Consider the following 72089-nt stretch of genomic DNA (forward strand, 5'->3'; position numbering starts at 1 on the left):
ACTTTGAGTTTTCATTGGTGTAGTTTTCTAAGAAAACTTCGGATTTCTATGGCACCTATTCGAAACTTTGGGTTTGAATTTTATGAACTACAAGTTCATAGGTTCCTGCAAGTAAATGTAATGTATACGGAACAAATACACACACTCAAATAACGTAGGTCTTCAGGGATTAGTATATCACAAAATCGTAAGAAAGAAAAAAAAAATTAATTTTGCTGCTGGGCTACAGGCCAACAGAAGAGTACACGGGCAGAAAAGTCCAAAACCCATAAAAATTGGCAATGTAATTTTTCGGTGTGGTCTCCTGGACTAGGCTAAGACAGAAGCCCATATGGCTCTGGTTGACAGGCCGAGTGACAAGGAGCCCCAACAGGGGTCTCGGGTTTGTTCCAGAACAAGCCCAGCAGAGCTGGGTGGGGTTTAAGCCGGAAAATCCAGCGGCTCTATGTCATTGCCATGGTTTGGGTTCGGTTGTGGTGACTAATGGGTTTCAATTGGAACTCTAAAACTCGACGGGAATAACAATTTCTTGACGTTAGGGCTCAAAACCGTGGGTTTTTCAAAAGGAAAACTAATGAAAAATGCTTGAAAACTTTGAGTTTTAACGATAAGGACAAAATAAAGGGTAAAGTGAATAGTACCACGATTGACTTTTTAATTTAAAAATATGGTTTTTCATTAAAGTGAACAGTAACGAGAGCTTTTTATTAAAGTTCCATTTTTCAAATTGGAATTCAATAAAAAAAAAAACTAGATTTCGACGGGAAATCTCTGCAACTGTGTCGGGGATGACTTCAGGTCATTGAGGGCGGTGAGGTTTCATCGATAAATGGTGAACCATGGTGATGGGCTCGACTTCAGGCCAGACCCCTGGTGGTCCGTTTTCAATGATAGGGACAATGCCAAAACAACGTCGTTTAGGGTTTTGGGTGGAGTAGTTTGGCTCCAAGGCTCGACAGCGCAGCTCACAGCTAGCAGCTCCGCGACTCAAAGCCGTGGCTCGTGTAGGTTTAAAGGTAAAACCCTAATTTTGCCTTCTTTTTTTCTTTCTTCTTTCACAATATAAATTAATATATTCAAAAAAAGAAATGAAAACACAATTTAAGCAGAATCTATAATTCGAAACATGTAAAAGTTGGGTTGATGCATGAAAGTGAATGTTTATGCAATCAAGGTTAAAAAGTATCAACAATTAAGACCGTGTTTAGAAGAACCTAAATTGCTTGATGACAATTGGGAACGGGGTTGTAGTAGAAAATACCCTTCACATTCCTTAGCACGTTATTCTTAGTGCAACATCAAGAGCGTGCTATGGCCAATTTATTAAAGGAGGGTGCAGCAAGAGAAAAAGAGGAGAATAAGGTGCAGGGAAATTGTAGGATGTAATTCCCTTATGCTAGTGTCGTATTTATAGTAAATCATGAGGAAAGAAACTTGCTCGCTAAGTAGTATAAAGTCTAATAGAAAAGAATCACTAGAATAAAAAGTATTCCTAAACCTAATTTACCTAGAATTTTCACAATCATACATGTACTAAATATTAATTACAAAAAAAAAACTGTACATGTTGATTGTTGTTTGTCATTTTCCAAAACAGTTTTTATTGTAAAATGTACCATAATCTTTCAAATAAATGCCAATCTAAAATTGTTATGGCTGTAAGTGCATTAGAAATAAGTGTAATAAAAACACAGATTATAAATAAATTATAGTTGGTAAAAAATTTCATAGCCTCTTTGGGTTCAGAATGAGTGAATAACCGTAGCTTACCACCAGTTAGAGAAAATTTTCGGGGTTGCAGGAACTCCAATTAGTTGGTGTTCCAGCCAATTATTATTTGACATCTAGGCTTTATTTTTTTTTTTTTTTTATCTCACTGAACAAACTCTTAAATGCTGGAATGTTTGTCCCAAGACAAAAAAGCTAAACGAAGTTAAACTTTTCAGATCTTCTTCTTCCTCGTCCGATGACCCATACCCATAATTAAAGTGTTCTTTGTTTGCCTTGGATTTGTGATTAAAATCGGCAAAGCAACTCTATATCATTTTGTTTTTGGTGTAAAACCAAGAAAATAAAAGCTAACAAATCAAGAGACAAAGCCTTCCAATTCCAAAAGAAACCTACAATATAGACAAGATGGAGGAGGAGAAACAACCAGAGTTTGGCAGGAAGCATCATCGGAGATAATCATAAATTTCCTGCAGATCTTTTTAGAAAATAAGAAGGACTGATACTCAAGTATATCCACAAAACGAAGGAGAGACCACTGAATGTCCAAACAACTATACAATAGTAATATGAAACAGATCGGCCTCTTCCCCTTCTTTTTTTCAACGGCAAAGAAGATGCTCATCAGAAAACATAGTAGATGGCTGACTGAGAACAGAATGGAACGCAAAGGTTATTGACGGACATGTTAACTCTGTTTATTTTTATGTTTTTGGAGTGACGTTTCAGCATTTAAGAGAATGAATTAAATAAGAAAGAAAAAAAAAAGAAATTCAGTTGGCAAATAAACATTGGCTCGAAACACCAACTGACAGTGGTGAGTTGGAGTTCCTGTCATCTCGAATAATTTCTCCACCAGCTGTCCCTCTTTTTTTTTTTAAAAAAAAAAAAGAAGAAGAAGAAGGAAAAAAAAAATAATCCTAGAGATACTATATTTTTGTACTACATATCGTGTTAAGTGATGTGTACATGTAAAATTAATTAATGATTTTATCATTAGATGTTTATTTCTTAAGTTTTAGAAATAAATCATGTGCAGGAAGCTTGTCACTCAAGTGGTATGTTTACATTCGAGGTCTTTGTTTCAATTTCTCTTCCCGGTTGTTGTTTGTATTTAAGTAAGAAATTAATAAATCATGTGACAACTTATTTCCTCATCCCTAACCAGACTACTAGGGCAACAGAAATTTATGGAATGGGTGTCCAAAGAACACTTTGTGGGTCCAAAACTGCAAATAATTTTTCTCTTGCTCATATCCATTGTCAGTTTATGGCTGGTGGGCTTACCAATATGGGCTATGATTGAACTTGGGCCTTAGCCGTTGGGATTGTTTCCCCTTAAGTTACCCACCTTCTTTCGGGAGATTCTAGGTTTTACATTTTTACCTTCTTATTTTCCTAGGCCCTTATCCCCATCTTACTGAAATGCCTTCAGAACATAAGTTCACACAATATTGTTGTTAGAAGACAACTCATATATTTCGTATGAAAAAAAAAAAGTCAATTTATTTATCCGAAAGTGTAGTAAACCAGTTGATTAAGGCAGTTTGTCCGCATTTTTTACATCGAAATTTGTCTGTCATCTTATACTGAAATTTGTTTGTCATTTGACTCCTTATTTATTCACGACATGTTAGCCATTATTACACCGAAATTTGTCCTTCATCTTGCACCAAAGTTTGACTGCCATTTGGCCCCTTAATTACTCAGCACATGTTACTTTTAAATTATGAAAAATCAAGATGGTATCAGTTCAATTTGGTCCTCCTCCTAGGGTCATTACAAGTTCAATGTGGTTTAATTGCAATGGAATCAAAGTTGTTGGAAATCTATGTTTCTCCTCCTAGGGTGTATACAAGTTTACGCCATTAAATATCTTCAAACATTTACCAAAGCAAACTCGTGTAATTAGGCAAAAAATGACTAGGGTTTACAAGTGTATAGGTCTTCTCCCTCCAATCAGGTGGTGCAAATTAATAGGTTTAAGGTTCACTAGGGTTTTACAAGTGAAGTTGATAGGCATTGAGAACCCAAAACCATATTCAAGTCGAAAAACCCTAACGTACGGACAAAAGGATGTTTTGGGTCGAGTAATTCCAACTTTTGATTTGAATAGTGGCTAGCACATGAGAGATTAATGTTAACTTTTGACTAATTAGCTTCAAACTACAATACTCCAGACAATAACATTAGCATTATTAATTAATTAAGTTTAAGGGATTGATTAAAATAAGAACCTGAAGAACGATTATCTTAATGGTTTTCGAAATCTTGGGACTTTTTTAATTGTTCAAAAGCACAATGAGATGAGATGACGAAAGCATAGCCGCTCAACCAAGCATATTCGACCTTCTTGCTCTCGTAGCAAGAGCTTTTTTGAAACAGATCGTATAAAGAATTGTGTTTGTCAGTGTTTGAATCAGAAGATACAGTATGAATATGCTTACTGATTCATTAGGAGGGAGGATGAATAGTTTAATTAATCTCTAATTGCATTTCTCAACGTCTCTTTTTTGTGTTCAAACTTTGTGGCTCTTGTCATTTAGGGTTCATTGTTTAGTAGAGAATTTATTTTTACAAAACTGTGAGTATAGTTAATTGTTGTTTTAAAATCTGGTGTCATCTCCGTTGCATTTGGGAGATAAGTTACTAAGCCATACAGTAGTTTGTACCAATCTCGGGTCGTCTTGGATACATTGAAATTTTTTAACTCAAATGTTATATTTTTGATATAAAATTTAAGATAAATAAATAAGGAAAAATTAGTATCCAGTCCTTATATACTAATGTTCATTGACGGAGACCTTATTAGTTTTCAAATTTTAATTGAAGTCCCTAGCATTAATGTGATAATGAATTTACATGTTTATTACATATTTTTTTAAATAAAAATTAGTAATTGATTTAGGGTTTTAATACTCACACCTCTATTAAACTCCTAATTAATTTTGAATTCAAACATTTCTATAATTAGAATAAGTTTGTACCCATTAGTTTTTTATAAAAAGATTCTCAATTTTTTAATCTTAAATGTACCCATTCATATAATTTTCAATTTTTTTTTAATCTTATATGTACCAATTCTTAAATATACCAATTTGTTATACATTTTTTTAATATAAAATGTACCCAATTTTTTAATATAAAATCCGTTAATTTTTTTTAATCTATTTTTAAACTTATATGGGTACATTCTTTTTTGGCCTAATCGGATAAATGGTCCCGTGGTCATAAGCTATTCGGATGATAGCCCCTGTGGTAAAAAAATTCGGATTTAAACCCCTGTGGTCTAAGTCTGTTAGGATTTATGTCCTTCTATTAAATAATGCTGACGTGGCTGCCAAATCTCTGCCACATGGCAAAAATAATAATTTTTAAATTTTTTTTAAACCTGAATTTAAAAAAAAAAAAAAAAAAAAAAAGACCAACCCAGATCTGCAGAACTCCCCCCCGCCCTCCGCCCGTTCCCCCCCCCCCCCCCGGACTTCTTCTCCTTCTTCTTCTTCTTCTTCTTCCCACCGGAGACCAGCTCCCCCCCCCCCCGCCAGAGCCCTCTCCCCGCGCAACCCTCCTCCCTCTCCTTCTTCCTTCTTCTCCTTCTTCCCGCCCCCCTCGCCGGTCTCCCCGCGCGACCCTCCTCCCTCTCCCTCTTCCTTCTTCTTCTTCTTCTTGCTGATCTGGGTTTTTTTTTTTTTTTTTTTTTTTTGTAAAAATTCAAGTTTTTTTAAAAAAAATTAAAAATTATTATTTTGCCACGTGGCAGACATTTGACAGCCACGTGGCATATATGTGGCAGCCACGTCAGCATTATTTAACTGAAGGGCATAAATCCTAACAGACTTAGACCACAGGGGTTTAAATCCTAACAGACTGTGACCACAGGGGTTTAAATCCGAATTTTTTTACCACAGGGGCTATCATCCGAATAGCTTATGACCACGGGGACCATTTATCCGATTAGGCCTTCTTTTTTCATTGATTTGAGAATGTATCTATGTCAAGTTTAATTGAAGAAATTTACTAACTTTATTAAACCTAATATCTTCTTTTTCTGTGTTTTGAAGAATGTATCCATGTTTTGGTACAATAATTGTTTTTTTTGTTAATTTTGATGAATGTACACACACACACACAATATAATAGAGAGTATTAATTTATATTTTATTATTTTTAATCCCACAAATTATGAGTTATATTTAAAATCTCATTAATATAAACAAATACAAATTTCAATTTTTAATTTTTAATTTAAAAAATATAGTAACTTACAATATTGCATTAATTCAGGGACTTCGATAAAAAACTAAAAACAGACAAGGTTTCAGTCAAAGAATATTGATAACTAGAGACTGCATCCAAAGTGTCCCAATGAATAAACTAAAATTCAAAGAATTAGTATTCAAGTAGAAGCATTCTATTGAATTCAATATGATAATACGAAAATGGAGTTTATGTTTTGGTACAATAATCTTTTTTGGTTAATTTTAATGAATGTACCCCCCCCCCACACACACACAATATAATAGAGTATTAATTTATATTTTATTATTTTTAATCCCACAAATTATGAGTTATATTTAAAATCTCATTAATATAAACAAATACAAATTTCAATTTTTAATTTTTAATTTAAAAATTATAATAACTTACACTATTACATTAATTCAGGGACTTCGATTAAAAACTAAAAACAAACAAGGTTTCAGTAAAAAAATATTGATAACTAGGGACCGCATCCAAAGTGTCCCAATGAATAAACTGAAATTCAAAGAAGTAGTATTCAAGTAGAAGCATTCTATTGAATTCAATATGATAATATGAAAATGCAGTTTATGTTTTTGTACAATAATTTTTTTTTGTTAATTTTGATGAATGTACCCACACACACACAATATAATTGAGAGTATTAATTTATATTATATTTTTTTTAATCCCACAAGTTATGAGTTATATTTAAAATCTCATTAATATAAACAAATAAAAATTTCAAATTTCAATTTTTAATTTAAAAAATATAGTAACTTACACTATTACATTAATTCAGGGACTTCGATAAAAAAAAAAGTAAAAACAGACAAGGTTTCATTCAAAGAATATTGATAACTAGGGACCGCATCCAAAGTGTCCCAATGAATAAACTGAAATTCAAAGAATTAGTATTCAAGTAGAAGCATTCTATTGAATTCAATATGATAATATGAAAATGTAGTTTAAATTGGAGCAACGAGATCGAAGAAAACACTAATCCTCCTATGTTCACTTGACTAGTTCATGTAATAATGTTTTAGATGGAGAATTTAAAGTGATATAGCGGTAATTAATAAGCTGGTGAGCGTCACCACTATTTTTCAGTGATGAGCAAAAATGCACTCCATTAGAATAGATGCTGAGACCAAAAAATATAATAATTGGTGCGTTTTTCGGTTGGGTGAATAGGTGCATGCATGAACAAAGATATTTCTTCTTTTCATATATCAAAAAATGTAAGAAAGGTATTTGAATTGTCAACTTTACTTTTTACGTGTGCTAGGTTTCATGCAAAAGAAGCCTTGTCGTACGTGTATAATACTAAAGATTTGCGGTAACTTTGTGAGATTAGGAATCTCTTTTCCTTTTATCAAAAGTCGAACAAAAGATCCATATTCTCTCATACAAGGAGGAACACTTAGAAAGATCGGATGCCAAAAATTGATGCCCCTTGATACACCTTTCTTTTCGTTTTGCTTTCTTTTTGTGTTGTTGTGCTTCTGTAACATAACCAAATGTTGTAGTAGGTGCACTTCACGTTATATATAATTTGACCAAAATGATTATTTATAACATTTTTAAATTGTCATTCTACACTTCAACTTTAAAAAAAAAACTTAACGAAAAATTTATCATAGAGGAGACCATTATGGCATTTTTAGAGTGTAAATATCAGTGTTTTAATTTAAATGTATAAAATGAAATAGTTCAATTAACTTTTACATCAGTTAGAATTAAGTAATAGTCCAAAAAACCCTCTTGTGCACTTACAACTATTATATTGACTAATTTTTTTCTTTGAGCGATATATATCCTAATCTACTCCAAAATACACTTTATTAAAAAAATAAATTAATTTAAACCAAAACAAAGTAGCATATTACTTTAACCAATTTAGATAAATCAAGTTTGCCAACTATATTTTCAAAATAAAATATTTCATCTCTAGAAAGTAGAAAATTAAAACTTACAACTATTCTATCTTCAAATATCTACATATTCAATATTCTCTCTCTTGGAATAAGCGTAATATTACTAAACGAAAATAATTACAATGCTCAAGAAGAACATTTAATAAAAACAAATTGAACTTAAACTCAAATACGATAGATATCAATCTAAGGAATTTATTATTATGTGGCTCTTGTCATTTAGGGTTGATTGTTTAGTACAGAATTTATTTTTACAAAACTGTGAGTATGGTTAATTCTTGTTTTAAACTCTGGTGTCATCTCCGTAGCATATGGGAGATAAGTTCCTAAGCCATACAGTAGTTTGTATCAATCTCGGGCCGTCTTGGATACTTTACAAATATGAACTCAAACGTTATATTTTTTTTTTTATATAAATTCAAAATAAATAAATAAACTGAAATTTAAAGAATTAGTAAGCATTCTATTGAACTCAATATGATCGATAACATTATGAATGCAAATATGAAAATGCAGTTTAAATTGGAGCAACGAGAGAAGAGAACACTAATTCTCCCATGTTCACTTGATTAGTTCATGTAATAATGCTTCAGATGGAGGGTTTAATCTAAAACTACTCTTAAAGTGATAGTGATATTCAACATCCTATTGATTACTGTTGGATGAGTTTGATTTAATCTATGCTATACAAATCTCAAAATTTAAAATAATTCAACGATAATTAATAAGCTGATGAGTATCACCACCACTTTAGAATGGTGAGAAAAAGTACACTCAATCTGAGACAAAAAAAAAATTAGGGGACATTTTGGATGCGGTCCTTAACTACCAATGCTCTTTGATTGAAACCTTGGTGGTTTTTAACTTTTGATTGAAGTCCCTGACATTAATGTAATAATGTATTTTTATGTAGGTTATTATATTTTTAAATTAAAAATAAAATTTGTAGTTATTTATATTAATGAGATTTTAAATGAAACCCATATTTTATGGGATTAAAAATATTAAAGATTAATTATACTCTCCAATATATTGTGTATGTGTGTATATATATGTGTGTGTGTGTGTGTGTGTGTGTGTGTGTGTACATGGGTACGTTCATCAAAACTAACCAAAAAATTATTGTACCAAAGCATGGGTACATTTTTCAAAAGCACCAAGAAAAAAAAAAGCCTTAATAACATTATTAAATTTCTTCTATTAAACTTGACATGGATACATTCTCAAATCAACGAAAATAGAATGTATCCATATAAGTTTAAAAATGGATTAGAGAAAAGATTGAATGAAATTTTATATAAAAAAAAAATGGGTACATTTTAAATTAAGAAAGGGTACATTTTTAACAAATTGGTATATTTAAGAATGGATACATATAAGCTTAAAAAATTGAAATTTTTTTATAAACATTTAATGGGTACAAACTTATTTTAATTTTTTTTTATTTGGGAAATGTTTGAATTGAAAATTAATTAGGAGTTTAATAAGGGTGTGAGTATTAAAACTCTAAATCAATTACTAATTTTTTTTTTATAAAAATTATGTAACTTACATGTAATTCATTAATATATTAATGATAGGGACTTTGATCAAAATCTAAAAACTAATAAGGTCTTAGTTAATGGACATTAGAAACTAGGGACCGAAAACTAATTTTTCCAAAAATTAGAATAGGTGCTTTATTTGGTTGGGTGAATAGGTGCATGCATAGACGATGATATTCCTTCTTTTCACAGAACAAAAAACATAAGAAAGGTTTTTGAATCGTGAAATTTACTTTTTACGTAAGCTAGGTTTCATGCAAAAGAAGCTTTGTCGTACGTGTATAATACTAAAGATTTGCAGTAACTTTTGTGAGATTAGGAATCTCTTTCCCTTTTATCAAAAGCCCAACAAAAGATCCGTATTCTCTCAAACGTGGAGGAACATGTTAACTATATTGCAATGTTTGGGAATCGAAGGGAAAATCAAGAAGAAAAGATGGATGAACACAGAGATATTAGAGAGAGAGTTTAGAGAGAGAAATAGGATTTGTATTAACTAACTAAAATATTACACAATCTATTTTTATAAGAGAAATCATAACTACTTTAACCAAATACTAACAAACTTACTAACTGTATTACTTAATACTCCCCCTAAATCTCAACTGGGAAAACCCAGTTTGAGATTGAAAGAACATCTGCAATCACTACTATGAAACCATAAAATAGAATACAGAGTTGAATCATCTGCAATCACTACTATGAAAATTACGACGAGCACTTAGAGTAGTCTCACCCGTAACCCTTTGGTTTTCCAATCTCTCTATCAATAACTAGTCTGAAAGATACAAGGCCAACCTCCTGGCAAATTTCTACAAGTTGTTCCTTATTCTCATCCTTAGTTTCTTCACACGACCATACAACAGAGAGTAAGTGCATATACTCAAACCATATCACCAAAGCTTCTAACTTTCCCAAAGCCCTGAATCAAACAAGTATACCCCATGACCTATTTGTAGCTGTTGACCAAAAAGCTTTTGTCTATCAGTCCAAATTTCTTCCACTGCCTTACAAATAAAGACACCTTGTATTCCTTTGCCTCTATTAGGAGTTTTACACAAGAACAACCTTCTTAAAGTAGTTGTAGCACATCCTCAAGACAATATAACAACTTCTTACGGGATTACCCTTCGTGGGATTTACCGTCATCAATTTCATTTAACATTGGCATCGGCCTTTAAAACTAAAAATTAACAAACTATAGTGTGGCCATTGACCTTAACTATAGTACCACGGGATCGCCCTTTGTGGATTTTACCAAAAAACAACTACTCTTAACAGTGGCATCGGCCTTCACAATCTCAACAACAGAAAATCAACATCTATGTAGGATTACCTTTCGTGGGATTTACCTACTCACATCACAGAATTACCCTTCGTGGGATTTACCGTTAACAACTTTTTCTACCCTTTATGGGATTTTCCTATTTACATCACGGAATTACCCTTCGTGGGATTTACCGTTTACAACTTCTTCAAACATCATCGTATAACCGGACTTAATGTAGATTCATGCTACCAACTAAGTTGGTTAGACTCGACATTATAGGTTGAGATAAGAGAAAATTACTGCACAAACTCCTCAACAAAATTGCAGAAAATCAGTGAAGCAGAGAGATAAGAATTGGATACTACAAAACTTCCTGAGTAATTAGATAATGAACACAAGAATCCAAGAATCCATGCCCATTTCAGCAAGCATATCAAGATTTGTAGAAAATTCAAACCCAATAAAGAGATTGAGCAGAATTTCAGTAACAATCTAGAGCAACAATCTTGAACAAATATACTTCCAATAGATAACACAAGCCACAAGCAAGTAGTAGAACCGTAATTCTTAACCAACAATAAGAACTTGAAAAACCCAGAAAGGATCCATTCTAATTGTTTAAGAATTCAGAGAGAAAGGGACTGAAAACATAATCTTCAAATGAAACATTTGAGCTGGGACTTTCTTCAAACACCTGGACTGCAGCGAACAAGAAGCATAAGATTTTGGAAAACAACACCACATTCTAACAAAACACCAAATCTAGATGAGATGAAGATATTCTACTGGATCGAAGAAGTTGCTTGAAACTCCCATACAACCATTCTGAGAGAAAATCAAAGAAACTTCAGCAGTCATCGCAAGTGTCAATCAATTCGAAAAATCTCTATCTCTGATTCACAAAGCTTGATTCCACTATCACCATTCTTTCTTTGCTTCCATAAACACCAAACCTTTATTTTCTTCTCTAAACCCACAAAGGCCAGTTGTTTTCGCCGAATCTTCTCTCTTTTCCAGTCATATTTTGATGGATTTTATCGGTAAGAACTCCGGAGTGGTGACTCCTGTGAAAGACCAATTTTTCTCATGAGAAATCAAGATGCTCCGAGAATATGAATTTGTCGCATGGCCCGAAACACACTGCTTCCCCTACGACGAAATCGACGGGGAAGTCCCAGAAATCGGCGTCCAAGAACCTAAACCCGGTTGTTCGTTCCCCCAGAGGAAGTTCATCATTGCAAAGAAGAAATCAAATAAGGAGAACCCGAACGTTTCCTGCAAGTGGAAAGATAAGGGCAATTCGAAGATGTGCCTCTGCGTTGCATATGAGAATATGAGGGTGTCGCAAGAAGAGTTATTCAAGAAGCGAACCGATGACGTTGAATCAGAGAAATCTTCAAACTAGAATAATCAACCTCAACAATCGTAACAATCACGATCCCAACAACCGCAGAAAAATCAACCCAAGCTCCTGGAAGCACAAAAAAATTAATGGAAATTTGAAGAGAAACTAAACTAGGAGAAAAAAATATATATATTACTACGAAGAGAAACCACTAGAATCCATGGCATAGGCCTGGTGGCTCTGATACCATGTTAACTACATTGCAATGTTTGGGAATTGAAGGGAAAATCAAGAAGAAAAGATGGATGAACACAGAGATATTAGAGAGAGAGTTTAGAGAGAGAAATAGGATTTGTATTAACTAACTAAAATATTACACAATCTTTTTTTATAAGAGAAATCCTAACTACTTTAACCAAATACTAACAAACTTATTAACTGTATTACTTAATAGAACACATGTAAAGATCAGAAGCCAAAATTTGATGCTTTAAGACACCTTTATTTTCGTTTGTTTTCTTTTTGTGTTGTTTTGTTTCTGTAACATAACCAAATGTTGTAGTAGGTGCACTTCAGAATGGTATTCACGTTATATATAATTCGACCACAATGATTATTAACACTTTAAATTTGTCATTTTGCACTTTAACTTTATAAAAACTTAAAAGAAAAATTTGTCATAGAGGATACTGTTATGATATTTTTAGAGTGTAAATATCAGCGTTTTAATTTAAATGTATTAAATGAAATAGTTCAATAAACTTTTATATCACTTAGAATTAAGTAATAGTCCAAAACCCTCTTGTGCACTCACAACTATTATAAGAGAATTGTTGACTATAATTTTTTCTTGGAAAATTGTCAAAAATGACCAATTTTCTTAATCTTATGACTGAAATAGGACAAATCGGTCATGCACACCATACACAAAAGCGAAATGATGAAAATACCCACATATAAAATGTACAAACTCACAGGTGATGACGTTATTTTTCTGATTTCAAAGAGAGAGTTGTGAGCGCTCAGATCTATGAACAGATCATGTGCATGTCCTATGCATGTTGTGTGCATGTCATTGGAAAAAGATGATTTTAATGGGATTTTCAGAATCTAGGTTCAAGTAAAAGATTTGTAAATTATAGATCTTTAAGGGATTTCTAGAATCTAGGCCCCCACATATCCCCCAACGCCGTTTATTGTACTATACATTTCCACAACAAAACCGTTACACGTTCCAAATATTGCATTAAGAAACTTAATTTCTCATAGTAAAAACAAAAATCCCAAATTAAAAAGGTGAAAACTCAAATATTTGCCACGACACTCGAATTCCAGAAAATAACCCATTGCATCAACAGGACAAGCGCTAAGAAAAATAATAAGGGAGAAGGAGGGAGATGAGACTGTGGAGGTCGCCCATTAAAAACCCAACTACCATCCTACTATCACCTTCATGGAGGACGCCCATGTGCTTGGCTTCCAACGTCAACATAGAGGAACTCTGTGCCCAGCTCGGACTGAATGTTTCTCTCTCTACAAAATGAGAAATGAGGCCATCTCTAACTGAAAGAGCTAAACATAGCCCTATCCAGAATTATAGTCTGCAAAAAATTGTTTTAATTGAACAGTGTCAGACCATAGTCATATGTCATCTTACCAAATGGGCTAAACATAGCCCCCTTGATAATTTATATGAAATCCCATTCCTGGATTTCACTATTGTAAACTACGTATTTGTATTCAGGAAAGTTTATATTATTTTCGGAAATTTATATTAATTTTGTTAAATTTAGATTTTGATTAAACTAATTACGAAGTTTCCATTTTGGTCAGTAATCGTTAAAAATCCATAGACCTTCACACTAAGAATAATTGGACAAAACTCGATCCTACAAGCGCTTAGGAGAAAACCATTCGCGAATTGAAGTTGAAAAGAAGAAATTAGAGACGTTTTAATTGTAATAATAATAAATAAATAAATAAATAAAAACTAGAAGTTGCTAGATGGAGAGAGGAAGAAAAGGAGAGACACGGGAGAGAAAAGGTGGGGGAGGGTGACCAATAAGAGGGAGGAAATGAGAGAAAAGAGAGGGAAACCAGCTGACCTGCGTGATCCGTTTCCCCCATTATGACCCGATTTTGACCCAATAAGATATCCAACGGTTTTTCGTCATTTTTTTTGGTGAATTTCACCGAGCCACCACCTGGAAACTTCATACCGGAATTCCCTCTCCATTTTCCACCCAATATCAATGGGGTTTTGCCCTTGTAACCCGGAGAACAACGAATGGGGTTCGAGAACACCACGAACGGTGATCTTCCAATCCTGCAGCCTTCACCGGCGACCACCATCATCAATCCACTCCCCTTGAACCTAGGAACAAGGTCCAAGCAGTGGTTGGAGTGTCAGAGTTCGTTTGGAAGTCGAATCGAGTGGCACCATTTTTAGGGTTTCCAGTTGTTCGAAGGATTTTCAGGCCACTTCCCGGGCGAATTAGACCTCAACCCAAGTATAAAACTTACTCCTCTCTTCAAGATATTTATTTTGGTATAATTTGAGAAATTTTGGAGTTAGGTCAATTTTCCGACGAATCACTTGATCCTTCTAGGCTACATTAATACCCAGGTTCCATATTTGACACCTGTGTAGTGAAATTTTGTCGTTTGAACCTAGTTTCATTAAGGTACACCACTTGATCATTATATGAATTGACGATCCGACCGTTGGATCACCAAACTTTTGTACGTATGGATCAGGAATCCGACGTATGGATCTTTATGAATTGAATTTTTTAAGTTTGTAAAACTAATTGTTGATCATTGGTGGAGATCCGACCATTGGATCGTTCCAAATTTTAGGATATTGTTCTAGAAGATTAATGAGACTCTTGAGAAGTTACAGATCGGAAATCTGTGGGCAGATGTTCCAGATCGAGTTATGTAGGATTGTGGACCGTTGACAGAGAGTTGACTTTTGGTCAACATGTCTCGAATTGTTTTAAATGTTAAAACTAGTACCACTAGAAACCAAGTAGAGTCTAGTGGGCCTATATTGGTTAGTGGGTTATCCCAGTTAATATATACCTCGATTTACGTGTATGGGACGCATTATTGTGATATATATGTATATATAACCTTTTGTTAAAATAAATGAGATGTATGAGTGCTACTTTGAAAATATGAGCTAGAACCTTGTTAGAAATATTTTGTAGAATTCATAAGTCTATGTGACTACATATTTAGTTGTCATAGGAAATTACTAATGTATGTGCTCACGTTGTAAATCATAGGTGTTGATGTAGGAAGTAGGATGGACGATGATGTGACTGCACCATGTAGCAGTGGTACATGGATGATTCTGCTTGGTATATTCGCGATAGGGGACCATACATATTTCAGGGGTGATCATGCTTGGTATATTCGCAATGGGTGATCACTACCTACACGATTAGACTATGCATATGGTTCTGCTTGGTATATATGCAATGAGGGACCATACACATTCTATGAGTGATCATGCTTGGTATATCCGCGATAAGTGATCAATACCTAGAGCTATAGGATACAGTCTTGCTTGGTATATCCGCAATGGGGGACTGTACATATGTTAGGGGTAATCATGCTTGGTATATCCGTGATGGGTAATCACTGCCTACGTTATTAGACTATGCACATGGTTCTGCTTGGTTTATCCGTAATGGGGGACCATACGCATTCTAAGAGTGATCATGCTTGGTATATCCGCGATGGGTGATCACTACCTAGAGTTAGGATATGGCCATGCTTGGTATATCCGCGATGGGGGACCATACATATTTCCAAGGTGATCATGTTTGTTATATCTGTATAGGTGATCACTGCCTGCCTAGGGTTAAGAGGATTAGTTGTACTTGGTACATTTTGATAGGCGACCATACTTTAGTTAGATTTCGTTGAGTGGTCCAGAATTGTATTCTATTTGAGATTCCATTGAATTAGTTTGGAGCTAGATTTCTAGAAATCTTTAAGGTTCCTCTATGTCACTCTAGCATTAATTCTCTATATGTTTATTAATGAAATATTTGAGAACTTTTGTGTCTTAAATTAGAAAGGCCGATGAATGTCTAGGTGACTCAGTCAGGATTTCTAGCTAAATTATTTAAAAGTTTATCAATTATGGTTTATGATTTATTTATACTTTGTTGAATAATATGGTTAAAGGTCAATATCATGCATTGTTGGTTTATTGAAATGTTGTATGTTATCGTTGTGGAATTGTGCTAGGAAATGTTATGATATATGCGAATGAAAAACCTTGGTTGATAAATGGGTTTGTTATATAGTCTGGAATCGAGTGAGCATGCATGTTGAATTCCTTTAAGTAATTCTAGAGCTAAATGATTTTTTGCTAGATAGTACTATTAGAAATCTCATAGTTTAATGAATGGTGAACTACGAATGGCTTGATCTTGTCTGAGCGAACGTAGGCAATCTAACGAAAAGGTTAGATGCAGCCATAAAATACACGAAAATTTACTACGCAATTGGACCTTGAGTGGTGTTTTGTCCAAGTCTTGGAGGTGGGGCATGATTGATGTACAGGTACATGGTGACGTCGCATGTTGATTCTAGACGTATGTCGGGTACAGGACGTGACAATTTATTAGTTTTAAGTTTATACTAAAAATTTATTAGATAAATTAATTAAACTATTGTTGGATGCTTTCAAATCTCACCGTTGAATTTGAATCAATTATTGAAATTGAGGAGTTGGGACACAAAAAATGGCTAAGAGAGGGGGCTACATTTGGCCAACCTGATGCCTAATGGTCTTGTGGGCTCTATAGAATTATAGCCCAACCATTGGTCGGAGATGACTTTTTGAGAAAATCAAACCATTTTTTAGCTTTTGGACCTTTAGCCCTTTCCATTGGAGTGGAAATGGCTAAGAGGCCATAGACCATTCTTTAGCCCGATTTGAAAAGAAAAAAAAAACAACTTCAATGGAAGGCTGGTCCAAAAACAAGTGGAACCCATTAGGCCAAATAATAGTCTTTTGGCTATCAGGCTAGCTGTTTCTAGCCCTCGCCCCCCCCCTTCCGCGCCCCCAAAAAAAAATCAGCCCATTTTTTGGGGATTTTATGATGTTTGATTTTGCAGGTTGAGTGTACTATTCTAAAAGATGATGGCACTTTGGTTTCCTATGTTGGATTCAAAATCCAGCTTGATAATGCTCATGGTTCGATGATGGGGGCTAAAAAATAGATCTTTCGGTTGGAGATGATATATAAATATGGTCTGACACTGTTCATTAAAAAATAATTTCTTGTAGGGCTCTAATATGGATAGAGGCTAAATATAGCCCTTTTTGTTGGAGATGGTCTAACCTGCCACCTGCAGCTCTCTGACACCAACAGCAACAGCTTGCTGACGTTAGTTAGCTATTGGATTTTCTTTTTTCCTTCTTTTTTCAGACAATTTTAAAAAAAAAAAAATTTCTATTTTTTTCCTATAAATACCTATGGCATTTCTACACCACTTCTCATATTTTTCACCCTTATATACTATCTTACCTCATTTTATTCTAATTGTTTTACATTATATTCACCTCTAACACTCTTTTCATACACACCCCTCTCTTAGAGCTCATTTGGATGTGCTTTTAAAATGATTGAAAGCGCTTTTGGTGAAAATATTTTTGGAAACAATCCTTAATAAAAATGCTAGTAAATCCTTGAAAAGCACTTAAAATGCTTTTGGAACCCAAAAATATTTTATCTAAAAGCGCTTTCAGTCATTTTAAAAGCACATCCAAACGAACCATTAATGTCTAAGTTGTTAACATGCAAGTAATATTAAAATATTTAATAAAATATGTAACAATACCAATGTGAAACTTAAACAATATGTAACAATACCAACATGTACAAGTACCAAAGAACAAACTTAACAATAATAAATTATTGAGGGGCTATGTTTAGTCCTTTTCAATTGGAGATTGTATATAAATATAGTATGACACTGTTCATTTAAAAATAATTTTTGCAGGGTTATTATTCTGGACAAGGCTATATTTAGCCATTTCGATTGGAGGTGGCCTAAGGGTTAGAATTCCTGGGCAACCCATTTATATGGGAGGGCAATTAGGTCATTTCAAGGTGTAGAAAAAAAATACTATTTCTGTCCTATTATTGTGCATGGCATGAGCATGCTTTGTGCATATTCAGTTTTTCCTAATTCAGTCATAGGATTAAGAAAATGGGTCAATTTTGACAATTTTCCTTTTTTCTTTGAGTGATATCCTAAGCTACTCCAAAATACACTTGATTAAAAATATAAATTAATTTAAAGCAAAACAAAGCCGCACATTACTGTAACCAATTTAGATAAATCAAGTCAAACTAAGATTTTAAAGGATTTTAAAAGTGATAGATTTGATAGGATTTAAAAGGATTAAAGACTCCTACAAAATTGATATGGATTTTAAAGAATTTGAATGGATTGTGGTGGATTGTGGGGGGAAGGATTTGAAATCCAAGGGGGTGAGGTTGGATTCTTTTTAGTTTTGGTTATATATATTTTTTGCTTTCAAATCCTACAAAATCCACAACTTATTGAAATCCTTCAAAATCTTAATTTTTTTAATACACTTAGATTTGGATGGATTCTAAAATCCTTTAAATCTTTTAATTGACTACACCTAGATTTGAATGGATTCTAAAATCTTTTAAAATCTTTTAATTGACTACACTAGGATTTTAAAGTCTTTTAAAATTCTCTTAAATCCAAGTTTGACAACACCCCTACAAAAGTTTGACAACTATATTTTCATAATAAAATATTTCATCTTTAGAAAGTAGAAAATTAATAACTACATATTGAATAGGCTAAATAGCCAAAATGGTCCCTGAGATTTGCATAACTCATCACTTTGGTCTAACATTTCAAATCGATAAAAGTGCTCCCTGAGATTGTCCACCATCCATCATTTTGGTCATTCTGTTAAAAACCCCGTTAAGTGTCCCGGAGCTCTTGGCCGAAAGTTTGGACAATTTTCAAAGCTTCGTAACTCAATCGTTTCTTAACCAAATTCGACCCATAATATATCAAAATGAAGATAGGAAAGTGAAGAATAATATTATATCTACTTGGCAGCCCAATGGCTGCCAGAGATGACCGGAAAATAGCCTCAAAGTTGACTGGTCCGAGGGAAAACTGAAAAACTCGCCAGAAATTGGGTAAACTTTAAACGTTCATAACTTCTTCAATACTCAACTAAATCAAGTGATTCAAAAACGAAAATCATACTTCTCGACGAGATGAAGAGAATGGTACCTTTTTCGACAGCTAAATCGTCATGGTTTGCCCGGACAATGGCTCAAAAGAGGCTAACTCGAGACCAAGACAGCCACTTTCGAGTCGTTTTCCGGCCAAACCACGGTGACTTAGCTGTCAAAAAGGTACCATTCTCTTTGTCTCGTCGAGAAGTATGATTTTTGTTTTTGAATCACTTGATTTCGTTGATTATTGAAGAAGTTATGAACGTTTAAATTTTACCCAGTTTCCAGCTAGTTTTCCAGTTTTCTAGTTTTCCTTCGGACCAGTCAACTTTGAGGTTATTTTACGACTATCTCCGGTAGCCATTGGGCTTCCAAATAGGTATAATCTTATTCTACACTTTCTTATCTTCATTTTGATATATTATGGGTCGAATTTGGTTAAGAAACGATTGAGTTACGAAGCTTTGAAAATTGTCCAAACTTCCGGCCAAGAGCTCCGGGACACTTAACAGAGTTTTTAACGGAATGACCAAAATGATGGATGGTGGACAATCTCAGGGACCACTTTTATTGATTTCAAATGTTATGGACCAAAGTGATGAGTTATGCAAATCTTAGGGACCATTTTGGCTATTTAGCCTATTCAATATTCTCTCTTTTGGAATAAGCATAATATTAATAAAGGAAAATGATTACAATGATCAAGAAAAACATTTAATAAAAAAAATTGAACTTAAACTCAAATACAATAGATATCAAACTCAAAAGTCAAAAGTAACCATAGCGCAAAATGCATTCTTCATTGATTTTATTTCATTACGTCATCAAACCAAAACATTATTATTTCCATTTTTTAGGGCAACAACCAAAGGCATTATTATGTCTCTAAAATCATGTTGGATAATCTAGATTTGTCACATAATAACGAAATTAACGACCTAACTATCATATAACACGTCCATGGAAAGAAAGAGAAATGAGGTTAAAAGTGAAACTCTTTATTAACTCATTGCCGGCTCATATTTTTGTCATATTATTTTATAATGTTAACAAAAAATTAATATTAAACTATAAGATGACAATGAATTTGTAAACAATCTCACTTTTAAAAATATATATATATATATTTTTTTACTTTTGGGAGATTCTCATGGAGAGATTTTTTAATGTAACCGTCACACAAGATGATACACCACGTATCCCTATATAAATGGTGGGTTATATGTGTTAAAAGGTTAATAACTTGAAAATTAAAAAAAATTTACTATTTATATAAAAACACGTGGTATACCATCTATTCCCGTCATAACTGAAAATTTCTCTCTTGATCATAGGCGTGGAAGGACACAAACTTAGAGGTCAAACTGTCAAAGACCGGCTCAAGTTCCCAATTACCGTTCGTAATCATGTTTTTATTTTCCGTCAACTTCTCTTTTTACCATTTGAGTTCGCGGGGCCCATCATATCAAATCATATGACAAACCATGATGCAAGCAATCAAATGCAAGCGAAGACCAAAACCAAGTCATGAGTCACTGACCAGTTTCCAACCAAAACCCATCAATCAGATGAAACCCTAATCATTGCTGATAAGATATTTTGAAAATTTCATTTAGATTCTGCACTTCGAACACGGGATCGTATCCTCTTCGGATCCCTTCCCTAAGGATCCCCAAGGATTCACAGGGATCCTTCAATCACCAGTGTTCAATAAAAGAGAAACGGTCAGGATTAATTTGACTTTCTTTTTCTCTTTATGGAACTACCTCTTTCTTTTTCATCGTCTTCATCCTCCTCTTCTCAATCTTCACCTTCTTCTCTTCACCGTTTCACAATCTCCCAAAAATTAGTTTCAATTTTTTGTTCATAATTTTCAATAAACCAACGTTTCTTGTGTGACATCTTTCTCTCTCAGTCCTATTTTTCTTCCTAGTGTCACCTTCCCTTCACCTCCTGCATCTCAGATTTCAAAACAATTATATTTTTCTTAAATTAACTTTTTTTTAAATGTATACTATCGTAAATTAAATTTATGAACATTTTAATCTAAAAATATTTAAATTCTGATAAATATTGAAAAATCACTAAATCTTTCAGTAAACCGACGTTTCTTGTGTGACATCTTTCTCTCTCAGTCCTATTTTTCTTCTTAGTGTCACCTTCCCTTCACCTCCTGCATCTCAGATTTCAAAACAATTATATTTTTCTTAAATTAACTTTTTTTAAATGTATACTATCGTAAATTAATTTTATGAACATTTTAATCTAAAAATATTTAAATTCTGATAAATATTGAAAAATCACTAAATCTTTCCACAAAGCAAGCCTTCAACTTTCACCAATCTTTCAACTTTTACCAAACTTTTAACTTTCACCAAAACTTTCAATTTTCATCAACCGTTCAACTTGCAGTTTTCTTGAAATTTTGCAATGATTTTATCCCACAAAACCTTTTTATTTTGATTTGTGCCAACTGCATCATCTTCACTAATAGAAACTCATGCCAAGTGCAAAGCAACATCTTACTCACAGGTCCAATTATGACCTCTAATATGCTCTCTTGCCATGTTGAACAATTTGGAAATGGAAAGAAATGGTAGAAAGATAAATTGGAAGAATTGTAGGAGAAAGTTGAGTTTTGTATGAATGTTTGAACAAATACATAGGTATTTATAGAGTTTTTTGGTGAATTTTGAGTTAAATAATTTTTTTAATTATTTTGGCCGTTGGATTTAAATTTGGGTTGTTAGATTTTTTTTTACCATTAGATTTAATTATATTCGATCTTAGCCGTTGGATTCAATGTCTTTTAAAATAACATTTAAAAAAATTGAATCTGGACTGTTGGATCAACGAATAGTCCAATAATGCCATCTGTCCGATGAACAAAAGAGCCGTTGGGCTCATAATTGTGGCCGACAGCAGTCCCACCTTGTCGGGCGCTGAAGGCCAACGCTTGCGTGGGGCGAGTGGCGCGAGTGATCGGGCCGAGAGTGGGCTGGGCTTGGGCGCGTCCATGCGTTTCTGGGCTAATTCTTGGGGGGAATTTGGCCTTGCTTTGGCATCTGCCTTTTAACCCAATGATTGGGCTTGGATTGGGTTGGGTTTTGGGGGGGGAGGGGGGAATAAATGGGGTAATTTGGCTTTTAGCCCAGGGTTGGAAAGAGTCTTAGCATTTCTTGAAAAGAAAAAAAAACATAAATACCATATATAGCTTTCCTTAATTTAAATAAATAGCATATATAGCATACGATAAGATAGCATTTCCTCCCCCTTCCACATAGAAAATCATTCAGGTAAAGGAAAACTAACGAAGAGTCCTCAAAATTTTTAGTTTTAATCAAAAGGACAAAATAAAGGTGTAAGTGAATAGTACCAAAAGTGACTTTTTAGGCTAAAAATGTCATTAACGTTAAAAGTGAACAATACCATGAGTGTTTCATTAAGACTCCCAAATTTTCTATTTTGGATGGACCTCTAATCCAAGGGTTTTGTGGAAATAAATAAAACTTCAATGGGTGTTTTTATAATTTCAAAAAAATTAGAGAACTTTGTAAAAACACGAAAAATCCTATAAGTGTCAGTGTAAATAGCTCATTATAAATCTCTTCAATTTATTGATAGTAATACTTATGACAATCCCTTCAAATTCATTTCTTGATAAACTATTGAGAGATTACATGCTACATTTTAACTTTCAAAACATCTGACTGATGTAAGATTCTATTCTTCGATATCCTGCCATCAAGTTTTTAAGACTATTAACATCAAAAGCAAAATCCGACCAAAGATTTGGTGAATGAAAACCAATGATAGTTGAAACAGGTCCACCTATATCTTATACATACTATCGTCTTTATTAAGATGGACCGCGTCTTTTTTATTTGGTAAGGTTTATATATTTAAATTATATAATATAGTTTTTGATAATTGAATTATTACGTAAGTGTTGATTAACTTGCTTAACTCTTATTCACATAATGCAAATGTGATCTAAAAAATTGGGTCTACATAACATTACTTGTTTAGTATAGATGGATTAGACCCAAAATGGTGTTAAGAAAATGGACCAAAAAAAAATATTCCATTATTATTAGTAAGGTTGAGGGGGAGGGGGATTTTATTAACTACATTGTAAAAGATGAAGAATTGGTACAAAGGAAGATGAAGATGATAGAGAGAAAAACTAGAAAGATTGTATTGATTAAAATGGAGAAAATGTATACAAAAGAACTTAAGGAAATGATAGCTATACAATCCCTTATATAGCCATATAACCTAATTACAATAATACCCTTCTAACTATACTAACCAATCTTATTCTTATGACAACCTACCAACACATTTCAACTAACTATATTCTTCATTACTAAGTAACCATGTCATCACTAATGACTATGGTTAATACTCCCCCCTCAAACTGAACTTGGTGTAGCCAAGTGAAGGTTGAATGAGCTAGAACGCTGAAACTGATCTGGAACTGCAAGACCAAGATGTTTGCAATGCTTCAAGAAGATTGCAAAAAACCCCAAACAAATGAATACCAACGGGTGCCAATTACCGCCTTTCCCCTTGAAAATTGCGCCACAAGAAAACTCTTATTCTCTCCACACCCAACTTCTTCTTCTTTGTCAATCACTCCTGCAACGGCTTTTGTATAATGCAAGAAACTATACTTCGATCCACCGATCTTCGAAGTCGAGTGATATAACAACTGTTGGGAATAACAATCTTATCATGGGATCTTGTCATATTGCCCACGATTGCAAGATCGGAAACAACATCATATAATACATTGTTGGCATGCCATGTTGTGGTGGAAGATTATGCTCACACTGCAAGGGCTGTTGTCGTTCATCAATTCTGCCATGTTGGCTATTTCTCATTTATTGGTGGTGGTTCTGTGATGGCACAGGATGTTCCAAAGTACATGATGGTTGCGGGAGAAAGAGCTGTGCTTCGTGGTCTTGGTCTGAACATACCCAACAAATTTTCGACTGTGAACTGAGAATCCATAGTTGACACTGCCAAGAAACTAAATCTACCAAGGAGAATGACACTCACAAGAAACTAAACTACCACGGAGAATGACACTCCAAGAAACTAAATCTACCAAGGAGAATGACACTCCAAGAAACCAAATCAGCCAAGGAGAATGACACTCCAAAGCACAACACAAATCGCACACTTCTACTAAAAATACCAAAATAAGAAGATTGACACTCCATGAACACAAATCATACTGCAACTTAGGAGAATGAAACTCCAAATCATACTGCAACTTAGGAGAATGAAACTCCAAGATTCATAGAAAGAATGACACTTTCTTCTTTAAATCGACAAGCCTTAGAGAATGATACTCGCAGGAAATATACAAAAAACTAATACTTTGCAGAGATCAACACATCAAGACCACAGCTTCACTTCAATTAAATCTCGAAAGTACATCAAAGACCACATCTTCAAGAAATAAGCATCAAACAAAACCAGTAAACAAATTCACCTGATTTACCAAAATCGCACCACCAAATCTCCAAACACCCACACAACGTCGTTTCAGATCACCAAACACCCAAACCAGCGGAAGTCTTCACCAGATCATCAGAAACACAAACACCTTATGTGCAGAATTGAAGAAACAAAGAAATACAACAACCAAAATCTGCAGATCCTTCTCGTGAAAATTCTGAGCTGGGCAATTTGTCAAACACCTTGAATGCAGCTAACAATGATCATAAGAAATCCATTTATCAACGTCAAAATCAAGACCAAGAAATGGGAAGCAACAAGAAATCAGGAATGCCAGATCCAGATGCGGAGGTGATTGCTCTGTCGCTAAAGACCCGTCTGGCGACAAACCGATTCGTTTGCGAAATTTGCAGTAAATGGTTTCAGAGGGATTAGAATCTTCAGCTTCATCGGCGCGGCCATAATCTGCCATGGAAGCTGCGACAGAGGTCGATTTCTTGCTCAAGAGAGTGATTTCATTGATCGCGCGCGCCTTGAGGGAGAAGGAAAGACGGATGTAGTGGCACCCAGATCAAGGGTCGACATCTGGCAGGCCCACCACCATCCATGGCTTCGCTCAGTCCGGCGACCTTCTTGGCTTCTAGAAGCTGCTTCGGGAAACCTAGACGAAAAATTGAGGTTCTTGGTTCCTGTTCTCCATGGAAATGCTTGGATCTTTTCACAACAGATTTAAGAGAACCCGGAAGAAAAAAACATGTGTATTTTCTGGCAGCTCGATGATTCTTTGTTCAAGACTGACAGTATCAAGGCAGAGATGAAGAACGGCGTGCTGAAGGTGGGTAATCTGAGGGTGAAGGAAGAAGAGAGGAAAATCCAGATACCAAAAGTAAAAAACTATGAATACGGAAGCATAAACGATCAAATACACGAAAATGAAATAAAGTAATGAAGAAATATAGAAGAAGAATCGATCACCAAGGAAGATGAAGATGATAGAGAGAAAAACCAGAAAGATTGTATTGATTAAAATGGAGAAAATGTATACAAAAGAACTTAAGGAAATGATAGCTATACAATCCCTTATATAGCCATATAACCTAATTACAATAATACCCTTCTAACTATACTAACCAATCTTATCCTTATGACAACCTACCAACACATTTCAACTAACTATATTCTTCATTACTAAGTAACCATGTCATCACTAATGACTATGGTTAATAGATTTGAACTACACATGCAGTGGTGCAAGTCATATCATCGTGAACACATACGAATTTGACTTTTGACATTTAACTTTGTGCATCATAGAAAAGTTGAGTCAAATTTAAAATAATTTTTGTATCTAGTGGGTCCCACTTTTAACTGGATAATAATGGAACCGGATCCCTTCCGGACCCAAATATACTGAGCATGCTAAGCAATGGATCCGGGCTATTGAAATTTGATTCAACGGCTACAATTATTATAATTTTTAGAGAGCCCTCCTGTTTGTAACCGTTAGATCAAAATTCAACGGTCCAAATCCCTTGCTTAGCAGGCTCAGGGTCTGGAGGGGATCCGGTTTTGATAATAATAACCAAAATCTAACATGTATGTGAACTAAATCAATTAAATATAAAGTCAAATATAAATTTTTATTCTAAATTTTTGGGTATAGCACCAATACGCATTTTCAAAATGCAAGTGATATTCATGCTTACTGAAAAGATGGGGATGAAGAAAACATCATGCTTACATTTATACGATCAAACTTGATGACTTGTCAAATTTGCATGGGTGAGAATTTGTGTAAGATCCCACATCGTCCAGGGGAGTGGATCATGTAAGCCTTATATGTATATTCTCATCTCTACCTAGCACGAGATCTTTTGGGAGCTCATTGGTTTCGCGTTCCATTGGAACTCCGAAGTTAAGCGAGTTCGTACGAGAGCAATCCCATGATGGGTGACCCATTGGGAAGTTCTCGTGTGAGTTCCCAGAAACAAAACCGTGAGGGCGTAGTTGGAGCCCAAAGAGGATAATATCGTGCTACGGTGGAGTCGAGTCCGGGATGTGGTGGGGGCTCGGGCTGGATGTGACAATTTGGTATCAGAGCCAATCCCTGGCACGATGTGTAGTACCTGCGAGGACGTCGGACCCTTAAATAGGGTGGATTGTAAGATCCTACATCGTTCATGGGAGTGGATCCTGTAAGTCTTATATATATATTCCCAAAAAAAAGTGTAAGGTAAAAGAACCAGATCAATGCCCAACTTATTAAATTAGGCTAAGCTACAAGCATAGGACAGAGGGAATCAAACTTGGGTTTGGATTCTTTGCAAGCTTCACGGAAGCTATGCTTTTGGTGGGAAAATAGGGGCTCAATTCAAATAATATTTCAATTTTTCTTGCATATATAATGTTATATTATATATAACATGGTTTTACTTTCATGCTATATAATATTTAAATATTACTAGCATTGAATAGTCTAAATCATTTAATGCTCCTAGCATGAAATTATTTTTGTGTATAATGTGGCCTGTCCCCCAATAATGTTCTGAAAGCCACCTTATTTTCTTATCCCACTGCTGCTTGCCTAGCCAAGCTGTCATGAATTTAGCAACGTTTGAAAACGAGATGTTTTTGTCCACTTCTCCTATCTGCCTATATAGGCAAATACAAACAAACTAGAGAGCTGTGCTTTAGTCCCTTTTGTAATCATAGTAAATTCCTTTTTGTCCATGACATTTGATGACATGCTGGTTAAAGTTAAACTCTCACATAAGTTTTTGGTAAGCCAAATAGTGAAAGATGTTTCCAATCACAATGTTCTTCGTTTGATTGATACAAGCATACTGGTAGGGAGATTCGAATAAAAAAACATTAGATGTAGCAGTAATTGTTATAAAAGAAAGGGCGCCATTTTGATTAATTTATAAACGTTTGAAAATTAAGAAATGACGTTTAGACAACACCAACACAATTCGCGACTTTTATTTAGACAGAAAATAGATAACTTTCGTTTGACATTTTATTTATTTTTTTAATAAATTATAAGACACTTGTTAAATACTTATATGAACACACATTATGTGCTTGTTTCTCATATTTTCATTATGTTCCAATAATCTATAATCTATATGTTATTCTATTTTGCAATTTATGTAATTCAATGAAGTTATGTATTTTTTAAGTATAATCAGATACTTATTTATACGATATGTAACAAATTTACTTAAATCCACCTAGGTACTATGCTCCAGTGCGTCGCTCAACTAGCGTCTAACGTCTTTTAGAACCTTAGTTATTACAAGTGATATTGAAAATTTGAGACTCAAACAAAAGACCTCAAATGCGAAGATAGATGTGGTAAATAATGCTTGACAACTTTAGTTTTGATAAAAGCGATGTGGTTTAAATTGATACAAGCTATACTTGAAAAGTGAGACTCAGAAACAAAACAATCCCTTTTTAACCACTTTAGCTTTTTAACAATCAGTTTTGCCACTGGAACTTCTGAGATTATTGTTTTGCTAACCAAAAATTTGGATTCTCAGAAAATAACATGTAGAAGCTCCTTTCATTTCATTGATTCATAACTCATAAGGCACAATTGGAAAGAAACTTGAAGAAAATAAAAAACAAAAGAATTTACACAATAACTCTGTGTTCTACCTATTCATTGTTGATGCTAAAGTGGAAAATAAGGCAAAAGAGAAGTTGTTCTCCTCTCTCCAATCTGTTTTTTTTACCATCTGCTATGCAAAGTCCTGCCTGATTTTTAACCAAAAGATAAGAGGACCTTTCTTTTTCTCGTTGCAGATTTCTCAATCATTCGAGACTTCTTCTTGGATTTGATTACACGATCGATGCATTCGAATGCCGCTGATGCTGTTTCTCGCTGCCATCATTTCATTAAGCGAAAGCCTCTTCTTAGGCCCTGGTTCCGGCCTTTGCTTTGGGGCGCTGTGGGATCTCGACTTGGCATTAAATGACTGAGTGCTTGACATGTAGTTTGGGGAGTCTGAGTAAGGCCGAAAGAAGCTGTCTCCACAAACACTTTTGGATGGTGTGCCGGGAGCATTAGAACGAAAAGAGGTGGCAAACCGCGGAGTGTTATGGGCAGTCGGGAACTTGCATTCATTACCATTGAAGTACCATTCAAAATCTTGAGGTTTCTTGCTGTCAGGTATAGAGATACGAGCTGGCATGGGACAGGGCAGCGGTGAGGAGATGGTTTGGTAAGGCAGGTCTTCGCCACAATCAGATAATATGGTGTTGAACCTCCGAGACCTGGATCTCGGCTTGAATGTGTCAATTTCCACAATCTTCGGGCTTTCATCAAAGCTATTAACCGAAGTTTCATAAGTTGCAGAAAGCCTCCTGCTATAAAATTCACCTCTTGCATCTTCAAATCTTTCCTGTAAAATTAATGAATCAACCACATAAGTAAGAAGCAAGAGATGTAAAATGTGATCCAATGGAAGTTGGTGAAATTAAGACTTACAACAGACTTCCGGGCATTAATTTCGGGTAGGAACCTATTCTCTTTATTGAAAGAACGACGCGCACGCTGGTATCGGACAGTAGTCTGTGCTCTAAAAAGAGCTTGCATACTGTAAAGAGTGGCAGCAGCCCGTTTCCGGACAAGAAAGCCTCTAACAAGAGCCTGCAACTTAACCAGTCCTTTAAGAGCACGGTGAGCCTTTCTCGCCTGAAATCAAATTCAATTCAAGGTCGAACAGAACAATGCACATCATTTCCCAGAAAAGGCAAGAAAACCGAAATCATAACAACAAATGGGGTAAATAAGATATAAAACCAATGCCAAGAAATCAATGCCAGAAAAAGCAAGCAAACCGAAATCATCAACACAAATAGGGGCAGACATTAAAATTGTTACCCTGTTTGAAAACAAGATTTCAAATTTCACACACTTCACATTCGGAAATACACATAATGATCAAGGGGGACCGAATATCCGCCGTTCGATTGACAGAGGAAACACATTTTTGTACTGTTCCATAGGATTTGGAAGCAATTTTTGCAATCTTTTAGGAGCAGACATAAAAGTAGGACAACATATGTAACAGTAAATCTAGCAGGTTCCATTGTATGAGGAAGCAGATGTTTGTAACTTTCTGGGAGCAGACACAAAAGTAAAAATTAAGGAAACTCCTTCCACAAAACCAACCAAAACATAAGTTCAAATTTGTTATATTTTTACGTGACCAACATTCTATAAGCAAAAACAAACATACCAACAATCAAATAAATCACCTAATTTAATTTAATGAAGAAAATGAAAACCCAACTTACCAAATAGCCTCTGAAAACAGTTTGAATCTTCATTGCAGCCCATCTCTCTCTTTTCCCAAACATGATCCCGCCACCACCGCCGCGGCCACCGCCTTGACTTGTCAACCTCACAACCGCGACGGCCGCCTGTGCTGCAGCCACTGCAGCATCAGCAGCAGCTGCGGTGGCCGCAGCCACCGCAATTGCGTGCTTGCTCTGCTCCTTCTCTGAGTCGGCAAGGTAGGATCTGAGCCAGGCAGAGTCAGCAGGGACAGGAACATTGGGCGGAAGATTAGTTGTTGTGTCTTTCCCTGACTTGGCGAAGCTCCACCTTTTCTTCTCCTTCCGGTCGCTGGAGACAGTGCTGGTGTTGTCGACGTGCTCTTTCTCTCTCTTCATCCCCAGCAAGCTCTTCAACCATCTTGTAGCTCTCCCCATGTTGTTTTTGCTGTCTCACCTTCTCTCTCTAGAATCTGAAGTTGGAAGCTGGAGAAAGTTAAAAGGAGCCAGGGGTTAAGTAAAGGGCGAGTCAAAAAGATCCAGATGGAGTTTATGAAGAAGCTAATACCCTACAAAGCACCAAATGTAGATAGAGAAAGTGAGGAGAGAGAAACAAGTGAAAGTGAAGAATAAAATGTCCTAGGGTGAAAGAGAGAGGGAATGTTGAGTTTAAAGAGCAGAGTGCCGAGTGTGAGCAAATGGGCTATCTCCATTTTTAGTGTCTAGAATCTGGATGAGAGAGAAAGTTGAGTGAGAAAGTTCTGAAAAAAAAATCCAAAAATAAAGGTGGGTGGGTGTGAGCAAAGAGAGCAGAAAGGGTTTCTGCAAAATCTCCCATAATCTTTACAGGTTGCAAGCAGAGAAGTGTGGAGCAAAAGATAAACAAAAAAATTGAGATAAAGATTAAAGATTGGGTTTTTTTTTTTTCAATTTTCTTTTGTAAAAATTCTGACAGGTCCTCGTGAAGAACGGTATTACAAGACAAAATCTGTCACAGAAAGACGCAGAGGTTCAAAAACCATTTTATAATTCGAAAAAACAAAGTTTTCAAAAACTAATAAACCCAAAAACTTCACAAAACAATAATTTACAGAGATTAAAAATATACAAACTCTCTCACACTCACCTCCTTAAATCTTTGAATTCAAAAAAAGAGCCGGATTCTACAGCCCCCCACACTTTGACCTCTAACTATTATTGGCAATACAACAACAACAAACGGCACTGCCACCGCGTCCTCCACTGCTTCACTCACTCTCTCTCTCCTCCCACCCTCTCTCTCTAAATATCTCAACTTTCTGGAGCAACGTGTGCTCCAAATGAAAGATACCCACTGACAATCCCGTGAACCGCTTCGAGTTTCTTTAAAAAAGCTTCTCCCTTCTTCTCTTCCAAAACCCTTTTGGGTATTATTAAGCTTCTCTCTCTCTAAAATGCAAAATACCCTTTTGCTATCTTCTGCAACTGCAACCCCCCAAACCTACTACATTAAAGCCATAATCTTCTCTGATATTTCTCTCTCCTCTCTCTCTCGAAGTAGACTCAGACTGTGGAAATACTAGAGAAGTGCAGGCATTAAGGACTACTACAGATGAGTGAGAGGGAAAGAAGAACCCAAAAAAGCCTCAGACTACGCTTTCCTTCTTGGGTTGGAAGCGTTTCCATATCCTTTTTGTTTTCACAGTGATTCCCTCTCTCTCTCTCTCCCCCCCCCCCTCTCTCTCTCTCTAGGATTGTTTACCGAGTCTCTGGCATTCTTACTGCATCAAAATCTTTGAAACAGAGCTCTCTGGGATTTCCCAAATCAGCCCTGATCAAGCAGATATGAATCCATTTGGGGGTGCAGACATTGCTTATTAAGAGGACAGAGAGAGGGAGAGGGAGAGAAGGGGAGGGGGCAATCTTGGGATTTGAAAATCCATAAATGCTGGGGTTTTGAATTTTTGTTTTTTTCCTGATATTTGGGATATTACCAAAGTTGGATAAATATTTAGATTTTAGAGTGAATGATAATAATGGCAATCTACCATTGACTATTTGAAATTTGGGTTCTTTTTTTTTGGTTAAAAAAAAAAAATATATATATATATATATATATATATATATATATATATATATCCTCCAAAAAATTCGAATGAATGCCGATCCCTTCTTCTTCATCTCTGCAATCTGGTGTGATGAGTGGTGTCACAGAGTTTTAATTATTTTTTGTTTTTGGTGTTGTACGCTGTCACATGATGGATAAGGAACCTGAAAATAGTATGGATCTTACTTATTCTTGTTCATTGGTTTGGCTAAAATCCAGGGCATAATTAAATGCGTAGCGTTCAACAGCAACATTTTAGCATTAATTCAAATTGAATTTCAACAATTTGGGCGAGATCATAGGTTGAATTTGAAGACACTGGATTGGGTATGGACACATGTAGAATTTGAAAAGAACGGATTGCGCATTCCCTCCACTTCACAAGTGTTGAATTATTCTATTGGATATGATATGATTGAATTATTTAGTTTCGGCTTCAAACTCGTTTAAGTTTTTAGTTTAAATTAGACATTAGGTAACCTTTGTTAGAGATAGAAGTAGAACAGGTGAAATGTATCATGCTATTTATTTTCGTAATTGTACCACACAAATGATGCAGAAGAAGAGAGGAGAGAGATATTGGTATTATTACTTTCACTCTTTATATTTTTGTGTATTTGATTTTACATTGCATGCTCATTATATAGAGCTATTTACGTGCAGATGTTTACTAGGGAAATTAATGCTTGTTGAAAAACATGTGATACAAGTTGAAAACTATGTCATACAACAACAACAAAATTTGACAATACCACTATTTTTAGTCCTTACTTTTTCACTTTTGATTAAACCATGAGGGCATTTTAATTCTCACAGTTTTTATAACACTCTCCCTTGAATGTCCACGTAAAAACCAGCAAAGTTTAACACAATCACGACCAAATTAAGTGACTAACAATATCCATTTACGAAATCATGCCAAAAATACTAGGGGGAGGGGAGTAGGAGTGACTGAATTTGCAACAACAGGAATTGGCAGTTGCATTGTGAAGATTACAATCCTTGTGGGACAGTGGAACTTAGCAAGTTGCTATAAAAGGGGGCCAAGTCTTTCCTTGTACATTTGCAGTTCCTAAATATATAGGCAGGCAGCTATTATTTTTTAGACCATCTCCAATTTTTGGGTTAAAATCTAAATTTTTTAACTCAGAATATATAGGTTTTAACCTAGAAACATGTTTTCTACTAAAACCCTTATGGGTTAAATTTTTAGTCCGAGATCATTAAATAATGAATTTAGGATTCTTAAAGTAATTTTTTTTAAATATGTAGACCATCCAATTTAATTTTATGAACATTTTAACCTAAAAATGTTTAGATTCCGATAAATATTGAAAAATCACTAAACCAACACTATGAAACTCATGGAATACTATGAAGAAAAAAAGAAACACATGAAAGATTTTTTTTAAAATTATTTTAGCTGGTGAATTTAAATTTGAACCATTAAATCATTTTTTTACCGTTAGATTTAATCATATTAGATCTTAGCCGTTAAATTCAATGAATTTATAAATATAAAACTAAAAACAAATACATATTATTGTGGACCAAACCCAAGGGAATTTTGGGTTAAAACTCATATTTTGGCCAAGGGTTAGAGCAAGTTGGGTAGGTTTAGAATCTAAAATTTGAGTTTTACACCAAGGGTTGGAGTTGGTCTTATAGAGTAGAATTTTCTTCTCTCATAATTTCTCTTTCTTTCTTTCTCTTTTATTTAAATGATTATGATTAAGTCACATTAACATCTTGTTTTAAAATTTTATATTAAAATAATCAACAAAGAGGAAAGTGTAAGAAAAAAGGGGACTTGGATTCTCTGCCCTCCCATTTCGGTGCCCTCCCCGTGCCCTCCTGTTTTGTGCGGTCACGGTTAATCCATGCTAATATTTTATATTGTTTTTTATAAAAATAATAAGACAAAAAAAAATAGTAATATAAAATATTGACGTGGCTTAACCGTGACCCCACAAACAGGAGGGCACGGAGAGGGCACCGAATTGGGAGGGCAGAGAATCCAAGTCCCAAAAAAGGAGGGAAAGAGCAGGTAATAAGAGATGAGACAATTTCACTCTATAATTTATACAAAGTTTGTCATCTTAAGGAAAACTAATGAAAATGACTTGAAAACTTTGAATTTTAACGATACGGACAAAATTAAGGGTAAAATAAATAGTACCATGTTTGATTTTTTAGTGTAAAAATATGATTTTTTGTTAAAGTGAAAAGTACTGCGAATTTTTCTGTTAAAACTCCCTTAATCTTATGGACTTTCTTGTAACGTGTAGTTGTGTGTCATCGGTAAGTACTAGTCCCAGAACTTCCTCCATCCGTACACAGTTGGGACCGACCGACCTTAGTAATCATTATCTTTCATTCAACAATCAATCTTAATTACTACTGAAAAAGTCAATCAGTTTTGGACCATGAGTTGGTATGGATTTTTGCAACAAGTCACTGGCCTGGACTTGCATCCTCAACTTCTGTCCCTGGAAGCCCAAGTTGTATAACATGCAAAATTTGACATTTGAGACGTCAATCAAGTACAACTATCCTAGTTGTTTGATGTTCAAATTTGAATTTTATTTGGAGTTGTTATTGTAAATCTAAAAATCATCGTAGACTCTTATTAACTAAAATATATGAGCAAAATTAAGTACGAGGTTGTTTGATTTAATCTACCCAATACACAAATTCCATAAATCAAACTCATAAAAAGAAAAATACATATATGCATGTTTGATAGTGCTTTTACAATTGTTAAAAAACACTTATAAATAATCAAAAATATTTTTGACAATGTTTAGCATATACGTTTAAAGTGTTTATCAGCTTGAAAAACACTTAAAAGTGCTTTAGTCTATAAGCACCTGTTCGATGCTCTCTGAAGAAGTACTTAATTACAAGTAATCACTTTATACTTATTTAAGAATTTCGACATGCTTCTACTAACATTGCTACTAGTAAAATCCTTTATAAACACGCTTTCCATCAATGTCCAAACACCCACAAAAGTTACTAAGAACTTGGTTCCATTTTAGTCAGTGAAAGACACACAGGAAACATACCAATCTCACAAAATTTATAACATCCGACCCGACATGCACACATAAACAATCTCATGCCTTCAGGAAGATATCTCGACGGAAATTTAACATAGAAGTAGGCATTAGTGCCTCGGCCAAGGTGCTGTTATTTCAACCGTTCGATTGTATCCAACGGAAAAATCCCTGTATAAGAAAACTGACCCTAGATTGTAATTCATCTTCATGTTTAAGCTGTTTAGATTCAGCAGCCATTCAAAAACCTAAGAATACAGTAATAAAATGGCTTAACATTCATATTATCATATTACACAATTTGAGTGACATGATCTTTGGAGGGTTGATCAAAATGTGGGACGGGTAATCGCTTAATAATATCACTAGCACACATGATGATTAAACAACAATCAGCAAAAAAAAAAAAAAAATGATCAAACACCTTATCTGTAATCCTTCTTCTTTGCTTTCCCCTCCATTGCTTACCTGCACTCCGAAAAATTATTACACTTTAAACATTTATGTAATTAACGGTTGCTTCATGTCCGATAATGTAACATAGCATGTCACACTGTTTGTGCTGCGATGCATATCTACACAATTTTGCTTATGGAGAATAATGCTATTTTTCGATGTGGCATACTGGATATCCACTACTAGAATTATGCTTATAGGCCATCATTTTTTGCACACCATTTGCAATTGGTGGCCATAGATATAAAGCGGCTACTCTTACTAGAAATTGGTGGCTTTACAATGGGCTGCCACTGATATCGGTGGCCTTCAACATTGAGCCACCAATGATTGGTGTCTTTAACCTTTATAACACCATTCATTGGTGGCTTTAACCTTTATCAAACTCTAAAAGCATATATTATATATACTTGAATAAAACATAAGCGTTGGATTTGGTTGAGATTAAATCTCAACTGTTGGCTAAAAAACCTCACTCTCTCTCTCTCTCTCTCTCTCTCTCTCTCTCACTCACTCAGACACTCTCTCTAACCTCTCGGATCTCTCTGCTACAATAATCTCCTCCTCTGCTATGTCAACAGCCTCGGACTCAACACTCTCTCTAATCCCTCGAATCGTCTTTACACTCGCTGCTCTCCTCCTCCTCCCTTTGTCACAAACTCAACACGTCGGCCGTCGAGTCATCGACCACTGCACCATATTCCAAATCCAAACTTCCACGGTTCCACCTCCAACGACCTCCAAATCGAAGCTTCTCTAAGATGAAGGTGCCAAACTTCATGAAATTATTGTACCTTGATTTGGATTTGGATTCGGAAATTAAGGATTAGGGTTTTGAACTTTCAATTTGGGGATTTAGAATTAAAATTAGGATTTTTGTTTTGAAAATCCCTTAATTTCAGTTACTGCATGCTTGATTTCTTTGTATTTTTCTGCTTTTGAATTTTGATCGACGGCTTCTTCGATCCTTGACTGTCTGATTTTTGATGGGTTGTTTGCAAATTTGGGATTAGGGGACTGAAAATTTGTTATTTGGAGGATTGAAGAAGGTGAAGTTCACAGGGGTGGGAGGGTGGTAGGGTTATGGGGAGTGGGCTCCGGTTGGTTTCAATTTGATCGGGCCCTTGGTTCGATGGGATTGAGGTGATGGGGACGATTAGTGAGGTTGTAGTCATAAGATATAGGGCCTATGCGTGGGGTTTAGGGGTTTCAGGGGGAGGGTTACAGAGGGAGGGGGGTGCACGCGTGAATTGCAGAGGGAGAGGGAGAGAAGGAGAAAGAGGGGGAGTAGGGTTGCTATATTCAAGTTCTCTTTTTTATTTTTAATTGAATTTTATTTGATTTGAATTTGATTTGATTTTTATTTTTTTGTGGCAGGTTGAGAATGTGAAAGCTTTGCTGGAGGTGGAGGTGAGAAGTTTAATTTAATTCATGATTTATTGTTTTTTTTTTCAACTTTATTTTTGTGGGTAAGAAACTAAGAAACCATAAAAAAAAATTCGGTTTTAGGAGCTGAATTTAGTGGTTAGGTGTATGTTTCAAGATTATCTTCCTTTCTCCTAAATACTGAGTTTTATGAGATTACATTTGGCAAGACTGAAAGCGGATTAGATATACTGAGTTTTATGAGATATATTTGTTAAGATTATCTTAACTCCGCCTGTGTAAGTTTATCTTACATTGTCGGTCCCAAGCCCGGATAAAGGAGGAGGGGGAGGGCGTTAGGTAGTCGACAACCGGCACTCCTTGGTTACGTCGAATCCTTATGAAAATGAATGCAGAACGAAATCGCACTAAAGCTAGGGCGTCACCCGTAAGTGGCGCGTTGTGTGGCCCGAGCACAGTGATAAGTGAGCAAGGGTCGCTGTATCTCCATCGGTACCCGGATGCAATGTTAAATGAGCAAGGGGGCCATAGAAACTTCTTTTCGAATGACTCCACTCAAAGTTGTTTGGGAGCATATGCTCCTATCAACTTTACACATGACACACAAAAGAAGTACTTTGATCCTATTAGATGGGAAGGGTGAAGAAGCTAAGACAGAAGGGTAGAGTTCAAGAGAGTAGAATGCGTTTAAGAACGTGGAATATAGGAACCTTAACGGGAAAATCTATGGAAGTAGTGGAAGTTATGGTGAGGAGAAGGATAAATATTATGTGCCTACAAGAAACTAAGTGGGTTGGTCTTAAGGCAAAGGATCTAGAAAACTCAGGGTTTAAACTTTGGTATTCGGGCACAAATAGAACGAGAAACGGTGTTGGCATCATCGTGGACAAGACCTTGACACAAGATGTTGTAGATGTCAAGAGGGTAGGAGATATAATCATGGCAATCAAGATTGTAATAGGACATGAACTCATCAATGTGATTAGTGTGTACGCACCTCAAGTAGGGTTGGATACGAGTTCGAAGGAGAAATTTTGGGAAGACCTTGGAGACTTGGTGCAAGGAATTGCTCAGACGGAGAAGTTATTTATAGGAGGAGATTTAAATGGACACGTGGGCAGGGAGACAGGCAACTATGGAGGTTTTCATGGTGGCCATGGTTTTGGGGAGAGAAACGAGGATGGGGAAGCTATCTTGGATTTTGCAATGACATATGATCTTTTCTTAGCCAACACCTTTTTTAAGAAGAGAGAAGAACATGTGATCACCTACAAGAGTGGGTTGTCAAAAACATAAACATATTTTTTTCTAATGAGGAAAATGGATCATATAACTTGTAAGGATTGCAAAGTTATACCGGGAGAGAGCTTGGCTAATCAACATCGCTTGTTGGTGATAGATGTACATATCAAAAGAGTAAGAAAAAAGAACAAGACTTGGAAGTGCCCAAGGACTAGATGGTGGAATCTAAAAGGAGAAAAACAAGCCATTTTCAAAGAGAAAGTAATCACCCAGTGTGTGTGGGATAGAGAGGGGGAAGCTAGCCAAAGGTGGGATTCCATGGCTAGTTGTATCCGAAAAGTAGCAAAAGAGGTATTAGGAGAGTCCAAGGGCTTTGCTCCACACCAAAAGGAATCTTGGTGGTGGAATGAGGAAGTACAAACAAAGGTGAAGGCTAAGAAGGAATGTTGTAAAGCCTTATACAAGGATAGGACCGATGAAAATGGTGAAAGGTATAGAAAAGCGAAGCAAGAGGCGAAGAAAGCTGTGAGAGAAGCTAAGTTAGCGGCTTATGATGATATGTATAAGCGACTAGATACCAAAGAAGGAGAGTTGGATATCTATAAACTAGCTAGAGCAAGGGAAAAGAAGACAAGGGACCTAAACCAAGTGAGGTGCATTAAGGATAAGGATGGAAAAGTTCTTGCTACAGAGAACGCGATCAAAGACAGATGGAGAGGTTATTTTCATAATCTTTTCAATGAAGGACATGAAATGAGTACTTCTTTAGGGGAGTTGAGTAACTCAAACGAGTGTATATCATCGAATCAGGAAGGAAGAAGTGGTTGTAGCTTTGAAGAAGATGAAGCATAGAAAAGCAGTGGGCCCAGATGATATACTGATCGAAGTGTGGAAAGTCTTGAGAGAGACAGGTATAGCATGGCTCATTGACCTTTTCAATAGGATTTTGAAAACGATGAAGATGCCAAATGAGTGGCGAAAGAGCACTTTGGTGCCTATCTACAAGAATAAGGGCGACGTACAAAATTGCATGAACTACAGGGGTATTAAGCTAATGAGTCATACAATGAAACTCTGGGAGAGAGTTATTGAGCATAGATTGAGGCAAGAGACACGGGTTTCGGACAACCAATTCGGGTTCATGCCAGGGCGCTCAACCATGGAGGCAATCTATCTTTTACGAAGATTGATGGAAAGATATAGAGAAGGGAAAAAGGATTTACACATGGTCTTTATAGATTTGGAAAAAGCGTATGATAGGGTCCCAAGAGACATTCTTTGGAGGATTTTAGAGAAGAAAGGAGTACGAGTAGCATATATCCAAGCTATAAAGGATATGTATGAAGGAGCAAAGACTGCCGTAAGAACTCATGAAGGACAAACCGAAAGCTTCCCCATAACTGTAGGATTACATTAAGGCTCATCCTTAAGTCCTTACCTTTTTGCGTTGGTAATGGATGAGTTAACATGACATATTCAAGATGATATTCCTTGGTGTATGCTTTTCACAAACGATATAGTGTTGATAGATGAAACTCAGGAAGGGGTAAATGCGAAGCTTAACCTTTGGAGAGAAGTGTTGGAATCTAAAGGTCTTCGCCTAAGCCAATCAAAGACAGAATATATGGAGTGCAAGTTCAGTGCAAATGGAGGCTAAAATGAGTTAGGGGTGAGGATCGGAGATCAGGAAATACCAAAGAGCGACTGCTTTCGCTACCTAGGATCTATCTTGCAAAAGAACGGAGAATTAGATGGAGATCTCAACCATAGAATACAAGCTGGATGGATGAAGTGGAAGAGTGCATCCGGCGTGTTGTGTGACCGTCGTATGCCACTAAAGCTCAAGGGAAAATTTTATAGGACGGCAATAAGGCCGGCGATGTTGTATGGCACAGATTGTTGGGCGGTGAAGCATCAACACGTACACAAAATGGGTGCAGTGATGATGAGGATGCTTCGTTGGATGTGTGAGCACACAAGAAAGGATAAGATTAGGAATGAGGATATTCGAGGTGTGAGCACACGAGAAAGGATAAGATTGGGAATGAGGATATTCGAGGTAAAGTAGGAGTAGCTGAAATTGTAGGAAAGTTGAGAGAAAATCGATTACGGTGGTTTGGACATGTGCAAAGAAGGCTTACTGACGTTTCGGTTAGAAGATGCGACTACAGGATAGAGGTTCAGGGCCGAAAGGGTAGAGGAAGACCTAGGAAAACTTTGGAAGAGACTCTAAGAAAAGACTTAGAGTACTTGGATCTAATGGAGGACATGACACATGACCGAGCACAATGGCGTTCTAAGATTCATATAGCCGACCCCACTCAGTGACTTGGATTTTTCAAGTCTCTAACCGAGAAGTTTTCCTCACTCAGGAAATTAAGGGAACACTACCTCAACCAATATGCTCCACTCACAAAGCTTCAACAAAAGAAAAATTCAAAGAACTTAGTGAAGAAGGCTTTGGTGTATTTAACACAATACGTTGAAATGAAGCAAAGCTTATTTATTGATATCTCCGATAAGTTACAAATATGTACATATACATGAGTCAAAATAAACAAACAAGAGGGAGCCTTTACAAAGGTTGCTTAGGAGAAGTCTCAGCAGTCGGTAGAACCCCAGAAAGAGAAGGTACCGGAGGATGATCATTTGGCGCCTCAGTACTGGACAGAACCCTAGAAGGAAGATGCATCGGAGGTTGATCATTTGGAGCTACATTACGCGGTACAGCCCTAGAAGACGAAGGCAATAAATGCCTTTGGAACAAACCCATAAACCTCTGATGATCAAGTAAAATCTGACCATCAGATTCCTTCATTTGGTCAAGCTTCCTCTTCATGTTTGTAGCATAGTCATGTGCGAGCTGGTGCAACTGTTTATTCTCATGCTTGAGCCCTCTAATCTCCTGTTTGAGACTTATCACTTCAGCCGCCAATGATTCAACTTGGCGGGTTCGAGTAAATAGGCGTTGGGCCATATTAGACACAGAACCTGCACACTGAACACTGAGAGCTAGAGAATCCTTAACAGCCAACTCATCAGACCGTTTGGAAAGTAGTCTGTTATTTTTGGGAATGAGAAGGTTCATGGCCACCACCGCAACGATCATATCATTCTTCATCACGGAATCCCCAACGGTAAGAGGACAAATATGGGATAAGAAGGATGGGCGCCATATGTTGTCTGGAGAAGGCGTTGTTGCCTCTTCAACAAGGTTCAAGTCAAAACGACGGTCGGAGGGGCCAGACATTTTCAAAGGTGTTGAAGAGAGAAGAGGTCAGACAAATCAAGATCTTAGAAGTGCAAGAGGGAGCTTCTACTAGTGGAGATTCAAGTGTGCTTTGGAACTTAATGCCAGCCTCTATAAAAATCTGCACACGACGAAGCTTCAGAAATCGAAAAGGCGTTTGCTTTCTCAAAAGCTGGGTTACTCAGAGACCACGAGGGCATATCTCAGAAATCGAAGAGGTGCTTGCTTTCTCAAAAGCTGGGCTGCTCAGAGACCATGAGGGCCGATCTCAAAAATTGAAAATGCACCTGCTTTTTCAGCCTTGTCAGCACTTGTCACATGCACACTCAGCTTTGTGGAAATTACGGGCATTCTGTCGAAGATTTCTGGTGAAGTATAAAGCACGTGAATCTTACTGTTCAATCATCCACTTTCCACACGCAACATCAGCTCATGGGTACCACAGATAACTTTGCCAAAGATCTCTGACAAAGTTTAGACATGTGAAGTTTGCAGTTCACACTACATCGCTATGACCAAGAAGGGTAAAAGAATAGCAAAGAAACAACATTAACAAAGTTTAAACACATAAATTTTGAAGGTCTAGCTACCATATTATTACCCATAAGGGTAAAGGAACAACACCACTGCTGGATAATTGGAAAGTCTCTGTGTGTCAACCTCTGTGCTCCGTGGCAAGGTAGACGAGCAAACATGCCCAACCTTTACTCACATTCGAGAAAACACTCCCAACAAGATTGCTTGCTTCAAAATCAAAGAGGCCCGCCCTCCGAATCTCGAGAGCCAGACTCCCAACATGATTACTTTCTCAAAAATCAAAGACACTGTTCTCCGAATCTCGAGAGCCAGACTCCCAGCAGGATTACTTTCTAAAAAACCGAAGAGGCACCGTTCTCCGAATCTCGAGAGCCAGATCCCTGACAGGATTGCTAGTTCGAAAACCGAAGAGGCATTGCTTTCTCAACTTCGAGAGCCAGATCTCTTTGTATAAAGCTTGTCTGTAATCTTCACATGCAACATCAGCTTTCTAGATACCACATACCACTTTTTCAAAGTGTTATGACAGAGTTAAAACACGTGAAGCTGACAATTCCCACTACAGTGCTATGACCAAGCAGGGTAAATGAATAGCATTACTACTTGTTGTTAGGGAGACTCCTATATATGTCGACCTCCATCCTCAACGGACAGGCAGACCTGCAAAAATGCTCAACCATTCCTCATATCTGAGAGGGCACTCCCAACGTAGCCTCTCGAAATACTCAGCTTTCTTTCCCCCCGATAATACCTCTGCAAACAAGCTACACCAGAGCAAGAATATCTCATATCATCAGGGTTAAAAGCAAGAGTATCCCATATCATGGTTTTTTCCTGTCTTTTCCTTTGGCCTTGTTCTTACATGCAAGACAAGGAGAAAGAGAGCAATTAGTCAGCACTTGGAATCAAGCTTCCAGTCAGGAACTGACTGCGTGAAACCCTTTACCTGATTACCTACCTGGCATTGCTCTCGAGTACTCATCTTCAACATCTTATGCTTCCAGAGAAGATACCACATCTGTCTGAGGAACAGATAGGGCAAGTGAGAAGGATACAAGGAAACATGTGGAGACAAGCATAACAGAACACGTGCCGATACATCCACTACTTTGTCAACAGCAAAAGTATTCCATATCAGCAGGGTCGAACGTACTCTAGATTTGATGGACTTGTTTTGACCCTCAAATTCTTCAGTCAGCCTTATACTCTAGAGGAAACCAGAAAACCCTCCAGCCCAGTTCAAGAATAAGCCTGTGGAAAGTTACTTCTTCAAAAGCAAAAGTATCTCATATCATCTCTTCTCATTTTCTTCTCTTTATCCTTCATGCTGCCTGCAAGATAGGGAGAATGAGAACAATCAGCCGGAACTCGAAATCAAACTTCTGATCTGGGACTGATTACTTGGAGCTCTGATTGCTTACCTTGTCTGTCACCTCTTTCAGCAGATCCCCTAGCTCGGCGACTTGGGGGACTCTTACTACATGGTTTGTATCGCGCTTGACCAAGCCTGAAACTAAAAGTAAGCTTCAAGTGAAATTGATACATTACCTTGTGTATCTCCACCAGTTAAAGATACCACCCCTGGATGGAGGAAGAGTACTTCTAGAGAAGATGCCACATCTACCTATGAGACGGATAAGGCAAGTGAAGACGATACCACACTTTGGTACTTAGAAGTTTCGTGATTACTCAGCGGCTTGGATCTTGCAAGTCCCCAACCGAGGAGCTTCCCTCACTCGGGAACTCAGGGGAGCACTGCTTGTACCATACTTGACCAATACCGAAACTACCGAGCACCGATCAACGTTACATCGTCAAGGACTCAGAAGAGTTTCCCTCCAACCAGGAGGCCAATCACATAGCGACACGTGTCGACATCAGAATCCAATCATAGCACGACACGTGTCAACATCGGAAGCCAATCACAACACGATACGTGTCAATGTTAGAACAAGGCTAGAAACTCTCTTCTATAAAAGGAGATCATTCTCCCACAATATTTCCTAATGTCATTTGTACTAAATCATTCACTTGTACTCACTAAAGGAGAGCTTGAACCTATGACTTGTGTAAACCCTTCATAATTAATGAGAACTCCTCTACTCCGTGGACGTAGCTCGAGATAAAGTAGGAGTAGTCGAAATTGAAGGAAAGATGAGAGAAAATCGGTTACGGTGGTTTGGACATGTGCAAAGAAGGCCTACTGACGCTCCGGTTCGAAGATGTGACTACGGGATAGAGGTTCAAGGCCGAAGGGGTAGAGGAAGACCTAGGAAAACTTTGGAAGAGACCCTAAGAAAAGACTTAGAGTACTTGGATCTAACGGAGGACATGGCACAAAACCGAGCGCAATGGCGTTCTAGGATTCATATAGCCGACCCCACTTTGTGGGAAAAGACTTTGTTGTTGTTGTTGTTGTTGTTGTATTTGTTAAGATTATCTTCCTTTCTTCTAAATACCGAGTTTTATGAGATCTATTTGGCAAGTCTAAAATCGGATTGCGTATGTTTATATCTTCCTTTCTCCTAAAATGAGTTTTATGAGATCACACCATCTTATGTTTATTATATAATCTTTTGAAGTCAGAAGAATTATCATCTTTTCCCTTTTAGATTTCAACATATTAGGAAATACGTCAATTTTTTTGTAGTGCAGTTTGTGATTAACATGATTACATAAGTTCTGTTTTTGTAGTAAATTTTTATGCAGGAAAGTCAGTCACTTCTCATTTTTGTATATGGCAGAGTGGGCGGTGACTTAAAATTCAGCTTTCTTTCCTCCCTATTTGTTACTTTTTTTCGACTACATAATAGTTCTATGACTCGAGCCCTGTTTGTAATACTCATTTATATACAAATGAACTTAGTCGTATTGTGATCAGACAAAGCAGTGGAGGTAGTGTGTTTGATGCCATGTTACATGAGAGCTGATCATATGAATTTTTTGGGATCAATTGACGTTGACTAATCACTAATTTGAAATACTTAAACTATAACTTTTCTTTAATTCCTTTTCCTTTTGTATTTTTATTGGATTCGTTTCATTTTTCTGCTTGATTTATATTAAGAATGTTTGCAACTTAGTACTTACTTTAAATATGTTAATTTGTCCTATTTTGTATAAAATTTTGTGCAATGTGAATGTGGGTTATTCTCAATCTTCAGATGGTGATTATTTGACAACTTCTGCAACCATGCCTACTAAGCCTTTAAAATGCAGAGCTGAGGATGAGAGGAACCGGATGACGTAGACTGCATCCATTCGATTTTCCTAAATTTGGTTGATATCTTCTGACTGCATTCATTCCCGATAAATGTTCCTTCTTTTGTGTTCAATTTATTAATTCAAATTATGTGCTAAAATTCTTTTGCAGAGAGGAAGTGATGTTCCACATAAAAATTTGATCTTTTTTTCTTATCGGGCGCGTTACATTTTGGTTGATCATGTCACAGGAGGTGGTTTTAATGCAGGTAAACTCTAAAGCTCTGTAATTTCTCTTCTGTTCTTTCTTTTCGTTTGCTTTGTATTGTGCTAGTCGGCTGAGAGTTGTCTATGTTCTTTATCAAAGGAAGTGAATTTTGAGATTGCCATGAACAATATTGCTTTTGTACACTTTGAAGAGCTTCTGCTCCAATTGAAGTAAGTTTTCGTTACTTTCATTGTACTATTAGTGTTAGCTTCTTCCTCTCATGATCTGCTTGTTTTCAAGGATTACTAGCCTCATTTCGATACATCTTTCGTGGGGTTTTGAGTTCAGGGGAGTGGCAAAAGTTGGGGAACTTGTATACTTTGAAGCAGGCATGGACATCATGGATCTTCTTTACGAAAAGGAGGAGATATTGATGCTCTACACCAATCCTGGCACGTTTACAAAACAGAATCTTAGTACTAGTAAATGTTGCTAATTTTGGTTTGTTGTTCTCTAATTTTGTTTTTTATGTTGTTTTGCAGGTTGCTTCATATATCATCACAGTACCTAAACAGATGCTGGAATTTCCCGTTCTTCCTTGGGGTAAGATTTCTAGTTTCCTTACGCTCTTTTCTTTCGTGACGTGCTTTGTGGAGGTTTTGTTTATTCACCATTTCGTGTTTTTACACCACTATTGCAGCATCTCAGTTATTGAATATTTATAATCAAAATAATTAATTTTTCTAATTGCCCAATTTTGCAGGTTTTGCATCTATATTCACCAAGTCCATCTCTATTTCCAGTGCCTAGTTTCCAAAGGCGAAGTTGAGCCAGGTTGGGACTCTCTTTCTCTCTTTACCTTTTGTTTTATTTCTCAAGGAAGTTGATTGGGTTGAACAAAAAGGAATAAAAAGAAATGAAAACAAATTGAAATTTGTTGATGCTTGTGTTGATGTTGAATTTGTAATATATTAAGACCCAAAAATTAGAGAAATGGTTCACTTTGATGTAAATTGATAACATCAAGCCACTAGTTCAAAACAGTGAGTCTTACATTTAGAATGTTTTTGGGATGTCATAATTGAGAACCATATCCACTAATAAAAAATTTATCTACTCGGAAGTATATCACTTGTGAAATGTTGAGACTCATAAATTTATCTGCTGAAAAATTGATCTACTTGTCGTGTGGAATGTTAAGAGACTCATACTTTCAAGTATATGCTTTTTAGGCAGCAGGTTGTAGGAAATAATAAAACTGTAAAGGCATACTTTTGTGTATATTTTAGTCATTTGATCCATGTGCTTATGTGCTTGTAGGTAGGGATAACAATTACTGAGGCTCAAGCATTACGAGGAGCATGTCACTCTTAAAAAACATGTTTGGAGGTGTTCAAGAAAATGTGAAGTCTTGTATGTGGCAATTTCCTTCAAATTTGTTGCCTGTTTCGTACTTTGAAGGATAGTTTCATATTTTTTTAGTATAGCTCATTGGTTTTAGACCTGGTTTTTAGACCTGATTTTTTGAATATGTGATTAGTTATGGAAGACTACAGCAAACATGCAATTTTGTGTAGTCTATTAACTATATATATATATATATATATATATATATATATATATATATATATATTTGGGTGCCCAGATTAATGGGCCTTTTTTTAAAAAAACATATTACAACATTAGTCACCAATGTGTAAAAATGATATAATATTTCAAAGGTGTAACTATTCATTGTGCCACCATTATCTAATTGGTAGTCATTTGTTACAATAGAGTCCTCTACATAGGCCACACTACTAGTTTAGTGGGTGCTTGGTGGCCATAGAGGTTTGCCACCAATGTGAGTGGCAACACTTGACAATAGCCACCAAATGAAAGGGTGGCTTATAGCCAAATTTCTAGTAGTGATCACAAATTAGACTTGATCACGAGAAATATCAAATTGATGATATCAACAACAATATGAGAATTCAAAAAGGTAATTTCTAATGCATATGAGAAAACCCATCACCCAATCCAATATCATTTGCAGATCCTACTTGTGATGAAGGATGGAGAAGCCATCTAAACTAAAACTACAGATTCAGATGACATTTTAGCTCCAAAGAAGAGTGTTGCAGCAACTACAGAAAAGAAGTTATCTCAAGACATTAGATTTTGTCTCGTTCAGACTATCAGACTGTCAGAGACGACCATCGTCTTTATCGTCCACCTCTATGGATCCCCACATTCCGAATTGTTGGTGAAGGAGGAGAAGGTATATCAATACCTTGGATTCAAATGTTTATGATGTGAAACTCAGCGGTTATCGACTTCAGTTTCACGTCGTAAGTTACTTCCTTTATCGACTCTCTCACTATAAACAGTTTTCACGATGAATAAGACAACTTCCGTCGCTTAAATATTGGCATGACGAATTTTTCGTCACAAAGACGTCGTCGCGCAAAGGTCGTAAAAAATGCGTTTACGCAACGATGACAAATCAATTGGCTATGCAAGGATCCTTGCGCGATGAAGAACAGGTTTGTCACCTAAAATTCAAGGGAACAAAGTGTTACCGCGCAGAACTAAGGGGTACGACATCATGTCGTCATGTTGAGTTTGTGGCAACGACAGAAAGTGGTTATTTGGTAAGTCTATGTGCAACGAAAATATTCATGAGTAAACCTTTATACAATGAAATTTGTCCCAAAATATTTGGTTTTTGGGTAATTTGATTAATTATGAAATTTTTCATCGTTTATGATTATGTGCGACGAACGTCTTCCTTGCTTTTAATCTTATGCGACGAAGGTCATGCGTCGCGCAAAGGTTACTTTTTATTTTCCCCCTTATTTATCGTTTTTTATTAAATTACATTTTAAATTAATTTTTTGTAATTAGTTTAATTAAATTATAAAAATAATTAATAAAAAATATTTATTTATAATATATATATATATACACGTATGTATAACCCGAAAAATTTGTAGAATATCCGAATATAAAAAAAAAAATAAAGTCGTCAAGGTTTGCTGCGTTGGCCTGCTGAGTGGAGGGGCTGAGAGCTCGAAGATGAATGAGGAGAAGTTGGGAATCGGAAGCCGGACAACTGCAGGGCGTGTAAGTAAACACATTGATGGGAATCACAATTATTCCAATGAAATCATTGGTTGTATTTCTTAATAGAACAATGATCTCCTAAGGTCCTTTTTCATACGAGCCCTCATATTAATCTTATCGTAGATTAAGATATCAACTTAAACAACTCTTATAACACAGAAATAAAATACTAATTTCTGAAACAAAAAAATAAGAAGAGAGAACAAGGTTACACGTCATGGTGAATCCATTCCATTTGCAAAACCTAGTCTTCTCATCTAATATATAAACCTAGAAAACCCAAATGCATAAAACCCGAACAACTTTACACATCTAATTTCATCCAATTTTTTATTAATAATATTTTAATCTAGTTACAAAGCACCCAAAAAATTAAGATTGAGTGGTCGAAAATTAGGATCCTTTCTTGTGAACGATTGAGAGAGAGATGGACAGAAGAAGAGGATGTGGAGTAGAGAGACGGTAGAGGAAGAAGATGGAAGGTTTCATGTGAGATATATTTTTTTTTAATTTGATCACTTCGTAGAATTACTGTGTTTTAGTGTTGCTATCAAATCGCTATCCACGAGATTCGAACCCAAGGCCTATTTTTTAAGATTACATTAAGGAATATCCAATCAGTATATTGATTTATCTATAACAACACAATCTTGGACTCTTGGTTAACCCCTCCCCCCCCCGGGGGGTGCAAACTTGGCCTCGTAGGATGAACAAGCCAAGTTTGGAATCAAGAAACAAATGGCGTGTCTTTAGTAAGCCTTTGGTTAATAAATCTGCTGGCTAGTCCATGACTAGTATATACCGAACAAGATGACTGCTAATAACCACACGTTCCATAACAAAATGATAATCAAGCTAGATATGTTGAGTTCGAGCGTGGACTAGCTTTAAGGACGAAGCTGAACTGGCTTAGACTTGACTAAACTAGATTAACTTAGTAATACGTTTTATGTAGTGCCGAACTAAGAAGTAGGACAATGAAAATAACAATGTTTTTAGGGGACTAAATTGTTGTTTATTTTAATTTCTTTTTTCTTAAGATGTTATGAAAATTAATATTATTGATTCTCATGTTTTATTATCCTATCTTGAAAAAAAAAAAAAAAAAACCTTAACGAAATGTTCTCGGTACTGTTCATTTTAACGAAAAATCACATTTTAACATTAAAAAGTCAATCCTAATACTATTCACTTTACCTTTTATTTTGTCCTTATCGTTAAAACTTAAAGTTTTTAAGCTCTTTTCGTTAATTTTCCTAAAAAAAAAAAAAGTCAATACATAGCTCTCTTTTTCTTGGGAAATATCGAAATGAAAATAAAGGACATAGGCGTAGCCCTCTTCTCCTTCGCGAGTTGATGGTGCTCAGCAACCAAATCCTTCGCCAAGTATCTCTTCTTCTCTGCAACTAAATCTTTCACCAAGTTTGTCCCTGTCGACGTCATAGTGTATCACCGCCGGCGACAAAGCAACAGCCATTGATGCTGTAATTTTTGGATGCACCGTATTCAATGATTTGGGCTTGCTCTGTGCCTTCAGAATCATCTGTGGTGGGAAAAAATTAACGACAGCTTTCGAAGGGTGTGCGGGCGCCATTTTTCGTGCTGCTCAACCACACCGTGCTGTTGCTAAGCTTCTCTTTATCCGTCGAAGAGGGTGGAGGAAGGTCTCCGTACAACCCACCTAGCATTTTGACCGATTACCCACTTTCTATCTCTGTAGTTACAGAGCTCTGAAACCTAAAGGGAATTGAAGCTTACGGATGATCTAAATTTGGGCAGGTTTGCTAGGGATTCAGTGAAGAATAAGAAAAGGATTTGTGGGGGAAATCAGTGAAATCAAGGTTCTGAGGTTCAAATCTGCAGCGAGATTCATAGACTGATTGGGATTCTAAAGAGAAGGAAGGAAACAAAGCATGCTCTCACCAGTTCACGTGAAGGAGGAGGCACTTAGTGAGGTTCTTAGCAATCCCATGGTTCAGCGGTGACTAAGAGCTCGTTTGGAAGTTCTTTTAAAATGACTGAAAGTGATTTTGGTGAAAATATTTTTGAAATCAATCCTTAGTAAAAATGTAAGTAAATCCTGAAAAAGCACTTAAAGTGCTTCCCAGAAGAAGCTCTTAACTTTTTATTTTTATTTTTTTTTATAAGAGACGATAGTAGATTTCACTTCCACAAAGGGGTAACAACATACAACATTTTGCATTAGGGCATAGCACCTTCTTCTACAAGTGTGTCAATCAGAAAACTTGGAGGAGAACCGTGCCATTCACAACTTTGGTTAAACGAGAGGCTAGTCCGGGCAAGGCTATGAGCAGCCGAGTTTGCATTGCGACAGGTGTGGGTAACAATTGCTTCAATGATTGATTGGAGTAGTGCCTTGATATCCTCCATAACTTGTCCAATTGATGACACGTTTAGGATAGGATTTTTTACTGCCTCCACAATCTAAAGTGAATCACTCTCAAAAAACAAATTTGAAAAACCCCTGTTCACTGCCCAATGCAAGCTCTCTCGAAAAGCGAGTGCTTCTGCCTGTAAGGGAGAGTAGACCTACTCAAAACTTCCACAAATTGCAGCCATAAAATCCCCGGAAGCTTCTTGCAGAAATCACTTAAAGTTCTTTTGGAACCCAAAAATATTTTCTTTAAAAGCGCTTTCAGTCATTTTAAAAGCACATCCAAACGTACCTTAACTTAGACGAACTAACGAGGCTCGTAGTCCATTCGAGTAAGGGCTAGTCCCATTTAACTTAGTCTCCAGACATAACAAACATAGTATAGTAGTCGTAGCTAGTCCAATCCCACCTAAGAAGGTCAAACAAAGACACCCTTGCAGTTTACAAAAATAATATCAACATGAGTCCTTCATCTATAAGATTACATTATGGAATATGTAATCGGTATATTGACTTATCTTTAACAACCTTTGCAATTTACAGAGTCTTAACTCTTGGTTAACCCCCCAAAGGCTGCAAACTTGGCCTCGTAGGATGAACAAGTTTGGAACGAAAAAACAAATGGCGTATCTTTAGTAAGCCTTTGGTTAACAAATCTACTGCCTGGTCCATGGCCGGTATACAACGAACAAGATGACTGCCAATAACCACACCTTCCCTAACAAAATGATAATCAAGCTTGATATGTTGAATTCGAGCGTGAAAAATCGAGTTTACAATCATATAAGGGGTACTTAAGTTGTCGCAATGAAGATGAATGGGAAATACGGCGGGACAACCTAGCTTATTGTTGACCCTAAAAACTACCAAGCCTACGTGGCGCGTAGGCTGAGTAATCTATAAGCTAACTACGTCCTTCGGTGAATGCGGGGCGTGCCAACTCGTCGGCCGAGCTCGGCCGGGGAGTAAATTTGTTGATGTTGCGTTGGGCGCACGGCTGACTTCTGCATCTTGCGATTGCGACCGAGGAAGGAACACGTCTCGGCCTCTTGGGTTCTCGAACCTGAAGACAAGGTTACTATTCTTACGAAGTTCATGAATCGCCGTCGTCGGATTCGGTCACCGTGATGTTATTCGTCAGAGTAAACTCACGCCGAATTGACACCAAAGTGTAAGGGCACAAATACTCAAAGCGAATATAAGTCTTTATAGTGAACGTGGTTCGGCCGTCTGAATGCCGAACTCTGAATCCCACTTGAGAGTATCCAATCATAAAACAACTCGGCATGCAATGCGCCGAGCTTAGTAAATTGTAACACCTCACTTCGCCGGGAAGGCTAATGAGATGACCTCAATCAATAAGGATTCAGAAATCCTTCTCGACCGAGACTTGGATAGGTAACCAACCGTTCTCGCCGCAGTGCTGTTGATGCCAACGGAAGATACTGCGAGATTGGCCGATTTTACGACGACAGAGCTATCTATGCCGACTTAAGGTGTCACCGGTTGCTTTCACAGTCCTGTTGATGCTAACGGAAGATGTGTCAGCGAAAAGAGAAAATAAAAATCTCAAAGTTGTTGAGAGAATTTGCGCAGGGCAGTTGTGTGTTGAATTGGAGGGGCTTTCAATGATGCACATCCTCTTCTATTTATAGCAAAGGATCCCCCAAGGTCGAGTTAAAACCCTATTCGGACTAGGACTTCTTCTCCTGGTCAAACACTGACTCGACCAATCCTACTTTTATTATAATTGTGAACCCAGTCCTTTATTGATCCGAATTCACTTTCGGGTTATTAATCCTGTCGAAACTCCTTATTGCACCAGGACTCGACTTGTCTTACGTCATGACCTAGCCGACCTAGGTTTGGAGGCCCACGTACTGAACGATCCATAGTACCCTTATCGCAAGGCCTTCCAGGCCGAGAATGATTCTATACTCGGCCCAAACTATCATTTTGGGCCTAAACATTGCCCCTTCGCTTCTGAGGCCTTCGGCCTGAACCCTCTGGCCGAGCTCCGGCCTTGAAGAAGCGAAATTAAAACTCAAAACTCAAATACTCTTATTCCGAGGTACATTTATTGAACACGATTACACGATCTTGATTTTGCTAACCACCATTCTACGTGGCATTTTTCTGTAGGGCTAATCCCTAATAATGACGTTTGGAGCGTGCAGCTCCCTGAACCGTCATATCATCATGGTCTTGTTGCTGAACACCACCATGCCGCCACGATTTACGAACCATTCAACATCGTGCAGACGCCAAACCGTCTTTCACCATAAATCTCGCTGCCACACGCAATTGTGCGTCCCCCGAAACACGAAACCCTCAGTCTTCTCAACTGGATTTTCTGAATGTTCATAATGATTAGCGAATTTCTCGGTCGATTCTACCCTTCATTTCGAATTTCGAACGATTGCCTTTCCCTCCATCATCCTATAAATACCGAAATCATCTCATTTGTACTTTTACGCGTTCAAATTTTCTGAATCTCTTGCCATTGCTCTCTAGCTCATTTCTTTTTTTCCAGGTCTTCATCTTCAAGTCTCCCAACCCAGAAAAACCCATTTTCGCATCGTACTTTTTAACCCTCCTACAATGGCCTCCTTCATCTCTAAGCTTTCCAGGGAATGTGATCAGTGTCAGAAAATTCTTGATCGAAGCACTATCAAAACCATATGGTTTAAAAGTGACATGAGCGCTTCTCACCAAATCTTGGATCCTCTTTTTAAGGCGGCAGTACCATCAACCATTACCGGACTTCTCAAGGAGCATTGCCTATCACCCTTGCTCCAAGGGTTTGAATGGTCGAGATGGGATGCGGCAAGGCCTCAAGGCTCTTGGCCTTCGACCACTACAACCTGGGCAGCCTGGGTTGTACGAATGGAAAAGCTCTTCGGTGAGCAATGGAAAGCCCTTGGTATCTACGACGCCATTCTCCTCTCGTCTATGGATGTTGTTCTCGACAAGGAGCTTCTCCTAGCCGCCCTATGCTTCTGGTGTTCGGCCACCAACACCATGGTCCTCCCTCTTGGTCCAGTTGGCCCCACCATTCTTGATATCACCGCCATTTTGGTAACTTCAGCATATGGAATCCCCATCGATGTTGCCCTCTCTGGGTACCCGTCGAACCTTGACCTGAAGACGCTTTTCGACAGACGGGCCTTTGAGACGTTGAGCAGTGAGGGTCAAACCCCCTCGAAAGAAGAGGTTCAAAAACTCCACAAGAACTTCTTCAACTACAACACCCTCTATCTCCATTTTGCCGGCCGAGGAGAAGAGGCTCTGCGAGAAGGGGAACATGATGCTTTCCTCTTCTATTGGTACAACAAGTACATTTGTTGTACTAAATCTAACAAATGCTTGGTCGAGAACATGCCGGTGGCCGAAGCCCTGGCTAGTGGTCACGCCCTGTCACTTAGCTCCAACATTCTTGCCCATATCTTCCGCTGTCTGGCTGAGACGACCCTTCACAAGATCGACCCATACCAAAATGGTCCCCTCTGGGTCTTTCAACTCTGGCTGTAAGTTTACTTCGCCTCCCTTCGGCCAGCAATCGTCGATTTCTTGCCAACGGAAGCGCTTGGGCCTCAGTTGGCCTCTCGACCAACACCCCTTCACCAAGCCGAAGAGGTATTTAGATACTTTTTCACCCTTGATGACCTTTCCAACGACGAGTTCTTGATATGTCGTCGTCGAGAATATCCTTCCTCAATCAAGCTACCTACATCAATGTGGGGCGCGGACGAAGATGCCGACCTTCATCAGTCCGGGGGGTCATTCGTGCTCACTCGCGACCTTCCTCTTGGCTGTGACGAGAAACGAGCGGGCTGGGAAGTGTACCATCCTAACTTCCTGGCTCGACAACTTGGCTACCTCCAAGGCTGCCCGGTCCCCCTTCTCTCCTCACGAACCGTCCTAAGCCGTGGACGCGAGCCTGGTTCCTCGGAGAAGGAATGCAATATCGCCAAGAGGGAGTTTCAAAAGCAATGCCAAAGTTTCCGCCTTCGACCGGCCATCCCAGAAACACTTAGCACCGATACTTTTGGCGAGTGGTGGGAAAAGTATACCCAAGAGTTCTTTGGTGTTCCGGTCGAAACCGTTTTGGACAAGCTTTTCGGTGATCGACCTAAGAAGGCTTCTGTCTCCCAAGCCCAAGGTAACTGTTTATTTCTCCCTTTTTTCTTTCAATTTTGAACTATTGATCAGTTTTGCTGATTTGCTTTTACGTTCTCAGGTAGTCGACCGTTGAAAAAGGTAGAGGCGGTCGCTGCAGCTGTGGCCAAGAAAAAATCGATCGTTTCTAAAAAGACAGAGGTTGCCGCACAGGCTTTGCCGAGTAAACGGCTTCGTCGAGAAGCCGAACCGACCGTCGAACCCCTTCGGCCCGCCAAACGGGTCAAAAGGCTTGCGAGGAAAGGAGAACGGGAGATTCACGTCATCTCCAGTCAAACCACGGGAGCGACGACTCCCAGCGTTTCCCCTTCTCCCCCCATTGCCCAAGCTTTGGTCGAGAATCAGCCAATTTTGGCCGATGAAGCAGTCCAAGCGCGGCCTGTTTCTAATGTTAGGAAACCAGTTGTTGTCCTCTTGGTCGAGGTTGCATCTGTCTTAGAAAAGGCAGTCCCCCGACCGAGAAAACTTTTTCTGTAAAACCCTCGGTCGTCGTTCTGGAGAAGAGTGAGGGGAGCGACGAAGTGCCTCTGACGAGTCGCCCTCGTTCCCATCGTCGACTTCCTCCCGTGTCCGAAGCGGCTGTCCAAGTCGACCTTACGACGACCGACCATAGCAAACCACCGGTCGAAGAGCCAGCAGCGGCGGCGAAGACACCCATTCACCCGCGAGACCAGGACCTCCATTCCGTGCCCGAAGCTGCTGTCCGAGTCGGCCCGTTTACGGCTGACCGCGGTAAACGACCTGTCGGGGGGCCAGAAGCGTCGGCGGAGACACTCATTCATCCGCAAGACCAAGATCTCAATATTCATCCGCAGGAGGTTACTTTGGCCTTTGTAAGTACCTCATTCCGTCTTTTCTTGGTTAGTTTTCTGCCGTAAAAACTCTAAACCAGGAAAATACTAAATGTCAGGTGCCTGCACACTCTTTTCATCAAAAATTCTATGCGCCGAAGGGTGTTATCTATATTTCTTGGCCGCCTCAGTGGCCATCGAATGTAGATAACCTCCATCGGCCGCGTGAACTGAAAAGTAGCCTAAGACACTGGGCTCGGCCATTAACCTCTTTAGGTTCGAGCAACGATCCTGAAGACATGGCCGAAGTCTCATCTCGGCAGGTTAAAAGAAACAAAAACCTTCTTTCTATCTTTTTAGGATTTCTTTGAGCTCAACTTTATTTTTGTGTGCAGGTTTCATGGCAAGTCGAATTCAAAGCCCTCCTGTCCAACACAACTGGAGGGGCTGGTCCTTCGGCCGCTGCGACTGACGCTGCTAATTCAACTACTCTAACTCGGTTGCAAGGGGTCTTGTCGCTTTCGGCGTCGCAAGTACTCGAGCGCAACGGTCTCGATTTGCTCGGTGCATGTCTAAACGACCTCGGAGCCGATGGTTACCTGAGCGACGAGGCTATCGTTCAGGTGTCGTCTGCCTTGGAGCGGGTTCGGGAGACCTTTAATACCTTCCAGAATGCTCTGAAGGCCGAACAAGACCTGCAAGCTGCCACGGCCGTCCAAGATACTTTCCGTCCAAAGATCGATGCTTTAAAGGCAAAATGAGAGGTCTTGGGCGACCTCGATCGTCAAATGGCCGAATTGGTGAAGCGCAGGTCGGCCATTGCCTCCGAGCTTGCTAAGGACTTTGAGTCGGGCGGCAAAGCTTGCTTGACCGAGTATGCGGCGAACACAAGACGGGTCGAGCAGTTGAAGCTGGAGAAGAAAAACCGGCAGGCCGAGGTCATCATGGGCGAGGTGCGGTGGTTAGAGCTGAAGGCCCTGCTCGGCACTCTTTTACCTTCTTCGCCTTGAATTTATTTTGACTTTTATGTAAACCGATCGACCAGCTTACTTTGTACTCTATCGACTTTAATGAAATGAATGTTTTACTCCCGCATTTCCCAAGTGACCGGATAATACTTATTCAGAAACTGCCCATTGATCGGTAATTTATGAACTAGACCGGTCCGATCTCTAAGATGATATGCTCTTTTGCCGTATACCTTATGTACGACAAACGACCCTTCCCAATTTGGCGACCACTTACCGAACCTAGGGTCTTTTAGTCTTACGAGCAACACCGTTTGCCAAACACATTCTCCCTCGCCGAATGTTTTCTGTTGTACCTTTTGATTATAGGCTCGCTCGGCAATCCGTTTTTGTGCCATTAGCAAGTTATAAGCATCAAGTCGCGCTTCTTCCAAATCTTCTAACTCTTGTCTCATGGACTGATTATATTCGGCGCTAAACAAACTACTTTGTTCAATTAACCGCAACGAATTTATGCTTAACTCGACTGGTAACATTGCATCGTGTCCGTAGGTTAGTGCATACGGGGTCGTCTCGATCGCCGATCGGGGTGATGTTCGATACGCCCACAAAGCCTCATTTAACTTTAAATGCCACATACCAGGCCTTTCCTTTATTATTTTCTCGAGAATGCCAATCAACACCTTATTACTTGCCTCGGCCTGCCCGTTTGCTTGTGGGTAATATGGTGTAGACTGTTCAAGCCGAATTTTCAAAGTTGCCGTATACTCTCTAAACCTTTTGGCTGTGAAAATTGTGCCATTGTCAGTTATGATTGTTTCTGGTACGCCGAATCTGGTCACAATGTGTTCCTCCACAAAGTCGCAAACTTCTTTAGATGTTAGCTCGGCATATGATTTCGCTTCGACCCACTTAGTAAAGTAATCAGTTGCTACTATTATCCATGTGTGCTTGGCAACCCCGGACGATGGCGTGATTTTACCGATCACGTCCATGGCCCAACCTCTAAATGGCCATGGTTTAATGATCGAATGCAACGATTCGGCCGAGACCCTTTGTATAGGCCCGTGTATCTGGCACTGTATGCATCATCGTGCAAACTCGATACAATCCTTTAGTATTCTTGGCCAAAAATAGCTGTGTCGTCGAAGTAGCCATCGCATTTTTCGTCCGAATTGATGAGCTCCGCAAACCCATTCATGGACTTCTGTGATCGCCTAAGTACCCTCTTGGGGGCCGAGGCATAGCAGTAGCAGTCCGTCCTCGCCTTTTCGGTATAACTCGTTTTGATACATGACATAGTTCGTGGCGTGAACTTGTGTCTTGCGACTATGTTTGCCATTGGGATTGTCAAGGTACTGCATAATGGGCTTTCTCCAATCATCTAGTATTGCGTTGACAGCACAAACCTCTATAGAGTCTTGTCGATCTAGCAACGAAAGTAAGGACATGACTCTGGTGCGTATCACGTCGTCGCGTCGGAGGATTTGCTGGTTAACCAAGGCCGGGTACAGCTGTCGTAACACCGATATTTCTCAGCCTAGCTTGCCCCCCATGAGTTGTGCACCTGAGGCGATTTGAGCTAACTCGTCCGCTTCGGTATTATGGATCTGGGAAATATGCTCGAAAGTAATACCGTCGAAGGATTTGGCCAGATAGCTGGCAACCATATGGTAGGGTGCCAGGGTAGCGGAAAGACCCATTAAGTTGGTTAATCACAAGTTCAGAGTCACCGAGGACGAGGGCACGGGTGGCCCGCAAGTCATGAAGGAGGCTAAGGCCGATGATAAGGGCTTCATATTCGGCCTGATTATTGGTGCAGTCGAAATCCAACTTAAGCGATTAATACCAACGATCGTGATTAGGAGATTGAATGATAATCCCAACGCTGGCCGAGGATGAAGTACTTGAACCGTCAAAATACATCGTCCAATAGTTGTCGCGTGTTTCAACCATGCCGATTTCGACATCGGTGTCCCTAAAACCGTAGGAGGAAGGGTGTTGAGCAAGGAAGTCGGCCAATGCCTGGCCTTTGACAGCTTTCTGGGGCACGTATTGCAAGCTAAACTCGGACAACGCCATCGTCCACTTCCCAATTCTGCCTTTTACGATTGGCCAGGTAAGCATGTATCGGATCACGTCGGTCTGGGCAATGACTTGTGTGACCGACGGAAGCATGTAATGCCGGAGCTTGGAGGCGGCGAAGAACACGGCAAGACAAAGCTTCTTAACGGCGAAATAATTGGTTTCTGGTTGATTAAGATTTCGACTGAGGTAAAAAATAGCCTGTTCTCGTCCGCCATCGTTATCTTGGGTGAGGAGGCAGCCGATGGACTCTTCAGCCACCGAGATATATAGTTTGAGAGGTTTACCGCGCCGGGGTGGAACAAGGACAGGTGGTGTCGTGAGGGAGACTTTAATTTGTGTAAACGCTGCCTGATGCTCGTCAGTCCATGCAAACGTATCTGAGTCCTTAAGTTTCAAAAGCGTCGAGAACGCTTTCATTTTTCCTGCTGAGTTAGCTATAAATCGGTGGATAAAATTTATCTTACCGAGTAAGGACTGCAGTTGTTTCTTCATCGTTGGGGGTGGAACATTGATGATTGCACGTGCTTTATTCTCGTCCACTTCAATTCCATGTTGATGCACGAGGAAACCAAGAAAATTACCGGCCGACACACCGAATGCACATTTGGCAGGGTTCATCTTGAGATTGTGTTAACGCATACGAAGGAAAGCCTGTCGGAGATCATCCAAATGAGTCCGCTGTTGTTTGGACTTAATTACAACATCGTCAATATAGACTTCGACGATGGTTCCAATTAAATCATGAAATATAGTGTTCATTGCCCGTTGGTATATGGGGTCGGCGTTTTTGAGGCCGAATGGCATGACAACCCATTCGATAGTGCCGAGTGCCCCCGGGCAGCGAAAAGTAATTTTGTGCACATCAGCTTCGGCAATGAAAATTTGGTTGTACCCGGCGTGTCCATCCATAAAGGACAAGATTGCATGATTCGCCACGGCATCAATTAATAGATCCGAAATCGGCATTGTATACTTGTTTTTAAGAGTTGCCAGATTCAGATTTCTGAAATCGATGCAAATGCGCAATGCACCATTTTTCTTTAAAACAGGAACGATATTGGCCAACCATTCCACATATCGAGCTGTCCGAATGAACCCGGCTTTCAAAAGCCGAACTAGTTCATCCTTGATACCGAGTTGAACTTCGGTTGAGAAACGTCGAGGTGGTTGACGGAAAGGTTTACATCCAGGTTTAATACGCAACTTATGCTCAACGAGAGTACGATCTAAACCAGGCATTTCATGATAGCTCCAAGCAAAACAATCTTTAAACTCCTCCAGCAGGGCACGAAGTTCGTTCTTCAGAGGTTGGGGAAGTAAAGTACTAATAAATAAAGGCCGTGGGTCATCGACCGTCCCAACTTTAACTTCTTCCAAGGGATCTTTGACTTGGGGCCGATTATCTTCGAGCTCGGCCAGGACGGCTTGAATTTTGTCAAGAGATAAGACAAGACCATTATCTCATTCTGCAAGGAACTCGACAAGGTTAACGCCCGAATTTGGTTGTTTCGATATAGTATACCAATGGGCCAGCAGTCGTTCCATAGTAGATGAAACTGCGGCCCTACGTTTTTCCCGATCGGTGTCAAACATCGACTTCGGGGATGAAATTAGCTAAACCGAATCTCGTCGAATCCTGATGGACAGTTTCGACGCCAACCTCGATAGCTTTTTGAACAGAAATCCGAGTCGACCGTCCCTCGTCATTGAAACCCTGTAGGGTGATATAGCCGACGTGGTCATCGTAATACCGTGCTTGGATCATGTTAGTTTCGAAGGGCTGACTATCGGCCGGGTGAACGATGACCGATTTGCCATCCCAGAAAACTAGCACTTGTTATAAAGATGAAGGAATACAGCTGGTTTGATGAATCCAGTCTCGACCGAGCAGAACATTATACTCGGTCTTGGAGTCGACGATAAAAAAGCCGGTCATGTGATTTCGGCCGGTAATATTTACTGCTAAAGGAAACACCCATTTGGTTTGTGATTTGTCTCCGACCAAACTGCTCATTGTGATCCCGGAAGGAATGAGTTCGTCATTGGAGCGACGTAACGCCTTCATGATGTTTATAAGCATGATATTGACCGTCGCTTCGCAGTCGACAAAAACTTTGGAGACTGGATACCCTTCGATATGGGCCGTGACATACAATGGCTTTAAATGATGAAGTTTGGCTGATGATGAGCGAGGAAACAATTCGGCCAAAGCTGCTTTGATATTGTCATCTTTTGTTGTAGAGTCGTCATCAGTAATCGTTACAAAGTCAATGTGACCGGCTTCCTCTGCAATTACGTCACCATCAAGGAAACTCGGTTGAGCTATGCTTGACTGAAAATCGACGGGCAAAACATGAACCATACTGATTTCCATGTTATCCAGAACTGACGGGCCCATCAGGTTAGGATCTTTTTCGCTTGCTGCATCTTTTGTCTGGTCGGCGACTGCGGCCTCCGCTACCGTCAGAGTTGGACAAAGAGACTCTTTTGTTCCTTCTTCAATGGTTTGATCCTGCGGCGTCTCTTCGGTAGCCTGTTGGTTCTGCATAATTGCCTCAGGTGAGTTTGAGATTGAAAGTGTGCTTCGGGCCAAGACCCGAACTTACTCCTGGTAATGCATCAGGGCGTCTCTGGTGTCGAGATAGGCATCCAATCGTGTAACACGTGCTATTTCATCGGCCGTAAGGCCGAAGAGAGACATAGCCGAAAATACTTTGAAGTGATATCGTAAATACTGAAGGTCCTCTATTGAGAAAGGAAGGTCAGCGACATCGATATCAGTATATGGGTCGACTTCAAATCCAAGAACACAAGCTTCTCGTATGTGCTGGAACCTTGCTTTCAATCCTGGGTCTGAGGTATTCTGAATGATTTGCTCGGCATCAGGGCAAGTTTGGACCATATCAATTGTGTCTTGACATGCTTTCGGCAAACCATACAGATCGTTGGCCGAATGTTTCTTATGAAAATCTCGCATATATTCCAAGGCCTTCTCGAGGAATGGTGGATGCAAATTCCGTCGAATTTTGATCAAAGGCTCTTGAATGGCCGGCGAGGCTAATTTGCTTTCAGCTTCTTGCCTGAAATGCTCGAGGCGTGCCTTCATCTCCCCAGGCCGAAGAAGCAGTTTGATTCGTTTATCAGCCTCTTCGAACGTGGTTTCGATATCTCGATTGACCAACCGTTTCCCTTGAACCAACTCTGTCATAATAGCTAGAGGTGGTCGTTCATCGTCAGTGACAATTGTGTCCTTCGGCTACCATTTAGGGATCGAAGTTTCTTGGGCTGCCCGTCGGCGGGCCATGCAATCTATCCTTTGGTGCTGACGTTTCTAAGATTTGGACAGTGCGGTATAGACGCCTTTTGAAGAGTGATATGTATACCAACGTTGATCTCTAGGTTCGGGAGGTTTGAAAGTTTTTTGGCTCCGAGATGATTCCGAGCTGCTAGAGTTATGTATATAGTAGTCCTCGTCATAAAATGGAGCATCAAAATCAAAGCGCCGTCTGACTGAGGGTGTCTCTTCCATCCTCACTTTAGGACCGAGCCTATCAAAAACCCCTTGATGATGGCCTATGTTGGCTACCTTTTGTTGGGTTGCGGCCGTAGGTCGTTCTGTTATAAGCGAAAATGGCTTCTCTTCTGGCTCACTGTTGACCTTTGCTCTACATTTACTGCAAAAAACCGCCGTCCCACTGTCTTCATCGGTGCTGTAATCCATCATAGGTTTGACAATAGCGGGTCCCGTTAAAGCTGTAGGTGGTTCGTTTGAATGAAAATCGGCCATGAAATGGGGTCGAGAATTCTGATTCCGAAAGCGTTGCGTCGCAACAACTTCGGCCTTTCCTTTCCATTTGTCCTTAGGTAGGCACGCATCGACCATATTTACTGTTGCCGTGGGGAACAGGTCAATATCAACGCTCATCTTCTTCTCTGGAAATTTCAGTTTGCCATTATCAATCCAGCTTTGGACGTTGTCTCGAAACACGACGCAATTGTTTGTCGTATGTTTGCTTGAATTGTGGTATTTGCAATATATTTTTCCTTTAAGCTCTTCGGCCTTGGGAATGTTGTGCCCAGGCCGAAGTTTGATGATCCTCGCTGATAACAGTTAGTCAAAAATTGCATCGGCTTTTGTAATATCAAAAGTATAAACTTTTGACGGTTTCAGTGTTCCTTCAGTGGCCGAGCGGATTTTGACTTCCTTAGAGTCAACTTGAGTCAGTGCCTTGCAAACTTAAGGCTTATCTATCACTATCTCAGCTGCATCCACACTAACGCATTCATCCTCGATTGATGCATAATTGACAGTAGGATTTTTGTAAATCGTCCCCCGAGATGGAGCTTTCGAAATCTTTTCCTCGCGGAGCAAATAATCATACTGCTCGACATGTTGGGCTAATTCGTACATATCCCGAAAGTTTACCCCCAAGAATTTCTTTTTGTATTCGACGTCAAGACCGTTCAGACCAAGCCTGACGAATTCGACTTCGGGGAGAGGTACTCGGCACCAATTCCTGGCTGATTTAAATATGGTAAGATAATCCATTGGTGATTCGTCAGATGCCTGAGCCATCCTTGCTAGTGAGGATACTGGCATTTCCATTCCCGGCCGATAAAACTGCTCATGAAATTTCTCGACCAACTCCTCCCAACTCTAGACGGAGTTCAGTGGGAGGTTAATATACCAAGCAAACGCTGAACCAATCAGTGAAAAATTGAAAAGTCGTAGCTTGTCAAAGTCACTATTGACGTCTCCGCATTGCGCGGTGAAATGAGCTACATGTTCTAACGATGATAAGGATGATTCTCCGGTAAAAAGGCTAAAATCCAGGATTTTAAAACCTCTAGGGTATTCGAACTGTTCCACATAAGCTGGATATGGGTGTATAAACTTAGGGAACTTCGGCCCTTTCTTCATGGCTGAATCGATCATCCGTTGGACCTCAGTCATATCGACGGGTGGTGCTTCCACTCTCCGGTCGGATCCATATGACCTGCTATTCGATCCTCCTCCTCTCTCCAAGTTAATTGGTTTGAGCCGAGCAGGGATTGGCTTGGCTGGTGCACTTGGTAACAGATTGTTCCTCGGTGGCAAATGCTAGGCAAGATCGAAAGTTCTACCGTTGCTGACTTTACTAACCAGTATTTCGAGTAATCTGGTTTGTGCCTCACTGGTATTGCGTAACACGTTATGAAGTTTATCGATTCCTCGACTAAGCGTCTGTTCAACCGTCTGAGATTACTTGTAACAATCCTCCATTATCCTTTCATTGAGGACACATGTGTTTCTGTCGGGGATTTCGAGATTGCGAAACTGACCGCCAAGATTAACTTCCCTTTTTCGGCGAGTTGCGCTCGTGGACTCAGGTGTCCCGGCGCTGATGGGATTCTGCGCTTGTGGCACATTGTGTCCTATGTTCTGAGTTGGGAAATCGGCTGTCGACTTTCCCATAGCTGTTTTCTTTTTTACCGATCCTGTTTCAATTGGCATGAACTTCGTAGTTTAGCACTGAGTCCCACTGGGCATGCCAAAATGTTGACCCTAAAAACTACCAAGCCTACGTGGCACGCATGCCGAGTAATCTATAAGCTAACTACGTCCTTCGGTGAATGCGGGGCGTGCCAACTCGTCGGTCGAGCTCGGCCGGGGAGTAAATTTGTTGATGTTGCGTTGGGCGCGCGGCTGACTTCTGGGTCTTGCGATTGCGACCGAGGAAGGAACACGTCTCGGCCTCTTGGGTTCTCGAACCTGAAGATAAGGTTACTATTCTTATGAAGTTCACGAATCGCCGTCGTCGGATTCGGTCACCGTGATGTTATTCGTCAGAGTAAACTCACGCCGAATTGACACCAAAGTGTAAGGGCACAAATACTCAAAGCGAATATAAGTCTTTATAGTGAACGTGGTTCGGCCGTCTGAATGCCGAACTCTGAATCCCACTTGAGAGTATCCAATCATAAAACAACTCGGCATGCAATGCGCCGAGCTTAGTAAATTGTAACACCTCACTTCGCCGAGAAGGCTAATGAGATGACCTCAATCAATAAGGATTCAGAAATCCTTCTCGACCAATCCTACTTTTATTATGACTGTGAACTCAGTCCTTTATTGATCCGGATTCACTTTTGGGTTATTAATCCTGCCGAAACTCCTTATTTCACCAGGACTCGACTTGTCGTACGTCATGACCTAGCCGACCTAGGTTTGGAGGCCCACGTACTGAACGATCCATAGTACCCTTATCGCAAGGCCTTCCGGGCCGAGAATGATTCTATACTCGGCCCAAACTATCATTTTGGGCCTAAACACTTATAAAACAAAGAAGAAAACCATATCGTTTCTGCACATGCATGAGAAAGAGCCTTCGACACTAGAATTAGAGACCATAAGTTGCTTCTTTAAGCACCAAGATGAGAGATTTGACCCCATGGTTAATAAGATAACCGCGTGGAGCATCGGATGTCCACATAATCTGCCCATTCCGCATAAAAAAAGGTAGAAATCCGAGAGGGCAGAGGTTAAGGCCGAAGCAAAAGACCTTGACCAATGAAGCCCTTTATGGAGGCGAATGATTCTTTTTATTGTTAACATATGTGGGATACGTGGGGCACTCATAAATTGTGCCACATTATTGACGGCAAAGACGATATCAAGCCGAGTAAGAGTCAAATATTGAAGACATCCAACCAAACAACAATATTTCGCAGGAGAGGATAATGGGTCTTCTATGTATGCCGAGAGCACTTGTTTGGCAGCAATATGTGTGCGCGGTTGGGTTTGCAGTGAAACATCTTCGCACGGTAGAGAAGGTCTGTGATGTATTTAGCCTAAGAAAAGTAAAGCCCAACTACTGTTCGTGTAAATTGAAGTCCTAGGAAATAATTCAGCTATCCAAGATCTGTGAGATCGAAGTCATGCTGAGATGGGTGATGAAACGATGCAAGGTAGGTTAGTGACTACCTGTTATGATGATATCGTCCACATATAACAATATGATGATAATATAAGAGTGATGCCTATAAATAAAAAGGGAATAGTCTGCATGATTGAGAATAAATCCATAACGCAGGATAAAGAAATTGAACTGATGGAACCATGCACAGGGTGCTTGCTTGAGTACATATAAGGCTTTAATCAGTTGGTACACATGATTCGAGTGTTGAGGATCAACAAACCATATATGGTTGCCGGTTTGATGATGGGGCTAAAGTTTTCCCCGTGGTCAATGTCAGGTTGTTAATGAAATCTCTTTGATACCAAATGCGCCTTGTAGCACTCAGTAGTGCCATCAGACTTACGTTTGATTTGGAACACCCATTTGCATGCCACTTTATTTTAGTGTGGAGATAGAGGAACTAAGACCCATGTTTGATTTTGTAATACTGCATTTATCTCTTCGGCCATCATGGCATCACGTCATTCCTATTTACAAACAGCCTGAGAAAAACACGTAGGCTCATCAGTAGACAAAGAAATTTGTAAGGCATGAGATAAGGGATACCTAGTAGTTACCGTTCCAAGCTTTTGGTCGTCGAGTGCCATCCCGAGTGAGAGTTACCATGAGGTGGGTAGATGAAAGTTGTATATGATAGTGTTATTGGGAGGGCACATCACCAGCGAAAACTTGGATATCAGTGACAAGCACTAGAGAGATAGGCTCTCGCACTAGGCTAGAAGCTAGCAGGCCTAAGAGTGGGAGCAGGAGACGGTGAGGTTTGATGGGTCTGGGGACCTGTAGTGAATTAGAGGCCTGTTTGGGCCAAAGCTGAGGGAGTGATTGCTTGGTCCAAATCTGGTGGAGGAGCAACAATATGTTGGATGGATAGCTCCACATATGGTGGGTGGGCCTCTCTTTGGGTCTTCACACAAGGAAAATTTGTTTCATTAAAAATCACATGTCGTGAAATATAAACTCGGCTTGTAAGCATATCAAGGCACCTATATCATTTTTGGTGAGCACTATACGTAATAAAAAACATATTCAATGGATCGATTCATTAATTTATTCTTAACATAAGGTCCAAGAAAGGGAAAACAAGAACAATTAAAAGTGTGTAATTAAATGAGAATAAGAAGGTGATCGACCAAATGACAGGGAATAAGGAGTATAGTGTATTGATGAGATAAGCGGATGTGAGCGCTACCTTTACCCATAAAGAGTGCAGGGCATGTGCTGCGATAAGCAAAGTACCCACCATGTCAACAATAAGACAATGCTTGCGCTAAACTAACACATTCTATTGTGGCGTATGAGGGCACAAAAAAATTTGTTGAATATCAAGAAGACGACAAAAGTCAGACATTGAGTTGTTGACATACTGGTGCCACCATCACTTTGGAAAAATTTAATGTGTGTGTTGAATATATTTTTAACCATAGCCACAAAAGTTTTGACAATGATGGAAAACTCCGGATATCTTTTTCATTGGATAAATCCATGTGTAATGATAGGAGCATATTTATGCGACTTAATTGGCTTGTTCTTGTGCGTTTACGTTGTGTTTCCTTAGTTATTTTAGTGTTTAAAGTCACTTTTGTTTGTTTTCAGATTCTAAGGGCAAATGATGCAATTTGGTGCCTTTTGGAGAAAATTGGGCTTGGAATGATTATCACAAGCTTGGAGCAAAAGGAATGGACGTAATTGAAGATTTGAAGAAGTTTGGATTCCTAACCAACGAAGGATTCCTAATTGAAGATGGATTCCTACTCACATGAGGATTCCTAGAAGAACAAGGATTCCTACTTGAAGTAGGAAAGTTAAGCCAAGGTTTCCTATTTTGGTTTGACCTTTCCTAAATCTAAAAGTCCTTATGTTCCAGCCACTTTGAAGGCCTTCTAAGTATTCTATGACATCAAGCACATATTTCTTGCATGGTCTAAGTCAATGCCGCACCTCACATGCCCTTTCCACAATCCCCTCTTCCTTGCCGTGCAAGGGAACCTTTTCCCTTCAGTTTTAGGACATTTAAACCTTTCCTTAAACCTTTCCTACATCACAGCCGCACCCCCTTAACCTTTCCTCTTCCTTGCCGTGCAAAGGAGAGGGTTCTTTCCTATTTCCTTGCATTAAAACACATTCCTTTTGTGTTTTATGCCCTTGCCGCATATCCCTTGCACTTTCCTTTAGTTTTCTGATTTGATTTCCTATTTCTAGAAGCTTTTGACTTAATTTCTGTTTACCTAAATAACCTAGGGTTTTGCTTCCTGAAATCCTTTAAATAAACTTCCTTGTTGTAGCCACAAGAACTATTCAATCACCCATTCACGCCAGAAATCATCCACCACTCCTAGACGCATCCATACTTCACCATTCTCCATAGTTTCTAACCCCAAACACTTCTAGCCGCACCATACTACCATCCTAAACACCATTCCATACTTTTACACCATCCATAACCCCCAAAACTCACCACCAACCCTTGTGCCGCAACAAAGAGGAAGGAGGAAAGCCCTTGGACGTGCTTGTCATTCGATTAAGGATTGCTGGAACGTTTTAGGTGTAATCTTTCTTTTGTTTTCAATGTTTCAATTCAATAATCTTTGTTTTGTGAGTATGAGGAACTAAACCCTTTTAGTTAGGGGATGATTCGAAACCATGTTCATGCTTGCAATATGATTTGATTACATCCAGTTGTGTTTTATAAGTTGTGAATTCAATTTACTTATCCGTTCGTATAAAAACTGATTTGTATATGTTGGTTGAGAGTGCACGCTTAATTTTCATGCATGAATTTGATGCTAGAATATAAGGGAGTTTCACCTAATCGTTACGAACTTATATTCACAAGTAGTGAAGGTTGCTAGTCACAATTGCTTTAAGTAAATTCTTGGCATAAGTTTCATGCAATTCATAGTAACGAATGCTTCGTCAATGCTTATGATTTTCATAGAACTTAATGATTCTTACTTGTATCTCTATTATGCAATTCATGTAGGGAACTTGTGGGGAATGCTTTGGGTTGTCGTATGCAATCATCCAATTCATTAACTTTTGGAAAATCTGAGGGTTAATTAGTGCAATTCACGGTTAATCTGGGGCGTTGAGAATTCATAGCTTATTGAAGAGCAACTGGAAATCATTTTGTATGCAAGTGTGTCATGTGTGGAGAAGAACCTCCTAACTATCCTTTTATCCATAGTTTCATCCAAATTCGTTTTAAAACTTTGTTTTAGTTACAATCTGTTTTCTTTGTTTTCAAATTCGTCAAAACCAAATCCCCCATTATTTTATAGTGTTAGATTAGTTAGAAATCAATTTAGTTTGTGTTTTAAAGTGTTTTGATTCAAGTTATAACCCAATTTCATCCAAGTTTGAGTTAGAGTTCAAAATTGCCCAGAAAGTGTTTTTAAGGCAGTTTTGAGTGTCTTTGTGCTGTTTTGAGTCTTTTGTTTTGTTTTAGTGTTTTAGAGTTTAGATTTGCATTCTTTGAGTCTAGTTTAGTGTTTCAAACTTTGTTTTACATATTTGAGTCAGTTTAGAGTGTTTAGCAATCCCTCATAATCCCCGGTTTAAGAACGATCCCTACTTATCCATACTACAATTGTCAACAAGAGGGTTAATTTGTGTGTTTAGTTATTTTACGCATCAAATTTTGGTGCCGTTGCCGGGGATTAGCAACTTTGCTAATCCCTCGTTATTTCTTTTTATTTTTGTTTGTTTTCTATCTTAGTTGCTGATTTGTTTTGTTTCTTTGTTTTTAGGTACTAGTGTATGACTCGAAGTTCCCAACCAGTTCGTGAGCATATTTTGGACTTTGACGACGATTTTGAGAGAACTTTGAGAAGAAGGAGGAACCAACAAGAGTCTAACCCACCTAGCCCTGAACCTGACCTTAAAGAACAAGTTTTAGAAGAAGAAGAGAGGGGCACGATTGGGATTTTTGAGGAAGCACCAATCATGGCAGCCAACAACCGAACAATCAAGGAGCTTTCGGCTTCGGGATTGGACAATGCCACACCCTTATGCATCCAATATCCCATGGCAGCTCAAGGTAAGACCGAGGAGTTCAAATTGAAGTCTAGTTTGCTGCACCACATCCCAAAGTTCCATAGGCTGTCCATGGAGGACCCTAACAAGCACTTGAAGGAATTTGAAGTGGTTTGTTTGAGCATGACCCCGGTTAACGTTGATGGCAGCATCTTGAAGATGAAGGCTTTTCCATTCTCTCTAATGGATAAAGCTAAAGATTGGTTGTATGAACTTGCACCTGGGACAGTCACATCGTGGGAAAGTATGAAATGAGCGTTCTTGGAGAAATTTTTCCCTACTTCAAGAGTCATTCTCTTGAGGAAAAGGATAAGTGGCATCCAACAAAACCAAGGTGAGTCTTTTCCATCTTATTATGAACGTTTTAAAACGCTTGTTGCTTCTTGCCCACAACATTAAATGAAGGAAGAGTTGCTACTCCAATACTTCTATGAAGGCCTTCTACCAATCGAACGTCAAATGCTAGATGCCTCGGCGGGAGGAGCTTTGGTAGATAAGACACCCATGGCAGCCAAAACACTTATTGCAAACCGTGCATTGAATGCACAACAATACGAAGGCATTGGGCAAAGGGATACCCCACGGAAACAAGTTAATGAGGTAAATTCCACATCCGACATTCAATCTCAATTAGCTAATCTTACTTCCATTGTTTCCCAGATGGCCGAAGGAATGAAAATTCAAGGACCAATGGTGTGTGGCATATGTTCTATCCAAGGACATGCCTCTGAAAAGTGTCCTCAACTCATTGAGAATGGTGGATGGGAGAGCGCTAATGCAATTGGATTTCAAAGCCAAAATTAGCCAAGGCACGATCCATACTCCAACACATATAATCCCGGTTGGAGAGACCATCCAAATTTCAAGTTGAGGGAGTCACAACAACCCCAACAACACGAAGGCTTTAGGCAGCAACCCCCGGGCTTCTACACCAAGCCATACGCACACACACAAGCTCCTCCACAATCTGCCCAAAACACTTCAGGTAATACTTTGGATAATTGGAAAAGAAAATCAAACCCAAATTGTCTCAGGGGCAAGAAAATCAAACCCAAGCAATGCACAACATAAACATTAGGGTGGATTAATTGGAAAAGAAAATTGAGCAGATTGCGGAGTTTGTTGGGCAGTTTAGAGACCAAGGAAAGCTTCCTAGTTCAACCATTGCAAATCCAAATGGAAGGTTTGAAACAACCAAAGCAATCACCCTACGAAGTGGCAAGGAGATTGGGGCAGGTTCTTCATAAAAAACAGGTGACAAAGAAGATGAAATGTTGCAAATGGAGGAGGAGGAAGCAACTCAACCCACGGCAAGGGTAGAAACATCCTTGCCGCAAGTTCTAATGGCACAAACACCATCCAATCTGTCCAACAAAGGTAAGAATGTGTCCACTTCGGTTCCTACTAATGTTATTCCTTCGAATGTACCCTTTCCTAGCAGATTTTTGCAAGCCAAGAATGAAGAGGAGGAAAAAGATGAAGGAGAACAACTTATATGTGGTATTCTGTACTAGTGAATCAAGAACATGTGGTGTGCACATGTTATGTAAAATCGTTCTCTATTTGAAGATTTATATGTCACTGCTGTTGGAACCAAGTTCAAGGCTTCGGTGGGATATAGCATGGTGAGAATTTGAGTTCTTTAAACTTAAAAACATTGACACAGGCTATTTTATAATTTTTAATTGTCATAGCCCACATGGTAAATGAAAAGTCTGAAGCTTAGGGCTATTTTGAGAGAAAATAAGAGTTAATAAAAACTTACTATTAAATTTTAGTATTGGTTAAAATGATGAGTTTATTAAATTTTAATAGTAATAAACCACTTAGTATTGCGGTCTGGTGATATTTCTCTTCACTTGTAAGTGAGAGACCTTAGGTTCGATTATTGCCATAGACAAATTTGAACCACATTATTGTTAGCTCATTGTGAGGCTTAGTCCACTTCCCCACCCTTTTACTGTACATTATATCATTTGGTAAAAAAAAAAAAAATTTAATAGTAGTAAATTAAAACTTCCACACCACACATGGTTCCTTATTTTATTCATTTAAAGTTTGAAGGCT

The 72089-nt window shown here is 38.6% G+C and overlaps 1 protein-coding gene and 1 long non-coding RNA gene across 4 annotated transcripts; both read right to left on the reverse strand.

Moving 5' to 3' along the window:
• Positions 1-23496: 23496 nt before the first annotated feature.
• On the reverse strand, positions 23497-23938 carry LOC126610970 (uncharacterized). The gene is made up of 2 exons (XR_007618656.1): positions 23715-23938; positions 23497-23641 (listed from the first exon to the last, which is right to left on the reverse strand). It is a non-coding gene; the product is annotated as an uncharacterized LOC126610970 (long non-coding RNA).
• A 4405-nt stretch (positions 23939-28343) lies between these two features.
• Positions 28344-32115, reverse strand: LOC126610966 (protein IQ-domain 26-like). 3 transcript variants are annotated; one of them, XM_050279147.1, is made up of 4 exons: positions 31207-32115; positions 30102-30553; positions 29290-29496; positions 28344-29203 (listed from the first exon to the last, which is right to left on the reverse strand). In XM_050279147.1, exons 2-4 carry the CDS (start codon positions 30516-30518, stop codon positions 28610-28612), a joined length of 1218 nt encoding a protein of 405 aa, XP_050135104.1. In that variant the 5' UTR covers positions 30519-30553; positions 31207-32115; the 3' UTR covers positions 28344-28609. The 3 variants fall into 3 exon arrangements, with proteins under 3 accessions (XP_050135104.1, XP_050135102.1, XP_050135101.1); XM_050279145.1 differs by having other exon boundaries at positions 30102-30566; XM_050279144.1 differs by lacking the exon at positions 31207-32115 and having other exon boundaries at positions 30102-31142.
• Positions 32116-72089: the final 39974 nt, after the last annotated feature.

Source organism: Malus sylvestris, chromosome 17 (assembly GCF_916048215.2).
Source record: "Malus sylvestris chromosome 17, drMalSylv7.2, whole genome shotgun sequence".
Lineage (NCBI taxonomy): Eukaryota > Viridiplantae > Streptophyta > Magnoliopsida > Rosales > Rosaceae > Malus > Malus sylvestris.

What these genes read in the sequence shown, in the direction of transcription:
- LOC126610966 (XM_050279147.1), bottom strand. Translation starts at nt 30,518, where the DNA reads ATGGGGAGAGCTACAAGATGGTTGAAGAGCTTGCTGGGGATGAAGAGA. An exon ending in CTGTTTTCAGAGGCTATTTG is followed by an intron (nt 29,497 to 30,101) that starts GTAAGTTGGGTT and finishes ATTTGATTTCAG; the next exon opens with GCGAGAAAGGCTCACCGTGC. An exon ending in TTAATGCCCGGAAGTCTGTT is followed by an intron (nt 29,204 to 29,289) that starts GTAAGTCTTAAT and finishes TTAATTTTACAG; the next exon opens with GAAAGATTTGAAGATGCAAG.